Raw genomic sequence first — 70,750 nt, 5'->3', positions numbered from 1 at the left:
AACTTCAGTTTGGAGAGGACTGAGAGCCATCACAAACTACAAGACACCATCCCCTTGCACTGAGGCTAATCAACGACTTGCTAACGACCTGAATGAGTTTTATTGTAGATTTGAAACCCCCAACACCCATTCTGACCATCTCCCTACACAACCATTAACACCCCCTGCAATCCCCCTCTCCACACCTCCTGCTCTTCAAATCTGTGAAGATGATGTGCGCCAGGTCTTCAAGAAGAACAAAAGAAGAAAAGCACCAGGTCCAGATGGCGTTACACCAGCCTGTCTGAAAATCTGTGCTGACCAGCTGGCCCCCATCTTTTCACAGATCTTTAACAGATCCCTGGAGTTGTGTGAAGTGCCTTCCTGCTTTAAATGCTCCACCATAATCCCCATTCCAAAGAAATCCAAGATAACAAGACTTAACGACTACAGACCTGTGGCTCTAACGTCTGTCGTCATGAAGTCGTTTGAAAAACTGGTTCTGGCTTATCTGAAGGACATCACTGGACCCTCACTGGACCCCCTGCAGATTGCTTACCGAGCAAACAGGTCCGTGGATGATGCAATCAACATGGGATTGCACTTCATCCTGCAACATCTGGACAAAACAGGGACTTATGTGAGGATCCTGTTTGTGGACTTTAGTTCGGCTTTCAACACCATCATCCCAACAACCATCCAGACCAAACTGACCCAGCTCTCTGTTCCTAGCTCTATCTGTCAGTGGATCAACAGCTTTCTGACAGATAGGCAACAGTTAGTGAGACTGGGGAAATTCATGTCAAATAGCTGCTCCACCAACACTGGTGCCCCTCAGGGATGTGTTCTCTCCCCTCTGCTCTTCTCCCTGTACACCAACGACTGCACCTCTAAAGACCCCTCTGTCAAGCTCCTGAAGTTTGCAGACGACACTACAGTCATCGGCCTCATCCAGGACGGTGATGAGTCTGCTTACAGACAAGAGGTTGAGCAGCTGGCTGTCTAGTGCAGTCAGCTTACTGGACATTTCTGCTGCTTTTGACACTGTTAATCACCAGATTCTCCTGTCCACCCTCAGAAAGATGGGCATCTCTGGAACAGCACTCCTGTGGGTTAAGTCCTACCTCTCTGACAGATCCTTCAGTGTGTCTTGGAGGGGTGATGTTTCAAAGTCACACCACCTTGCTACTGGGGTTCCTCAAGGCTCAGTACTTGGACCACTTCTCTTCTCAATCTACATGACATCATTAGGATCTGTCATTCAGAAGCATGGCTTTTCTTATCACTGCTACGCTGATGACACCCAACTCTACCTCTCATTCCAACCAGATGACCCGACGGTAGCTGCTCGCATTTCAGCCTGTCTGAGTGACATCTCTAGCTGGATGAATGACCATCACCTTCAGCTTAACCTTACGAAGACAGAACTCCTGGTGATTCCAGCTAACCCATTGCTTCATCACAACTTCTCTATACAGCTGGGCTCATCAACCATTACTCCTTCGAGGACAGCTAGAAACCTAGGAGTTGTGATGGATCATCATTTAAGCTTCACAGACCACATTGCTACAACTACCCGGTCCTGCAGGTTTGCCTTATACAACATTAGGAAGATTAGACCCTTCCTGTCAGAGCAAGCAACCCAACTTCTTGTCCAAGCTCTTGTTCTCTCCAGACTGGACTATTGTAATGCTCTCCTGGCGGGCCTTCCTGCATGTACTGTCAAGCCTCTGCAATTGATCCAGAATGCAGCAGCGAGGGTTGTTTTCAATGAGCCAAAAAAAAGCTCACGTTACTCCGCTCCTCATCAGGTTACACTGGCTACCAGTAGCTGCTCGCATCAAATTCAAGGTACTGATGCTAGCCTACAAGACGACCACTGGCACGGCACCAACTTACCTAAACTCATTGGTTAAATCTTATGTGCCCTCCAGAAGTTTGCGCTCTGCAAGTGATCGACGCCTTGTGGTACCATCCCAAAGAAGTTCAAAATCACTCTCACGGACCTTTTCCTGGACTTTGCCCAGCTGGTGGAATGACCTCCCAATCTCAATTCGTACAGCTGAGTCTTTACTCATTTTCAAGAAACAGCTAAAGACTCATCTTTTTCGCCTGCACTTAACCAACTAACACTAGCACTTTTCCTTTTCTTGTCTTTTAATTAAAAAAAAAAAAAATTACCTATGCGTTCTATACTAGACTAACTGAGACTTGTCATGGCACTTGTATACTGTTGTTGTTCTCTTGTTGACCTAACTGCTTCTATTGTTCTCATTTGTAAGTCGCTTTGGATAAAAGTGTCTGCTAAATGATTAAATGTAAATGTAAATGTCTAAACAACCTGGAGCTGAACACGCTCAAAACAGTGGAGATGATCGTGGACTTTAGGAGAAACCCCCCCCCTGCACTTTCCCCACTCACCATCATGAACAGCACTGTGGCTACAGTGGAGTCATTCAGATTCCTGGGAACCACCATCTCTCAGGACCTGAAGTGGGACAATCACATTGACTCCATTGTGAAAAAGGCCCAACAAAGGTTGTACTTCCTTCGCCAGTTGAGGAAGTTTAACCTGCCACAGGAGCTGCTGAAACAGTTCTACTCAGCCGTCATTGAGTCTGTACTGTGTACCTCAATAACTGTCTGGTTTGGTTCAGCAACAAAATCAGACATCAGAAGACTACAGAGAACTGTTTGGACTGCCGAATGGATTATTGGTGCTCCCCTGCCCACCCTTCAAGAACTGTATACATCCAGAGGGAGGAAAAGGGCTCAGAAAATCACTCTGGATCCCTCACATCCAAGTCACCCCATCTATGAACTTTTGCCATCTGGCTGGCGCAAATACCAGAACAGTAAGGCACAAGAACAGTTTCTTCCCCCAGGCAATCTACCTCATGAACAGTTAAATGTTCCCCACTTATGCTTATGCAAAAAAAAAAAAAAAGTGCAATATCCTTATATTTATTTGTTACCCCTCCATCCTAGTACATCCCTGCATTTTATCTTATTCAATCCTATTCTATTATCATTTTATAGCACAATTGTTTATACACTTATTTATTTGCCTACTTTTTTTTTTTCTGTGTGTTGTTGTCTCTGTGTACTGGAAGCCTATGTCACTAAAACAAATTCCTTGTATGCGCAAACATACTTGGCAATAAAGCTCTTTCTGATTCTGATTTCTGATTCTGATTCTGACTTGTATTGTGGCCTACAATCTGACCTGATTGTTAAGGGAAGTCCATGCCAACCGAAAATGTCCTCCAAGCTGTCAATCACTTTTTCCACAGTTGTGGTTTTAAGGATTGCATATTCTTAATACCTACTGTAATAGTCAACAATGACCAGGATCGAATTTCCATCAGGTAAATAATCATGCAAATCTGTGGCCATGGATGGGACCTTTGGCCAATGGCCCCAGCAGACGTGACAAAGTTTCTACAATGTTGTGTGTAGGACTGTAATCTCAAGACCCTCCTTTCGATTCGTACACATGGTTTTGAATGAGGGCTGTAAATTGCCTCCAATGCTTTGTGGTCTGTGACCAGATTAAACTTCTGACTATACACGTATGGGTGAAGTCATTGACATGCCCACACCAGTGCAAGTGCTTCGTGCTCTGTTTGTGAATATCTCTGTTCACATTCTGTCAAGCTCCTACTCACATAGCAGACAGGAACCATTCTTCCTCTTTGGTCCTGCACTAGCACTGCTCTGATGCCCTTCGGTCCAGTATCAGCAATTACTTTCGTTGGAGCGTCCTTGTTGAAATAAGCCAGCGATGTGGCTTCAGCTAATTATCTTTGAGAATTTTGAATGATTACTTTTGCTCAGTCCCAAAATGAAATTTGGCATCCTTCCTTGTCAGTCTGTAATTGAAATTGAAAAAGTTACACTACTATTACAATTTAAATAGGGTAATTTGTAATCTCCAATCCTCAGCACTTATAATTTAACTGCCAATGTCCTGCGTTTTCCAATTCCTACCTCACACCAGAAAATTCGGATGGCATGGGTTCATTTGACGAGTATGCATACAGTTTCTTGTCTGACCTGGCCAAACTGCATTTGATCTTATTTTCTTTTAGCATCTCCCATGTTTTTTAATCTACCATGTTGCTCCTGAGTCAACAAACATTGGTAGTTTGATGCCCCCTACTGAGAAAGTTGTTCTGTCCATATTGCTCTCTTATCTGTCTTTTGTTTTACAAATTTTTGCGAAATGATCTTTCCCATTGCATTTCCTGCATGATTTTCCACATGCGGGCCATTTATAATATTTTGTTAAATTAGCTGTCTGTCCGCATCTGTAACAAGTTTTATCCAAATCTGTTCTTCCTTTATGGTATTTAATACGTTTTTTTCTGATCTCTCGCACCTGTTTTGTACACAAGACTCACTGTGTCTTTCATCTCAGATTCTGGAGAGCTGTGCAACGCTGCCATCTGCAGTTCAACACATTCACACTGCGCTCCCTTATTTTATTATCTTTATCAGCTCTAAAGTCACAATCCTTGTCCACTTGCCTTAAACATGTGACAAACTGTTGTATGGTCTTTCCCATTTTCTACTTGAGTTAAAATAACCGTCTTGCAAATGCCGTATTTAACTGAGGCACAAAGTATGCATTTCGTGCTGTCACTGCTTGCTCATAGTTTGTTGGCCCTCCCATGTCAGCGAGTGTGGAGTAAAAAGTCCTGCATGTCTGTCCCAGCATGATGTAAAAGCAGTGTTGGTAAGGTTACTTTGAAAATGTACAGATTACAAGTTGCCCTATTTAAAATGTAATAGTAGTGTAACTTTTCCAATTACTTTAAGTAATGTAACTGATTACTTTTGATTAGTTTTTGATTACTTTTCAAAATTTCTAATTAATGTTTATTTTCAGCTGTTCATTTTCAAACATTTACACCATGCAGGGTTAACCTTACAGTAGTGCTCAACTCTGTCAGACTTTCAAAATCCTTCATCACTTGAATTAAGATTATCAAATTTGAACACATGCACCACAAAATCAGACTTTAGTACTGCCTTACTTTGAGATTGATCTGAAGTTCAGTGCAGATTTAAAATCATAAGAAATTGTACTACATGAGACACTGCATCTAACAATGTTTTGTAAAAAAAAAATAGTTAATTAAAAATAATAATAAATAAAAGCATATACATCAACTTAAATGCAGTTATCTAATATGGGTCCTATTCGGTGTACTAAACTCCTGAAACATTGGTGTAGTTTTGAAATATTGGTGTCTCTTTGTATCAGGGCCGGCTTTGCCGACAGGCGACACAGGCGGCCGCCTGGGGCGCCATCTGCTGGACGGGACACAAAATTGCAGAATTAAAAAAAAAAATTAATTAAATGTATGTATCGTATTATGAAAGCTACGCACACGCTGTACACTTTTACTGTGCACTGTCCACACACTGCTTGTATTTGTCCATTTCTTTTACTAGATTTACAATCCTAAAGTCACTCTGACAGGCAGCTGTCAAACTCAGCTGCTCAGCAACCCGGAGTGGCGCGAAAACATCTGACAGCTGGTTTTTGCGCGATTTAAATGATGGGGTAAATGAAAACACGTAATAAAATGAAAACACTATAACTGCTTTTCCTTGATGTGAGTTCTTAATGCTTCTCTATTGTTTTCTACTGTATCCTTCAGGTTGTTGCTTTTAAAGGGGGGGGGGCACCAAATAACCAAGAGCCGGCCCTGCTTTGTATATGATATGACGATAGTTTTCTCAAAACAAGTAAAATGCTCATGAAGTGACTCAGAACAGTTCTAGAGATTATGTTAATGTACTCATATATTGAGGCAGCAGAGGGTGAAAACACTGCGAGCTTCAGTAGGTCTATGTGTAGTAAATGAAACTGTATGTCTGCGTGCTGGGAAAAAAAATTCAGACGAGGAAATTTCAAACTCATACAAACAAATTATTAAACATTTACAACCCTATTTTTTGTATGGACCTGACATATAAAAGGTTTAAATCTTTAGGTTGGGGATATGCAAAATAATTAAAATTCTCTTCTGAACTGCACCTTCACTTCCATTTTTCTTTTCAGTCTCTTTATTTGGCCTGATATCTATCACACACATGACTTTAATACTTAAGATTGAACAAAACTATACTTTCTAAATTGCCTACATGTCAGAATTAGTACACCACTACAATATCTTTATAGAAAAATCCTAATTCTGAACATGATTCATGTTTTTCCCCTTATAAAAATTAACCATGCTTTCATTATAGTAAAATAATCATGTTTTTTGGGGGGGGGATTACCATTTGTATTTATTTTTAAATAAATTGATTTGTGGTTACGATGGGTTAACAATAGTAACCATTGTCATTAGATTTATAGTAAAATCATGTTCATTTTCGTAAAGTGTTGTTGTCTGCCCTAGCTCCCCCTAAACCTATTATAAAATATGATTATTTGTCTGCTAAATTTCTACTGTAACACTGATAATAATAATGTCCTTTATACAGTATTTTGAGTTATGACTCAAAGATGAGCAGTGGGCTGCTGATGCTTAACTAAGTAAACAAAGACAAATCTACAATAGCATCTTTACAGATTAAACTGACCTGCACTTGAAACCATGAACATTGGATTTGCTTCTCTGCTGTGCGCTTCCACAGTCCACTCCATTCTCTCTCTCGCATTGATTACTCTGATCCAGACCGTCTGGCAGAGGCGCGGAGAGCGCGCAAGTCAAAGCATGGACTAACTGATTTATGATTTATTAAAGATGTAATTATTGAGTGGTGGATTCGGAAATTATAGATTTAGTACATTCGGCAGGCAATTATACAATAATAATATTAACATAGAGGGCCAAATCGGCTTCCAGGCCACCGGGAATTGTCCCGATGTCCAGTACGTGCCTAATATTTGCCTACACAAACACACAGAATGTGCAGGATTCATATATTGTCTTTTTGCGGCTTAATATTCACAGACACTAGTCCATATCGCATTTTGATTTATTCGTCCAAAATGTGGCATATTCCGTCTGCGTAAGGCAATAGGAATTCCGTTTTTATGACTGGTTTCTACGAACCAGACTGTGTTTTCCGTATCGCGGAAATTATAGGCAGTATGTCTCAGATTAGTCACTGAAATTTGGGGAGGAAATCAATAAAATCTTTATGTGGATGTGTGTAAATATTAAATTGTAATCCCTATTTGTAATCGTTAATATTTTCACAAGTAACTGTAATTTAATTACACATTTTTTCTTAGTAACAGTAACTGATTACAGTTAAATGTATTTTGTAATTAAATTACGTTAACACCGTTACATGTAACTAGTTACTCCCCAACACTGACCATGGTCCAATCCACAAACTCATTCTCACAGTAGTTAAACATAGCTAAGCGAGGAAAAACTTTTCTGTATCTCCAGATGAAGGTGAGTGTGTACAATGAATGCTCCTTTTAGAATAAAGTCAAAATTATGAGATACCAAGTTTGTGAGATGTGAATAGCAATTGTTACACATGTAGTCATAATTGGGAAAGGATATGAAGATGAAATTGTGATCTGAATTGTTTCAGACTTTTGTATACTTTAAGTGGTATAATTAATGAAAAATTTCTTTACAGTTAAAAACTTTATGCAACTTGATTTCTTTTTCTTTCATTTTCTGTTTTTGTGTAGGACTGAAAACCACTTCATAACTTCATACTTCATACTTCATACGCTCTGGTTGAACAAACCAAGTGCTCATACCTAAAACTGGTTGAGAGTGATTGTTTTGAACAGACTTACTAATCCACCATGGCACGTGAACAGGACTACTACACTATCATGAACGGGCTGCAGGAGCTTGATTTCCGAGGGAACCCAGTGCCCTGTGATCTTGTACTAATAGGTGAAAGTGCCTTTCCACTTGCCATAAATCCAAGAGGTCAGGTGCTGATGGCTGCATCTCATTATGGTCAGGGACGTGTGGTGGTGTTGGGACATGAGGAATACCTAACACGCTTCCCTGTCCTGATAAAGAATGCCATAATGTGGCTCATGCCATGTACTGGTGATGGTGGCATTGTAGGGATTCAGAAGAAATTACGTTCAGTAGATGAAAACTTGAACTATTGCCCTATCAAGACAGAGCTAGGAGACTTTCGGAATGGATTAGCTGTATATATCACAGATGCTTACAGTGTCGAGAGCTGTGCAAAGGATCTGATTGCTTTCATCAAAGCTGGGGGTGGCTTGATCATTGCTGGCCAGGCCTGGCATTGGACTGCAACCCACCCGCAAGAAAACACTATAAAGAACTTCCCAGGAAACAAGGTGTGCAGTGTTGCAGGAATTTACTTCTCGGAACACTATGGAGAAGTTGGCATCTTTCAAATCAAATCTTTATTGTCATATGCACAGGAAACTGTCGTCACACAGTACAATGAAATTCTTATTCTGCGCCTCCTCCTAGCAACATTAAACATCAATTATCAATTAAATTAAAATTAAATCAAACACCCTAAATAGCAAGTGACACCAAAAAAGACAACATCATATATGCCATGTAAACATGCAGAATCAGTGCAAAGTATGCAGAGGTAAGTTGACAGTAATTGTTCGCTTTTATGTCCCTGTATATATGTGCGCACGCGCGCGTGTGTGTGTGTGTGTGTGTGTGTGTGTGTGTGTGTGTGTGTGGTAAGGACATGATGGATCATTCATTGCACCTCCCAGGATTAAAGGGCAATCTGCAGTGTTGGGGGGAGGGGCAGAAGGTAAGAACCATTCACAAGCCTGATGGCCTGTGGGTAAAAACTGTCTTTTAGTCTTGTCGTCCTCGCTTTCACACTTCTGTAGCGTCTTCCAGATGGTAGAAGTGTGAATAGGTTATGCTGTGGGTGACTACTGTCCTTAATGATGTTAACTGCCCTCCTGTTGACCCTGATCTGGTAGATCTTCTCCAGCGTTGTTAAAGTTGTTCCAGTGATGGTTTTGGCTGCTCTCACCACCTGTTGCAGAGCCTTACGGTCCCGTGCTGTACAACTGCCGAACCAGACTGTGATAGAGCTTGTGAGGATGCTCTCTATTGTACATCTGTAGAAGCTGTTGAGGATTTTGCCTGGCATGCCAAATTTCCTGAGCCTTCTCAGGAAATACAGCCGCTGTCATGATTTCCTCACCAGATGTGTGATGTTAAGAGTCCAGGAGAGATCCTCAGATATGTGAACACCGAGAAATTTAAATGCGCTCACTTTCTCCACTACAGTCCCTCCGATATGCAGTGATGGATGCTGCTTCCTCTTCCTCCGTGGATCAACGATCATCTCTTTTGTTTTACTAACATTTAAGGTGAGATTATTATCCTCACACCACTTCACAAGGCCAGCCACCTCCCTTCTGTATGCTGACTCATCACCCCCAGATATCAGTCCAATGACTGTGGTGTCGTCAGCAAATTTGATAATACTGGTGTTAGTCTGTGAGGTCACACAGTCATGGGTATATAGCGTATAAAGCATGGGACTCAAGACACAACCCTGTGGAGTTCCTGTGTTTACAGTTATAATCCTGGATGTGTGGTTGCCCAATTTAACAGACTGTGGTCTGTTTGTTAGAAAATTCAGAACCCAGTTACATAGGATTGGTGGCACACCGAGGATGGAGAGCTTTTCGATGAGCTTGGATGGTATCACTGTATTAAACGCTGAACTGAAATCAATGAACAGCAGTCGAACAAAGCTGTCCCTGCTCTCTAGGTGCGTGAGGGCTGTGTGTATTGTCGTATTGACGGCGTCCTCTATAGACCTGTTCGGTCTGTAAGCAAACTGGTAGGGGTCCAGCGTGTCTGGAACAATGGTCTTGATATAGCTCATGACAATTCTCTCAAAACATTTCATGACTATCGGAGTCAATGCAATGGGCCGATAGTCATTAAGACAGGTTACTTTACCCTTTTTTGGCACCGGTATGATAGTGGTTGTCTTAAGGCAGGTGGGGATTGAGGTTTGTGAAAGCGAGAGGTTGAATATGTCCGCAAAGACATCTGCTAGCATCCATGCACAGGTTTTAAGTGCTCGTCCGGGGATGTTGTCCGGGCCAGCTGCCTTTCGGGGGTTTATTTTTCTCAGAGTCTTTATCACATCTGCAGATGTGACTGTAAATGGTGGGTTCAGAGTACTTCCTCTGACCAACTCTCTCTCCAGTGGTTCTGTGTTTAGGGCCTCAAAGCGGGCATAGAATTCATTAAACTTGTCTGATGTAAAGTGACTGTCCATGATCTTTGCCCCGCTTCTGCCTTTGTAGCCAGTGATGCTTTCCAATCCCTGCCACATGTGTTGGGTATCCGCAGTGGTGTAGTGACCCTCTAATTTCAATCTATATTGTCGTTTGGCATCCTTTATGGCTCTTCGTAGGTCATACCATTTCCTGTTCCAAGAAACATCCCTTCTAATTGGATTGCTGTATCGTAAGTTCAGAAGACATTCTTAATTTTTACCCATTCTTTAGGTAACATACATTTCATCAAATGTTTTAAATTGTTACTTTTCAGTATGCGCAAGGACTTTAAAGATGACCTAAAGTTCCTGCTAGAAGGTGTGTCTGAGTTCGACGTCCGAGGTGGAGCTATAGCGTCTGAGGTGATGGTGCATGGACCATTAGCATTTCCAATTGCAGTCACTCCAGATGGAAAAGCATTCATTGCCGGTGCCTATTATGGGCAAGGTCGAGTAATTCTGGTGTCACATGAAGGCTTCATGGGTCGGGACTCTCTGTCCACTTTCCTGATCAATGCTATCAAGTGGCTTGTCGAGGGTCACAAGGGTGTAATTGGCATCCTACCCAGCTTACAGGAAGCCCACACAGTATTGAGCAAATCTGGTTTAGATTGTCAGTTGACTGGTTTCAGAAAAGACCTAAGCGTCTACGTTTGCACTTCATACAGTGATGCCCAGTGTGCAGAGATCCAAGATTTTGTTGCTGAAGGCGGAGGTCTTATGATTGGAGGTCATGCCTGGTATTGGGCTCAGACCCACTGTGGCTGCAATGTGATGACTGATTATGCAGGAAATCGCATTCTTAATAAAATGGGACTTTGTCTCTTGGATAACACTTTGTGTGGGGGGGTATATAAAGCCCCAGAAATAGAGAATAGGTGTAAAGAGGTGTACCACTTTCGTAGCATGCTACATCGCTTTGCTAAACATGTAAGACGGGGGCATGAACTGACAAATCATGAACAGAGCTGCTTGAAACATCTGGGCAATGACTGTGCCAGTTACCTTCGCATGAGATCTCATGACAGTGCTGCCTATACTTCAATGGTAGCACTTCTTAGTGACATAGTGAAGAAGGTAGGTGTTCCACAAGTGTGTAGTAACTGCCCTGTTCAGAGTGAAAAAGACCACCTGATGCTCCACGTTGGAACTGAGGTATACAAAGTGTCTCCTGATCCTGATGCCCTTATTCCATACATCATTAAGGACAGACCTAACTTGCCGACTGTGTCTAATGCAAGGGTTCGGATCAGTGCCAACACTACAGGTATGAAGGTTTTCCCGCCAAATGTTATTTCTTGTTTAAGAATCAAAATACTTGAATACTATACAATAAGAATGAAATTATTTGCTTCAGCTTGTGAAGAATGGATAAGCACAGGCTTATATCTTTCTCCTGGTATGAAGACATACATAGCAGTACCTCCAGAGATTGTTGGGAAAAATTGGCAGGTGATGAATAAAGTCTATACATGTATCCAATCATGGATTTCTTGGAGACCATGTTATTAACATGAGGGGGTAACACTATGCAGGTGCAGCTTGGTTGCCAAATGGATAACATTGGTGCATCAGATGTTCTGAAACGGGCTCCTGTAGTCCATGAGCGTTTCCCTTTGGACACAGAGATGGTCCAAGTTTGTAATCTTTGGGGAGGGCTCATCTACCTAATAACACCTCCTCAAAGCAAAGTGGATGGGGTGGAAATTGTTGTGCAGGTCTCAGTACAGGCTCCATATTTCAAGTCTGGTAAGAATTGTGTATGAGCATCACAGAGAGGTTTCTATCCAAAACATTTAATGTGTATGGTAAAACTTTTCAGTGCTAACTTGTTTTGTCCCTCAGGAGAGACTAGTGTGGCTGACTGGGTGGACAGGATCCGTCAGGCACCTGCCCCCTGGGCAGAGCTTGAATTTGAGAACATCATCATAACTTTAGAATCAGAATATATAAGGAATCTGGACTGCCCTGATAAAGTGGCTAAGCTTTGGGATACCATAATGAGAAGCATTGCTGACCTGGCAGCAAGGCCTGGCAAGTTCCCCCGTAAGGAGCGGTTTGTTGCAGATGTTCAGATCTCTTACGGTTGGTGGTACTATTAAATACTCACAGTAACTTTGTTTGTAGATATAAATAACCATCACTATTACAACAGAATCATGATATTAATATTAATTACACTCATACTGTCCTGGTGACAACACTGTTTCTCTTTTCCCCTTGCAGGTTTCATGCATGCTGGATATCCCATCATGATGCACTCTACCTCTGCCCCAGAACTAGTAAATGTACAGGAAGCTTATAAAAGTGGACTGTGGGGACCCATTCACGAGCTGGGTCATAACCAGCAGTGTGGAGTTTGGGAGTTCCCTCCACACACCACTGAGTGCCCTTGTAACCTATGGTCAGTGTACATACATGAGGAAGTCCTGGGTTTGAATAGGTCTAATGCTCATCCACAAATGACTCTAGAAAATCGCCAGGCTCGTACCACAATGTATTGCAGTGGCGGTAAGGATTTAAACAGCTGGAGTATGTGGACGGCACTTGAGACTTACATGCAGGTGCGAACAGACTGCATATAATTTAAAAGATAGTTTCATCAATTAAATGCATTATTTGTGAGCCTTGGGGGTGATGATTATACCTATTTTTTTATCTCATCTTCCATCATTGCATCTAATTTTTTTCCAGCTTCAGGAAAAATTTGGCTGGGATGCTTTCAAGAAAGTTTTTACTGCCTACCATGATATGAATGGAGTGCCAAACGACAATGCAGGCAAGATGAATCTATATGCTGAGACCTTCTCCAAAGTGGTCAACCTGAATCTTTGCCCCTTCTTCAAAGCGTGGGGTTGGCCCATCCAGACCAGCACACAAGAGAAAATCTCTCATCTCCCTGAGTGGAGTGACCATCCTATGGTCCAGTATACATAAGAACATCTCAGATAGCTATTAAAATGTTTTACTGTTGCTAATGAGCAAGATTATATATGCTTATGTCATTTGAAAAGATTATTGTTCTCCTTTTGCTTAAGTAGATGAGCAATTGATTCTTAGCAATGTAAACCGTAGAATGTGGCTTACATTTTAAAATATTCAGATTAAGACTTAAAGCACTTGTTATTGGTGGGTATAGTCTAAGTGAACTAAGGTTAAGCACATTCAGAAAATGCATGTTTAAATCACAGCATATACTATACATAAATACTAAAAACTACTTGTATTACTGTATGAAGTGCACTTCAAAAGTCAATTTAACTGTATGGCATGGTGTTTATATTGGTGTATCTCCTTTTCTTATCCAAGAGAATAAATCATATATATATATAATTTTCTAAGGCTCTGGATGGTTCATAATGTTGATGTGCTTTGAAAATATGGAATTAAGACCTGTTGCTGATGCCCAACAGTTTTAATAAATTCAAGGGTAACACTTTATAATAATTTTCATTAATAAATCATTAACAAACATTATATCATTTATTTTATGTACCATTTGTCAGGGTTTGGCAAGGGAGGACCCAGATGCAGAATTAACAGGGGAAACGGTTTATTAACATGTGTGAAACACGGATGATGCACTAAGACAGTCCACAATAGGGCAGGGCTCACGACAGGAGAACAGGCGGATCAGAAGGAGATGGCTCCAGACTCTGTGGCAAAGGAGACCTTGTAGCAACTCAAGTAGGAAGGGCCTGACCCGGTTGAAGGAACCCCTTGTAGCGCCCCAATGTCTGTCAGGTCAGAAGAACCAGTGACCAGGGAGGATTCCGGAAGCAGGGCAGGAACCAACACAGACACAAAGACAAAACAGGGGAGACAAGAATTTGACAGATAAAAGTAAACTTGCAAACCAATGCCTAGGGAGAAAAGAAAAATAAAAAAGGTGGGGAAAACCCCAAAAGCTTAAAGAACAAAAACACCAAACTACAAAGACTAGAACTAGACTACACATGGGAACAAATGAAAACTAAAAAATAAGAGGGAACCAAATAAGATGCAAAATACTGATTAAAGAGTTCTAACAAGACTAAATATCCAAGCTAGAGACTGTACACAAGGCACACACAAAAACGAACCAGCCAGGACCAGAGGGAAATGAGCACAATATAAAGGGAGCAGATCACACAAGGATCAGGTGAACAATTAGACAAACAAAGGACTAAACAAGGGGGCGTGGTGATTAGAAACAAGGAGGCAGGACAAGGGGAGCACATGGCCAACATAAACAAAGACACAACCATGTGCTCAGGCACAAAATGAACAGAGACACATTAAACAAAGATAGGACAGACAAGACTGTCAGGGCAGGATCCTGACAGTACCCCCCCTCCAAAGGACGCCTCCTGGCGTCCATCCTGGGTGGAGTCAAATGGGCCACAGGGTTGGTAGGGAGCCAAAATGGTACTGACTTGGGTGGTGGGTGGGAAGGGACCCATTGATGTCCAGGCCTGTAAGGAAACACAGGGGGTGGGACGGGAGAGGCGGAAAATGTTCCAGGGGAATGGTTTAAGGCTGACCAGGGTGGTGCCATCTTAGGGAAACTTTGCAGACCAGGACAGACAGAGGGTGGGTTAAGGGTGGGGGCATAGTTAGTGGCACCTCTACCAGCACATTTCACAGGTGAAGGTCTCCTACTGGACTGGGTATTACGGCCAAACTCCAGGGTATTCTTGGTAGGCAAGACATGACTAACAAGGGATTCGGAGGTGGCATCAACGAGAGGTTTAGGGCTCTCTGGAAGGGCCTCCTTGGACAGAACATGGACAGTTTTTGAAGGTACAGCATGAGAGATAAAGTCATCTTCTGTGGGCTTTACATGACTGACAAGACTTTCAGGGTTGGCTTTCAATGGATGCGACAAGAACTTCTTCTGTAGTAGGGGGAGAGTCTGGAGTGGGCTCTGGGGATATAACAGGGATGCTCTTAGGGGCCACTGGACCAAGTTCAAATACTGACACTGGACAGCCCTTGGGATTTGTTGAAATGCCCTCCTGGGCTGCAGGAATAGGCCCAGGAACCGACTCTTGACTCCTGCTGGGGGATGACGAACTGCCCTCTGGGGCTATGAAGATTGACCATTGAACTGGCTCTTGACAGCCCTCGGGGGCTGCTAAACTACTCTCCAGAGCTGGAACTGGCACAAAGACAGTCTCAGGAACACATCCTGTGGCTTCTAAACGGTCCTCTGGGGCCATAGCAACAGGCTCTGGGATGGATTCTTGAGTACCCTTGGGGGCTGCAGGAACAGACTCATGAACGGATCCTTGGGTTACTGATGCTGACGCTTGACTGGCCTCTGGGGCTGCAGGGACTGGGTCTTCAGGAACAAACTCCTGGACTGGTACTGAAGCGGATTCTGAAGCAGACTTTCGAATGAACTGGGATGAAGACTCTAGACTCTGGTGAGGGGCTTGTGAAGATTCTGGAGGCTCCAGGGCGGAAGCATATTCAGTGCCTGAGGGGGCTGACATCTTGAGAATGCCCTCCAAGGATATGACCAAAATAGTGGGCCGTTTAGGAGTGGTCTCCATCTCAGGCCTGACATGAGTGTCGGTGACAGAGCAAGGGGGCTGCTCAGGAGTGACATCTGTTACTATAACAGGAAAAACATGCTGCTCAGAACCTGCCTCCATGGCCATAACTGAAGCATCAGGCAACTTGGGATCCAGGGTAAGTATATGAGGGGTCTCTGAACAAAGGGTTCTAGCCATCCTTGTGCGGGACCTCCTACCCTTACGTCCCCCAGGACCGGAATTTGTCATCTTGCCCACTTCTTGAGTGACTTGGACTGACATAAACACAGAATTATCAAGACTCGGCATGACTGGCTTTGACTTAACTGGGACAGACTTGACAGACACCGGAACAGAGGTTGACTGGGAAACTTCTCTTAAAGCTACCTTGACGACTTCAGAAGGCTTTATTGACTCAGAAGCAGGAGCTGGCACTGAGCTACTCTCAGAGGCTGGAGCCAGCACAGAGGAGTCCATGGCAGCTGCAGCAACTTGGGCTGCCCTCTTCCTGCGGTCCCTTCGTTTCTCAGTGGGAGTCAGATGATGATCGTGGACTTGACTCGAAGAGGGAAGGAGGGCAGGTGGATGGTCACTGCTGATATCCTCTGGAGGATTAAGGATTTGCCAGTCCTTGCGGTGATGCACATAATTAGAGAAGTCCCAGAAATTCAGAATACGTAGCTGCTCCATCTCCCATCGAGGTAAGGGGTCATCCAGAGTGAGGTTGAAGGCCTCCTTCAGGGTTGCATCATCATATTCAAGGCCCCTAGCCACAGTCCAAAAGAATTGGGCATAGGACCGTGGTTCCTGGCCCTGCTGACGAAGCGATGCCAGTGCCTGTTGGAGCGCCAATCTCCCTTCCGCAGTGGCAGGTGGAACAATTTTAATACTCATTCTGCTGGGTCCTAGAATGGCTGGTTCGTTCTGTCAGGGTTTGGCAAGGGAGGACCCAGATGCAGAATTAACAGGGGAAACAGTTTATTAACAAGTGTGAAACACGGATGATGCACTAAGACAGTCCACAACAGGGCAGGGCTCACGACAGGAGAACAGGCGGATCAGAAGGAGATGGCTCCAGACTCTGTGGCAAAAGGAGACCTTGTAGCAACTCAAGTAGGAAGGGCCTGACCCGGTTGAAGGAACCCCTTGTAGCGCCCCAATGTCTGTCAGGTCAGAAGAACCAGCGACCAGGGAGGATTCCGGAAGCAGGGCAGGAACCAACACAGACACAAAGACAAAACAGGGGAGACAAGAATTTGACAGATAAAAGTAAACTTGCAAACCAATGCCTAGGGAGAAAAGAAAAATAAAAAAGGTGGGGAAAACCCCAAAAGGTTAAAGAACAAAAACACTAAACTACAAAGACTAGAACTAGACTACACATGGGAACAAATGAAAACTAAAAAATAAGAGGGAACCAAATAAGATGCAAAATACTGATTAAAGAGTTCTAACAAGACTAAATATCCAAGCTAGAGACTGTACACAAGGCACACACAAAAACGAACCAGCCAGGACCAGAGGGAAATGAGCACAATATAAAGGGAGCAGATCACACAAGGATCAGGTGAACAATTAGACAAACAAAGGACTAAACAAGGGGGCGTGGTGATTAGAAACAAGGAGGCAGGACAAGGGGAGCACATGGCCAACATAAACAAAGACACAACCATGTGCTCAGGCACAAAATGAACAGAGACACATTAAACAAAGATAGGACAGACAAGACTGTCAGGGCAGGATCCTGACACCATTAGTTAATATATATTAACATAGCTAGAAACATGAGATAATGTGCTTGTTTACTGTTTACTAAACTTATTAAACATTACCTAATGATCAACAGATAATGAAAATTAAACATTTTATGATATACACTTTTTTGACAAATGTTACACAATAATTAAAAGCTTTTGTTAATGTACAACACTTTTGCTGTTATCGTGGTGTGATGGTCTAACCCAGCAAACAATCGGACGTCTTTTGACCGTTTAAAAGACGTCCGTCCGACACGTCCCGTCATGGTTGAAAAATAGGTTCCAAAATGAAAGTTGAACCGACGTCTTTGACGTTTTCGGGACGTGAACTGCACGTCCCTGGATGTCTAAATGTGTCGTCTTCTGGACGTCTAAATGCGTCGATTTCTGGACGTTGTCGTCTTATGTTTAAATTCGTTGCTGCATAGTTTAAGTATGTATATATAAGCCTGCATATAAAATAATCACACACCCATTGTGAAAGGCAATCAATTATGTCTTGATGTTTAACACATCTTGACAAAAGTTCAAGATCGGTCCAGTCAGACCTGAACGTCCATAAAACATCTTAATCAAGTGTACATCACAAACAAGAACACATTATTTGTGGACATATGCAAAAAAAGAAGCATGTTCTGATTTAGCACATTTTATTGTTTTTAAACAGTTTAGCATCTGTTAACCAAACTAAAACACCAATTAGCCTACAAAATATTGAATTATTATATATTATATAATAATTATTATATATTATATCATTTACTCACCCTCATGTTTCAAAACTGTATGTTCTGACGATATTGTTTTCACTTTTGCTTTACTGGGACATTGATATATAAGAATCTTCAAGATGATAAAAATCTATTTTAAAAAAAATTTTCAATGTAATCTTTGTATCCATTTTGGATTTCTGAAATAAGTTTATAGGCCTACCATTTTCATCAGAAATATGATTTAATGAGGGTCATCACTGAATAAAAAGTGATGAAATGCTCAATCTTGAAGTCCATTATTACTGTCAAAAATGGCTATTTTCAAAGTATATGTTTATTCATGTTTTTAATATATACTAATATAAATCAATATTAATTGCATTTATTTTTAAATACATTAATCATATAAATAATATTAAGAATATTATTAATATTCGAACGTGGCATAACCACCTTGCAGGAGCCATTGTTGTCATGTGACAAGAAAATCATAAAACATAAGACCCTCATCATAAAATATGTTTGAAATCATTGCTATTTATAAAATCAAAGTAGCGTAAATGATGTTAAACTGTATAGAACCGACATGAATTCAAATATTACATTTCTGAGAATGCGTTCACGTGTTTTTTACTAGAATGTTAAAAGATGGGTTCTTTTTATCATGTCTTTATTAATCTTGTCATTGACTTACACAGTTGTCTTATAAACACAAAGATATTTGGAAGAATGTTTGTAACCAAGCAGATCTCACAATCCATTAACTGCCATTATAGGACAAATGATTATGATCATAACACGAGGGTAAGAAAATTATGACTATTTTAATTTTTGGGTGAACTATCCCTGTTCGGCTCATTTCTTGTAACCTCCACCCTCAGCTCTTCCTGGAGCGAGCTTCAGGTGTTCTGCCATCGCTGCATCCACTTCAGAGTCTCCACCTCTTCACAGCATCTGAGGGAATACATTTCTTTTTAAAATAAATAAAATAAACAATTTGAGATAAATGACATGCACTTATTTTCAAAATATCTTTATGGTCTACAGCTAAAAAAAAACTTGGAAAAAGATGAATGAATCATGAATGAAACATTAGAAAAAGGTAATCAATATGCATTAGATTTTTTTTTTTTGTTATTGTATAAAAGATGTTATCCTTTAATGTGATGCCCTTAAGAAACACCCTTAACTGGGTGTGTAACTGCGAAAGTGAACAGGAAAAGTGAACAGGACATTTCTGATAGGACAGGAGGGCTGTGATGTCCCCTATATAATTAATTAAAGCGTACCAATAAAAATTACATCAATATAAGTAACTTTTAACATTCTAACGTTCGCTAATTTTAGCCATACTCCGTGAATTTCAGTTGACAATGTGGGCATAATTTCTCTCGGTTCCTTTGTGTCAAACAAGTAAAACTCAAGCACGTTAATCAAATAATACAAAATGTACTTACCCAACAGTAGATTTTATAGAATATATATCGATACATCTCCCTCCAAGAGTCCTCTTCGAGTCCTCTCCTTGTGGTTGCCTGCTCAATGTTCCGGAACTTCCGGAAGACCGCGAGATCTCGCGAGATAATCTATCCTATCGTGGGATTTTGTAATATCACGAAATATATTACTATGTTTTGTGTCTACATCTTGGCAGCACTGTTTTGGCAATTACATACAACTCAGACCGAAATGGTGACCGGATATCTGTTTTACATGTATATGCATAGATTCCATAAAAAATAATAACAACGAATGAGCCTGTCCTCTATGTTACATATTTCTATCGATTTATGCCATCCTACCGGTGAGTAGTTTTGGCCGGGAACACAACGTCGCTGTCGGACCAATGTTTGCTGGGAAGGTTAGGGTTGTGTGGTATGTGTAGGTTTAGGGGTTGGTTAAGAAGCATTTCGGGTTAGGGTTAGGAAGCATTTACATAAACTTAACTAAAAATCCCTTTAAACAGATGTTACAGAAACTAAAAGTCCAGTGCCCATATAAAGTAATGCATGATTAGTAATCATTTATAAACGTTTACAGATGATGAATAGTTGCCACTTTAGATTGGCTACTGCAAAAACATGAACAAATAATTAATAAATGATTCAAGAGTCTGCAAATTATGATTGATAGATTGGGTAGAGCAGTCAGCACTGAGACTGAGACTATTAACCTCAATATGGATAACATCACGAAGAAGCTCATGGCTTTGGAAAGGATATGGATGATTTTGGAGACCAGAATGGACAAAGAGAGTAAACATGTAATTGGAATGCGGCTACTTTGCAAAGTCATGTGTTTATGCTGTATTGATTATGTGCTTTTGTTGCTGAGGTGTTTTTCCTGTTCTCACACTGTGCTAGGAGCATAGTCTGGGTGTTGTTTTTTCTCCTCTCTTTCCTAATGTTATGCTGTATCTCTTCTTCCCCTGTACTAATGTATTTCATTGCCTTGTACCCACATGTGCAATGACAATAAAGTTGAATCTAATCTAATCTAAGATGTGTAAATGTGGTAAATTCAGGACATTTGGGACACATTTTGCCATTGAGATGACTGATTTCTGACTAATGATTAATAAACTTTTATAAACATTTACAAAATATGAATAGTTAACACTTTAGATTGAGTACTGCAAAAATATGAACAAATGAGTAATAAATAATTTATTAAGATGTGTAAATAGGGTGAATTTAGGACATCTGGGAAGCTTTTTGCCATCAAGATGACTCCTTATAAATGTACTAATGATTAGAAAACCTTTATAAACATTAACAAAAGATTAATAGTTTCCACTTTAGACTGGGTCCTGAAAAACATGCATGAACAAATAATTAATAATGATTTGTTTAGATGTGAAAACAGTAGAAGTCTACACAACAAACGAAGACCAAATATATTACCTTTTCGTTTTATAACGAAAAATATGTTAATATGAATAGTTCAGTGAACAGCAAAGATCTTAAAATGACAGATTAAGCTAATTTTTCACAATATTTGTGTAAAAAAGCTGGGGGGGGGGGCAATAGGTAATGTGTGAACTGAAGTTTAATGACATTTGTTAGCATTAAAAAATACATTAACAAATAAAATTGTAATAATTGTTTATTTTCTGTTGAAATTATTTATAGATTTTTAAAAGGTGCCTGATCATATGAACTGAAAGTTAGATAACATTTGTAAGCATCTTAACTCACATTAAATGATCTGTTAAGCATTACATATTATGAAAGTTAATATAAAGTGTTACCAGTTGAGGTGAATGTGTTGGCCTAAGCTTTGCATTGGCCGCTAAACAGTTCATTCACCGGTGCATCAGAGAATTGCTGAAGGAAGTCGACCATCTCATCTAAGGTGTGTTCAACTACCACATTCAGCTCTGTGTTTAGGGCAGTTGCAGAATAGTTTAGAACGGTGCGGCCATTTTGATCGACACAGAGGTACACAGGTTTCTCTAATAGAGCCGGATGCTTTTTTACATAATGTAAACAAATCATACGACCCAAAAATGCAATCCCTTTAATAGACAAATCCTAGCACAATAGTGATTCACCTTCTCACATAGATGTTCCCACATCCCAATAACAGGCTTCCTGTAAATATCAGGGTCTGTGGAAGCAAACACCTGAAAAAAGACATATTCACATATGTTTAAGTTTGAGAAATTATATCTACACACAATCGCATTGCTGTTTAAAAGTTTTAGGTCTGTAAAATGTTTACTATATTCAAATATAAAATAAATGCATCCTCAAAAGTGTTTTACCTGGATGGGCAACTGCAGTGTCTGTAGAATATCCTCAACTTTTGAATTGAACACTTCCGGTCTGAGTTTGCCTCCAGAAATACCCATCTGATTAGTGAAAAACACCAACTAAAAAGACACAAATATGACCAAGACGTGTGCTACAATAGCAAAAATAACATTTAAAACATTTAAACTAGAAAACAGTAAAATGTATTGATGCAAATTCAGTTCAACATAAAACAAAGGAATAGTGGATTAAACAGCACCATGTATCATTTCTTCAACAGACTTGCTTGTCTTGGGCTGAATTGCTGGAAAGAGAATCGTAAGCAAAAGTGAAACATCACATGAGACACAACAAATAGCTGCACTGTATAACAAGTTCTTCAACCAGACTCACTTCCAGTCATCTGGATTAGTGGGAAATACTTTCCCAGACTGTAGTGATAATGCAGCCGTCAACATCAAAGCCAGCGATCTGAATAAGACATTGAAACACAAAACATCTTAGAAGCATAATGGTTTTCCTGATTAATCACCAAAAATATGAACTAAGAAAGTTCATGTCTTACTTTGGAGCTATCTGGAAGCCCTGCCGCAGTGAACAGCAGAAGACTGCTGATTTGTTGCCAGTGACTCTGAGAGCAAGTGGAAGACGGAGCAGTGGTTTTGACTAACGGTGAGTGCATCTTATCATTTTTTTTCTGTGTGAGTGTTTGTAACTGCTTAAGCTTTTCCTCAGCTGAGGTCTCCTCATCTCCACGCCCTCATTTGGTGCAACGGGTGTCATCCTCTGGGCTGTGAATCTTTGTGAATGAATGAATATTTTCATTTTTTAGGTTTCGAGTGAAATATACATCAGAAATGCTTTACCACAAGCTTTAACTGTAGGAACTATACTAACTATGGTGATGTAGATCATCTTCCGAGATGTTATTTTTTGGAGCATCCATGTTGTTGGAACTCTTCTGCATCGTCAGCAGGGATCTTAGGGTTTCAAGTGTTTCGACCCCTAGCCTGAACACCTCGCCTGAGTGGGGCAGCGAAGACTGACTAGCCTTCACCTGTAGAAGGGTTCCAACTGTGGGCTCTCTTCAGCCACAGCCATCTTCAAACTACGCAGAACAATAATAATTAATAATTTATTCAACATTTATTCGTACACTGAACTGAGAACCGTTTCTGTCGCACTCGTCCGATTCGAGAACCGAGGAGCTGATGATACTGCGCATGCGTGATTCAGTGTGAAGCAGATTGACACACATCGTGTCTGAACCGAATTGGTTCTTTTGATGATTGATTCTGATCTGATTCTGTGCTAATGTTATGAGCGCAGGTAAACCCAGGGCTTGAATCAAGGGCAATCATCGCCAATGACATTACGTCGAGCACAAAAGAACCGGTGAACCATTTTTTTCAACTGGTTTATTGAATCGAACTGTCCGAAAGTCCGAAAATCGAAAGTTGGGGCACATGGGGGGGGGGGGTATTCAGACATCCCAAGTCTCCAGGAAGTTCCGGGAGTCTCCCGTTTATTGAAAGCGGCTCCCTGAGACCCGCAAATTAGTTAAAATCTCCCGGAATCTAGACTGAGCGAGCAAAAGCGCGCATGCGAAACAGATACTGTGTTTCAAACCGTGTAGCGCACGCACGGCAGAGAGGGAGAGGGAGCGAGAGATCTTGCGTGTGTGTGCTAATGTGCGTGTGTGCGAAGCGCATGTAAGACAGAGAGCATCCTGATTGGCCTGTTTCTGCAAATCAACCAAGCAATTGTCAGTGTGGGCGGGCTTTTATCTCTTCTCCCGAACAAAATTTATCAGTTATGTCTATCTAGAAAAAGGAGCACCATGGCAGAGGGAGAGTGCCACAAAACAAAAAAAGTATAAGACACATTTTACGGCAGACTACACGAAAGTGTACCCCTTATAGGTGTCAAACATAATGACAGTCTTGCTCAAGCATTGCCCATGGCGGGTTATATGATTGCAAAAGGCATGTTGAGGTGAGTTGACAGGTTTCATTTCATCTGCATATTATTCAGGCTACTTGCCAAGGCTACATGACAACAACAAACTCCTTAGACCTGTTTAAAGTTGCAATGGAAAATAAATAAAAGCAGTTTACATAAATTGTATAAGCAGTTTACATAAATTGTATAAGCAGATTATATAAATAGTAAAAGTAATCTACATATTTAAACATAATTAACGAATAATTACATAGGCCTATAGCTCATAGAAATGATATTTTATGCTTTTATATCTGTTAGGGACCACATGTTCGGGAGGTTAAGCGCAGGGAAGGCTGCTCCAATATATCTCAGTTCTCCCATTCAGCAAAGTCTCACTGAGAAGGTGACTACAGCTGAGATGTATTTCCTTCTTTGGGGGGGGGGGGGGGGGGTGTACCTCCCTGAAATGACTTTTTGCAGGTTGGGATGTCTGGGTATTAGTCATGGTTGTCATGTGACACATCAGCTACGATAGCACCATATAACTGATATGCTTATGTTTTATTTATTTTTCCTTTTTATTCAAAACAATTCCAAACATGATTAATATATCAGGAAATATCTCGATTCTCAAATATGTGCAAGTGAAAGCATTTTGCACCTTTATAGATTGTTATGTGCAAAGCACTGCAATCTATTAACTACACATAAAACAATATTTTTTGGGTGAACTAACCCTTTAAAGTTTGAGCATATTGTTTGCAAACTGCAATTGATTAATTAATAAAAAACTAAGTAGTTGATATGCTGTGTTGTTTTTGTTGTTTAGTAGCATTAATATGCCGTTATTAGCCGTGTCCACTGTATTTTTTGTTGGTTTTCATGAGACCCACCCTTGAAATGACCAGGACCCCCCATTGCCCCCCCCAATCAAAATTGTCTGAAGCCGCCACTGCATACAGGTGCATCTCAATAAATTAAAATGTTGTGGAAAAGTTCATTTATTTCAGTAATTCAACTCAAAAAGTGAAATTTGTGTATTAAATAAATTAAATGCACACAGACTGAAGTAGTTTAAGTCTTTGGTTCTTTAAATTGTGATGATTTTGGCTCATATTTTACAAAACCCCACCAATGGCCTTCTGGAAGGTATGTTAATTTACTGTACTCAATACTTGGTAGGGGCTCCTTTTGCTTTGGCCTCAATTCGGATCATGAAATATTATTTATTCTGAAGCAATATTCTTATCAGATTTCTATCAGCTGTGACATATAAATCTGCATGTTTATATTTAATCCAAAGCAATTTTTTACCTTTATGGAGGGCATTTCTCCCCAACCTTATTAATATGTCATCTTTCATTTCATATTCTTATTCAAATTCAATTATACTAATATGATTATTGTAATTTTTACGTTATCAAATGAAATAAGTTCCACTGAAAAAAATGTGTATTGAATAATGTTATGAAATTGTTTAAATTTTTTTTTTTGGAATATACAAACAAGAAATTATGTTAGAAATGATACTTTTTAACTAAATTAAACCGCCAGTAGGCGCCAGCAGTGAGCGTTTAATGAGTGAGTCACTGATTCGTTCATTCAAGCGATTCGTTCAAACGGCTGATTCATCAGATGTTTATGCATGAGCTACTGAATCATTGACTCAACCGATTCGTTCAGAACAGGGAAATATTCAGGAATGAATCGGCTGTTTTCCGTGAGGTGCGGGGTTCCGCCTAAAATGTAAGTGACCTAATATTATTGTAATTGCTTATTTAACTGTTTATTGTTCTATTAAACAGTCGTAATTGTGAAAATGTTGTGTGATGTTGCATAACTAACTGTATTTTAAATATAAAATCTTTTCATTTAGATTTTTTACCTCAGCATGTCTAACTTAACTTTACTTGTCTGGCGTTAATGTCGAGCCTCTGAGTCTCTGTGCAGGGATTAAACCCCGGACGGCACCGGCCCAATTTAAACCCGGGTTACCACTGTTTACGAGAATACAAGAGGCCTTCTGTTTTCTTCTGTTTCTTTATCGCTTTAAGGTGTCATAAAATTGATAAAACTGCTATATTTATGACCCGCGATGTACACGATACAACAAATTGTCGTTAGCATTGAACATCATTGGATATGAATGTTATCATTTGAAAAAACCAGATGACGTTTTTTTTTTTGTTTTGTTTTTTGTTTTTTTGTATTCCATTTCGCGCGGGAATTTATGACGTCACAATTCGGCCATGAAGGTATAGACCTTTTTCATGGAACGCGAAATTACCCATTATGCTTTGCGCGTACGCGTAGGTAGGATGCTTCGAACTTCCGGTTCGCAACTAGATGCGTTTAATTAGCCGTTACAGAGATTTTGGACCGCTCTGAAACCACATTTGTAATCGGTTTTACTTACTTTTAACGGCCATAATGTCAACAAACAACGGCAACATTAGTTCGCGGTGGCAGCATGGTCAAGTCTATTTAACAAAAACCGTAAACAATGTAACTTTGTCTGTTCCACATCCTACGAAGTTGACCAGCGCCACCTCCTGGTTTGATGATATGAAACAATGGCCAGCAGTCACATATGTTGACATATTCAATTATCTTGTTTTGTCTGAGGGTGTGGATGGCGAGGAACTTAGAAATTATAAAAGTACCAAAGCATATAGTTATCTACACAGTAACAAAATTGGACGAATTCTTTGCCATAAACATCAGCAGTTCACATTACTGAAAGCGGAGGTAGAGCCGAGTCAGGCTATTAATAAACGTGGATTATGTTACAAAATAACGGAGTAGTGGAAACAGCTGGATGCTCCTGTGTAGCTGGTCCTGGCAGGTCTTGTAGTCATGCTGCTGCTGTGTTGTGGAAGGTGGGTATTTATAAATACAGCAACACTTCTAATGTAGCTAAACGCAAACCTAACAATACTAGAGGGTAATAATATGGCAAAACACCTGCCCACTTCAAGCACTGACTGCGTGATACAATGTAAAGATGTATTTTTAGAGCAGTATTTAACCAATTATACATTTCAGTTATAACTAAATTGTTTAGCTCTAAAAAAGTGCTAATGGGGATGCTTTGTTTAATAATAAAGTAAACAATATGTTCTGGTTTTTGAAAGGTGCAAAATGCAGTGGTCAGTGGTATGACAGGGCTATCTTGCACTGATGAGCAGTGTAGATGGAATGCAGGAACCAGAAGAAACCTTGAACAGAAAAGAATCAGTCAGATGACCTTTAGACGTCACAAAGCTGAGGATGTATATGGTGCCAATTCAACAAGGGAGGGAGAAAGGCTACCATCTACACCAAGCTATGACACACATCAAGAATTCAGGGAGAGAGTCAGTTCTTCAGACACAAAACCACTTTTTGAATTAAAAAACAGTCTTTTGGAAAAATGCTACACTGCCAATGTATCAGTGGAAGGAGATGACACTGAGAGCTTAGAAGTCCACCAGCCACATGGAGAGACTTTGACTTGCTGTAAAGGTAAAGCATTTTACAGCAAATACATAGAACTGAACTTTGACCAGGCAGCTGAATTGGAGATTCAAACACAAAATCAGAGTTTGTCAGAGGTTTGGCATATTGCAAGACAGCCCAGGATCACTGCTAGTTCAGCTAAAAGTGTACCAGTGCGAGCAACAACAAATCCTGATAAATTCATGAGAGAGCATCTCTTTCCTACCTTTCGAGGTAATGCGGCTACAAAGTATGGAAATGAGAAAGAGGCAATAGCTTGTAGCTTTCTTGTAGAAAAAGGTCTACAGGTCTCCCACTCAGGTATCAGGGTCAGCCTGGCAGAACCATGGCTGTCTGCAAGCCCTGATGGCATAATAAATGGTATGGAACTACTGGAAATAAAGTGTCCCGTTCCCAAGAACAACACCGCCTCTCTAGCAGATCATTTCACTATAAATAATAGTGATATCAAAATGGTTGATGGCAAGCCTGAATTACAGAAGAACGGAGTCAGGGGCTTCTACAGTCAGATACAATTAGGCATGTTTTGTACAGGGCTGAGAATGGCAAAACTGTTTGTCTGGTCTCCAAAGGAACACATTCTGATAAATGTACCATACGATGCAGAGTATTTAACAGACCAGGTTACTCGACTAAGAGGCTTTTACTTCTCAGTGATGCTTCCTAGAGTAGTGGATGAATTCACTGCTGGACGATTCAAACTGAATGACAAATACTTACATATAGTCAAAAAAGATTAACCTACTGGTGAACAAATATTAACAGTTTTAAAAACTGTACAGATGCTGACATGGAGAAAAAGTTTTTATTGTGTCAAGGCAAGTTTTAACATTTTTTTTATGTATGTGATATTTTCTTGTTTACAGGGTTTGCACTTAGAAAGTCTTGCGTGTTATTTATTTATATTAGATTAAAGTGTATATATGTACATAGCACAAGGAAACAGAAAACACGCTGAGATGGATTTTTAAATCCAAATTAAAGAAGTTAAAATGTCAAGTATTGTTATTAAACGCATATATACATATATGTACATGACTAATGCAGCAGTGTGAGCATCAAATGAAAAGTTAATCCAGAAATTAAAATCTTGTCATTATTTTCTCACCGTCATGTCAGTCCAAACTTGTATAGTTTTTTTCTTCTGTTGAACAATGATTTATTTTGGAGAATGTTGGTAACCAGACAGTTGATGGTAACCATTGACTTAATAGTGAAAAAAAAAGACTATGGAAGTCTGATTACTATCAACTGTCTGGTTACCAACATTCTTCAAAATAAATCATGAGAGCGAGTTGAAGAAGACAACATTTCATTTTAAAATAACTTAATTATCTGCTTCACGGATTAGATCACCACGCAAATTCACTAAAGCTGCACATATACGCAGAATTTTATCTATCTTTGGCATAAGGGTGATAGGCAAGGTTTGTGATAACACCTTGTATACTTTCAGTCTCCTAATTGCACGTTCAATATGTATCCTTACATTTGCAATCCTGCGACTACATGTGACTTTTTCTTCTGTTAGCTGCATTTTGTTGGCAAAGTGAGGAATTATCATATTGACTTTTCTTTCAAACAACAAGTCTCTAATCAAAAAACCCCTGTCCACCATCACTTCATCTCCTGGATGGAGGTATTCGAGAATGCCAGAATCACACGTGATGAATTTGTCACTACAGCGTCCCCCACATGCTGCAGATATAAACATTACTAGACCACATGGTGCAATAGCCACTAAATACTTGATGGTGTTGCAAGCATAGTAGTGGCTGTATGATTCAGACCTTGAGTCTAGGTTCCCTGGTCTTTGGACTTCACTTTCACTGCAGTCTAAGATACAGGTAACATTGGGATAATGTTGCTTGTATGCCTCTGGTGTTGTGGCCCTGATTGTCTCTTTGGGGAGCCATGGTATCAGTTCCTTTAAGACTGCAGCCATGGTGTCAATCCAAAAAGAAATTATCTTGCTCACTTGACTCACTGATATACGGAATCGAATGGCAAGATCTTCTATCAACAGGTTTAATTTCAGCTTCATTAATGTGAGCAAGATTTGCTGTTCAATTTCAGTCTGGTAAGCCAGATTCTCATGGGGACGCAGAACAGCTACAAGGGTATGAAATGTGTGGAGAGGGAGCCCAGTGTAGAGATTTGAGTCATAGTCATTCATCAGAGTTAGAGGCTTGAATGTATCGCACTGCGTTGACTGGTTTACATAAGTTATACTGTGTTGTCTCTTAATATAACAATGCTCCTCGAAGATGTGGTCTTCCCACTGTGTTCCAACAGAGGTAAAGGTTTTAGATGTACAGCTGCTGTCATCTACATCTGTTTGCTTGGGACTGGGGACAGATGCAAGACTCTCTTCTACAGGTCTCATCTCATCCATTACATGTTGCTCTGGGTTAACACCAGCTCCTATAAATACAGAAAAGGCATTATACAGTGAAGCATCTAAAATCATATCGTTTATTATATGGTACAGGGTGAGTTTCTATTTTTAGAAAATGGTTAATTACAAAAAATGTATTACCTAATTAATTTTAGGATATAAAATGCAGAATTTTGGTTTAGCACTAACACACTTTTAATTGGCATTGTATGAAAGACAAAATGCTGACTTTCCAAATTTTGTAAACCAAAATGAGTTAATGAACAACTACTTTTAGGTATTATTTTGTTAAATGTTGTAATTTGAGCTGCAATATGGTGAACTCTCCACTGAAAGAAACCGACACTGACTGACTGATATCAGTGCCTTTGTTTTGTCTCAAGATGCTTACCAGTAATGTAATTTCTAAGGCGCGTTTATAAAAAAAAAAAAAAAAAATACTTTAATGTCCTGATTGAACTATGGCCCAATCCTGGCTTAGTTTAAGCCCTGTGTGTAAAACCAGGCCTTAAGGTCCTATACATTTACTGCTGGTAAAATAACCAGACAAACCACACTCTGCTGCCAAAATATATACACGAGTAAGAATAATTCAATTAATGAGCCAATTCTATAAATATGTTAAATAAACTAGTGTTCATTTGTGATTATCATATTTGATAACACTGAAAATACTGCAACAAAATTTTGTTTTCATAAAACATTCATTAATGCTGAATATATATTGAATACACTTTGCTGAATGAAACGCTTGTCTCTCAAAGGTGTTTAAGTACACATCATGAGAACTTGGTCGTCTAGAAAAACTAAAATTATTGTATCATAAGCTGCATTTAATTGTGCAGTCCTTATAGGACGTTAGCCGTGTAAATAACGTTAGTAAATATTCTCACCTTCGTCCGACCACGTTCGTCGTCTTCTCTTCTTACTTAATGGACAATCATATCCAAGCCAAAGTTCAGGATATGGATTTTCTGTCGTTGGTTGTCTGTCCACAAAGTGGAATGTGTGACGCTAACAATGGAGGACAGGAGGCAGATGCAAGTAAAGGTAGTTTATTGACAGGAGTTGTGATGGATGAATGCTGGTGAGTGACGCAGGAACCACGATGGCAGCACAGACAGGTGGGTAGGTGATTTGAGTGCGTTGGTAGAGATGACGGTGGTGGTAGATCGGTGATCCGTGGTGATAATCCGTGAGTGACTGTGATAATCCAAAGTAGACCGAACAGGAAACAGGGCAAGGACAGGAACACAGGAGCACGAACAGACATCAACACATGGACCTCAAACAACGATCTGACAAACAGGAGACGAAAGACAGGGCGTTATATAGGCGGTTGGAATGAGATGCACCTGCCGCTGATCAGGCGATCAGTGGCCACACCCACATGAACCAATCAACATGACATAACATGACTACAGCTGGAGACGGTGCGTTCACGAACCGTGACAGTACCCCTCCTCCTAAGGACGCCTCCTGGCGTCCCCAGAATCTCTTACCTGTCGATTGTAATCATCGATAAGGGAGTGATCCAGGATGTCCCTGGCAGGTACCCAACTTCTCTCCTCCGGACCGTAACCCTCCCAGTCCACCAAGTACTGAAATCCGCGTCCCCTCCTTCTAGAGTCCAGAATACGATTTACCAAATAGGTGGTCTCCCCATCTACGAGACTCGGCGGGGGAGGGACCGGGGTAGGCGGATTAATGGGAGAATGAAATACGGGCTTAATTTTGGACACATGAAAGGCAGGATGAATTCTCCTGTACGTAGGAGGGAGTTTAAGGCGGACTGCCACCGGACTAATGATTTTGGTGACAGTAAACGGGCCAATAAATTTGGGAGCCAATTTATTAGATACGGACCGGAGAGGAATATTCTTGGTTGAAAGCCACACCTTTTGACCCAGGACGTATACGGGAGGCCTAGACCGGTGGCGATCGGCCTTGGCCTTGGTGCGCGCCCCCGCTTGGAGTAGAGTCTCACGGGCTCTGGTCCAAGTGCGGTGGCACTTCTGGACGAAGGCGTGAGCGGAGGGGACCGCAACTTCGGATTCCATACTGGGAAAAATAGGTGGCTGGTAACCTACACTACACTCAAAAGGAGATAGGCCCGTAGCTGATACTGGTAAGGTATTGTGGGCGTACTCCACCATAGACAATTGTTGGCTCCAGGAGGAAGGATTCTTGGAGACCAAACATCGCAACACCCTTTCCAAATCTTGGTTGGCTCTCTCGGTTTGACCATTGCTCTGGGGGTGAAACCCTGAGGACAGACTTACAGTCGCTCCCAGTAGTCTACAGAATTCTTGCCAAAATTTAGCCACAAATTGGGGTCCCCTGTCGGAAACCACGTCTATCGGGAGGCCATGTAAACGAAAGACATGGTCTACGACGGTCAACGCTGTCTCCTTGGCTGAGGGTAATTTGGGCAAGGGAATAAAGTGGGCCGCCTTCGAGAACCGGTCCACCACGGTTAAAACTACCGTGTTTCCCTGGGAGGGTGGGAGGGCGGTAATAAAATCTAGAGCGATGTGGGACCAGGGTCTCGAAGGAACCGGCAGCGGTTGGAGTAACCCATCAGGGGGCCGATTGGAAGTCTTACCAGTGGCACAAACCGAGCAAGCCAAAACAAAACTGTGAATGTCGCGAGCCATAAGTGGCCACCAGAATCGTTGCTTGACTAAAAATCTAGTTCGGTTAACCCCTGGATGGCAAGCTACATTCGAGCAATGTCCCCACTGGATAACGTTGGACCTTAATCCCTCCGGCACAAATAAACGGTTCGGTGGGCACCCGGGCGGAGGCGTTACCCCTTCTAAGGCCGTTCTGACCTTCGATTCGATCTCCCATGTGAGAGTGGAGACCACTAATGTCTCAGGAAAAATACACTCGGGAGTGGACGGGCGTTCGGAATGGTCAAAAATACGCGACAAAGAATCGGGTTTGATATTTTTGGAACCCGGGCGGTACGAGATAGTAAAGTCAAAACGTCCGAAAAAAAGTGCCCACCGAGCCTGCCTGGAGTTCAACCTCTTGGCGGTGCTAATGTACTCTAAATTCTTGTGGTCAGTCCATACTATAAAAGGAACCCCCGATCCCTCTAACCAGTGTCGCCATTCCTCTAATGCCATCTTAACTGCCAACAATTCTCGGTTACCAATATCATAATTTCGTTCTGCCGGAGATAAACGATATGAAAAATACGCGCAAGGGTGGACCTTGTCGTCTAAGGGAGAACGTTGAGATAACACCGCTCCTACCCCCACCTCTGATGCGTCGACCTCCACCACGAACTGACGTGTAGGGTCAGGGGTAATCAGAATAGGGGCTGAACTGAAACGGCTCTTCAGTTTGGCAAACACAGCCTCAGCTGTGTCCGACCACCTGAACGCAGTCTTGGCGGAGGTCAAGGCGGTCAGAGGTGCGGCTAGTTGGCTGAAGTTGCGAATAAAACGCCGGTAGAAGCGAACCCCAGAAACCTCTGTAGGGCCTTACGGGAATCTGGGCTTGGCCATTCTACCACAGCCTTAACCTTCTCGGGATCCATGCGTATTCCCTCAGTCGACACGATATACCCCAAAAATGGAATTGACTGTGCATGAAATTCGCATTTCTCCGCCTTGACAAAAAGCCCATTCTCTAGCAACCTCTGAAGCACTCGTTGGACGTGCTGCACATGTTCCTGGAGAGAAGAAGAAAAAATCAATATGTCGTCCAGGTAGACATAAATGAACTGATCGATCATATCTCGCAGCACGTCGTTGACAAGTGCCTGGAAGACCGCTGGGGAGTTGGAGAGCCCAAAGGGCATAACCAAGTATTCAAAGTGCCCTCTGGGGGTGTTAAAAGCGGTCTTCCATTCATCCCCCTCCCTGATCCGAACCAAATGATACGCATTGCGTAAGTCCAGTTTTGTGAAAATTGACGCTCCCTGCAACCTCTCGAAGGCCGAAGACATCAACGGCAAAGGATAAGTATTCTTTACCGTGATGTTGTTCAGTCCCCGGTAATCAATACAAGGTCGCAGAGATCCGTCCTTCTTTCCCACAAAAAAGAACCCCGCCCCCGCAGGAGAAGAGGAAGGGCGGATGAATTTAGAAGCTAGAGAATCAGAAATATATTTCTCCATAGCCTCCCTCTCTGGAACAGAAAGTGAATAGAGTTTGCCCTTAGGCGGAGACTTACCTGATAGTAAATCTATGGCACAGTCGTAAGGACGATGCGGAGGAAGAGAAGCAGCCCGAGACTTACTGAACACTTCCTTCAGATGGAGGTACTCAGCGGGCACGTTAGACAAATCCACCGCCTCCTCCTGCAACACAGACACAGACACAGACGGACAGGCAGACACTAGACAAGACTCATGACATCTTTTGCACCAAGACAAAACGGAGTTAGAGAGCCAGTCAATGCTAGGGTTGTGGAGGAGGAGCCAAGGGTGTCCGAGGACAATGGGTGCCAGGGGAGAGTCAAGGATGTGAAAAGAGATGGTTTCGGAGTGATTGCCAGAGGTGATGAGTGTAATGTCTTCAGTGATGTATGATATGGTGGGAAGTTGCTGACCAGTGAGGGCGTGAACCGTGATGTGGTGCGGAAGAGGTCTGAGGGGGATGTGGAGCTTGTGGGCTAATGTGCTGTCCATGAAGTTACCTTCTGCCCCGGAATCCAGTAGTGCCTGACAGTGATGTGTCTGTGCTGACCACCGCAGCCATACCGGGAGGAGCGTAGAAGATGATGGTGATGATGATGATGATGATGAGGTCTTCTCGGCGGAGATCCCACCCGATAGTAGCCTCATATGTACTACCGGGCCTGGCCTTTTACCGGACAGGCGTGGGCTTGATGTCCGGCTCCCCCGCAGTAAAGGCAAAGGCCCAGGGACCTCCGCCTCTCCTTCTCCTCCCGGGAAAGCCGAGCTCGCCCTACCTGCATGGGCTCGTGATCGTAGACGGGGCTGGCCACGTCCCCGCCGCTGAACCGCACGTCTGCCGGTCCCCTGGATGGGGTGTTGAGTAGCCCCCTCCTCTCCATCCGTGCCAGACGTGCGTCGACCCGAAGGGCCAGCTCAATGAGTCCATTGAACGACGGGGGAAGGTCCAGGGTGTAGATCTCCCTCTGGACGCGGTCAGCCAGCCCATGCAGGAACATGTCCCACTGCGCCTCCTCGTTCCAATGGCACTCCGCCGCCAGTGTCCGGAACTCGATGGAGTAGTCCGAGACGGATCTCTCGTGCTGGCGCAACTCCGCCAGCCTACTGGCCGCCTCCCGTCCTGCGGCAGCCCGATCAAAGACCCGTCTCATCTCGGCGGAGAGGGCCTGGAACGAGGCGCAGCATGGGTCCTGGTTCTCCCACACCGCTGTTCCCCACAATGCCGCCCTCCCAGAGAGCAGGGTCAGGACGAACGCCACCTTGGCCCTCTCAGTGGCGAATGTTCTAGGCTGGAGGGCAAAATGCATATCACAACGGTTAAGGAAAGCTCTACAATAATCGGGTTCACCTGAGTAAGCCTCCGGAATCGGGAGGCGTGGTTCCGGCTGGGAGGGAGCCTCCGATGGTGCTGGTGGAACAGGCGGTGTGAGTGGCGCAGTGGGAGCTCGTAATAGCTGGAACTGTTGGGTGAGCTCGGACACCTGCGTCACTAAAGCCTGAACCGCGCGACCAGTGTCGTTAAGAGTCCGCTCCTGGGAGTCCATCCTCCGAACACTGACAGGGAAAGCTTCGAGAGAGGAGGGTTGATTACTCGCTGCCTCCATGTTGGTCAGATCGTTCTGTGACGCTAACAATGGAGGACAGGAGGCAGATGCAAGTAAAGGTAGTTTATTGACAGGAGTTGTGATGGATGAATGCTGGTGAGTGACGCAGGAACCACGATGGCAGCACAGACAGGTGGGTAGGTGATTTGAGTGCGTTGGTAGAGATGACGGTGGTGGTAGATCGGTGATCCGTGGTGATAATCCGTGAGTGACTGTGATAATCCAAAGTAGACCGAACAGGAAACAGGGCAAGGACAGGAACACAGGAGCACGAACAGACATCAACACATGGACCTCAAACAACGATCTGACAAACAGGAGACGAAAGACAGGGCGTTATATAGGCGGTTGGAATGAGATGCACCTGCCGCTGATCAGGCGATCAGTGGCCACACCCACATGAACCAATCAACATGACATAACATGACTACAGCTGGAGACAGTGCGTTCACGAACCGTGACAGAATGAGCATACATGGACGTTACGAGGCGGGCATTTCAAATTAAGTGCTGCGAGCCACTGTCTTTTACCGTCGTCGTCGGATGGCATCTTGTGCAATTTAAATGGTCTTGGGCATTTACATTCTGCTCTTATTGTTGGCTTGTGATCATAACACTCTTGATCAAGAAGATTTTTGAGCTTCCTGTAGCTGTTGTGACAGCCTTTAGCAGCACAAAACTTCCCGGAGCCTCCGCGATTCGCCATTACAGTAGCTTGACAGTTACTAAACGGAAGTTCGAAGCATCCTACAGGAAGTCACTCGCCGCTATGGCGCCCTCCACGGAGAAGCGAAGAAAAAGGTCTATATAAAGGCATGAAAATCATATGCTCATTTTGTGCTTTGAAGTCTTGAGAGTAACATATTTGGTAGCGATTCATAGCGATTGACAAACGGTGTTATCATGGGACTGCTTTCAAGACTAAAAAAAGCAATTGGTTTGGAGTGTGTACGAGAACCCTGTGTACACCCCAAAGACTCCCCCATCATGACGGAGAACCATCAACCGGCGCCGGTTGGTGCTCTTGAGACCGATGAAGGGAGAACGAGCTTCTGGAAGTGGGCCGCTCTTCACTTTCCTTCCCGCAGAAAGGGAACATATGACCTGGCCAAAGCCGAGGAGAAATACGGGACAGAGGCGGAAACACAGTGGAGAGATAGCGATGGTACACTCACATCAAAAACTACTCCTAAGTCAAGAACAGAATAATTTGAGTATGTAATATTTCACTTTTTATTTATTTAATTGATATTTTAGATCCAGCTCCTGAAGACCTCCTTGCTGCTGAGGAACAGCAGAAACACAGAGTCCTGGACAAGAGTAAGATTAATACATATATGAGAATTAGGACATGTTATTATAAATACTTTTGTTCAGATTCAAATTTACATGTAAAATTGTATTTCATATTTACCTCATTTGTTTGTCTGTTAATAGACCAGAGTGAACTCTGTGTACATCCCAAAGACGGCACCATTACATCAGAGAGCCGTCATCCTCATCTGTCTGTTAGTGCTGCTGAGATTGATGGAGGAAGAGAGGAGGAAGGGAGAGAGGAGGAGAAGAAGAAGAAGAAGAAGTTCTGGAAGTGGCCTGCTCTTCACTTTCCTTGCAGTGGAGCTGGAACATATGATCTGGCCGAAGTGGAAGAGAAATACTGGACAGAGGCGGGAACGCACTGGAGAGATAGCGATGGTACACTCACATTCAAATATTGATAAACCACAAAATATTCAGTTAAAGGAATTTCTGTTATTCCTCCTTTTCATTATTATAAAATAATTATAACAACGATCAGTGTCCCAAAAACACTGCTGTAATTATCACACCAAACACTATAAAGTAATATTATTCTTTTCTTTTTTTTAAGAGTTAAAATTTTAGGATATACTTTCAATTGACAACTACTCTTAAATCAAGAACCACATTATTTTGAGTATGTCATATTTTACCCTTTTAATTTTTATTTATTTATTTCATATTTAGATCCAGCTCCTGAAGACCTCCTTGCTGCTGAGGAACAGCAGAAACACAGAGTCCTGGACAAGAGTAAGATTCATAAATATATGAGAATTAGGAAATGTTATTATAAATACTTTTGTACAGAATCAAATTTCCATGTAAAATTGTATTCATATTTACCTCATTTGTTTGTCTGTTAATAGACCAGAGTGAACTCTGTGTACATCCCAAAGACGGCACCATTACATCAGAGAGCCGTCATCCTCATCTGTCTGTTAGTGCTGCTGAGATTGATGGAGGAAGAGAGGAGGAAGGGAGAGAGGAGGAGAAGAAGAAGAAGTTCTGGAAGTGGCCTGCTCTTCACTTTCCTTGCAGTGGAGCTGGAACATATGATCTGGCCGAAGTGGAAGAGAAATACTGGACAGAGGCGGGAACGCACTGGAGAGATAGCGATGGTACACTCACAAAAACATGTCATGATGATGCAAATATTGATAAATGACTGAATCTTCAATTACAGAAACTTCTCTTATTCTTCCTTTTCATTAAGGAAAAGAAAAACACTGCTAACATTATCACACCAAACATTTTTGAGTGACAGTAACATTTTCTTAAACTTTACTCTTTTTTTAGGATGTTAATTCAAAACTTGTGCTAAATCTGTTAGTAGACCAAAGTGTACACGAGCACTGCGTACAACCCAAAGACTCCCCCACAAGGTCTGAAGAGACGCCTGTTAGTGCTGTTGAGAACGATGGAGGGAGAACCGAGGCAGGGAGAGAGGAAGTCCTCCTCACTTCTGAGGAACAGCTCGTGCAGGACATCCTGGACAGGGGTAAGAAGAAGAAATCTGTGAGAATTAGAAAATGTTATTAGAAACCATTATATAGACATACACATAAGATAAGATACACATCTTATATGCACTCAACATGCTGTGATAATTAATTAAACATCAGACATCTTTCCTGCAGGCACGAAAGAGTACTGTCCACCTGAGTTCAACTTGAAGGGCAGGTACCAAGCAAAGCCAACCACAGTGTGGACACTAGGGTTCATCTTGTTTGAAATGCTGTGCGGGGATTGCCCTACATCCAACGACCGACACAAGATCACTGTGAACCTCTGGACCAGACCTGGCTTGTCAAAAGGTGAGATCTTCAACAAACAATGAACTCCAGATCATACAAAAAGGACCAATAGCTTCAAAGAGAGCAGGTGTAAAGTATACGTTTATAATCAAACATCTCTCTTTTTTTTCTCTTCACAGAATGCTGCCAGATGATTTGTGATTGTCTGCAGCCTGGTCCACAGAAGAGACTCAGTCTGGACAAGATGCATCTCCACGACTGGTTTAAGGTACGGCGTCTAAGACTAATTAAGCTTTTTGTTGGTTTAGTTTGATCATCAGTCGCCATGAACTTAAGATAACTTTTCTGCAAAAGTGAAGTATTTAGACAAATAATCCTGATTTATCTTTTGTTTCAGGTCACAGAGTAAAACACAACCTCAGAAAACAACTCATGTCATGGCCACCCTGTTGTTTTCTGTCTTCAGTCAGCTTTGCGTCTGGTGGACTGACAAGAGTGGCCTTTCCATCAGTCCACTCTGGACTTAGAGTATTGCAGGCCCTTGCCTTGACTTAAAGCAGTCTGGCTGTATTGATTGCTTGGGGATCTGTAAATTATAATTAATTGTTTATTTGGATTTGTTTATTTATTATAAGTTGGTAAGAACATTTCTAAGGAATTTTGTAAGAAATTGTGAAAATTTATTTTGTAAGAATTTTTTTTTGGAATTTTGTAAGAAAATTTGTGAGGAAAATATAATAGAATAATATATTTATATTGTTTGTGAATGCTTAAATTTAATGATTTAAAATGTAATGATGCTTAATGTGACGAGTGGGTTACGAGAGGAGTTACGACAGTGAAGGACGAGAGAAGACCTGGGGCCTTATTTATAAAGCTTGCGTACGCACAAAACGGGGCTGAAAACATGCGTACGCCAGTTCCTGCACAAAAGGTGGGATTTATAAAGAAAAACTTGACGTGAAAATATGCGCACCTACATGCAAACTCTGACCCATCCGTACGCACATTTTGAAGACAAAGCAGTTTGGCGACACTGATGGTGAGTTGAGGAACTGACTGCGGATAAAGGGAATTAACCCTTTGCAAAATGCCAAAATTTACTTTGACATATTTCAATATTTACAATATTGAAATTACAAAAGTTTCTCATAGGTTTGTTACAACAAAAAATACAAATAGCATTAAATCACCATTATGGGTCCTAAAGATACATACATGCATGTTTAGTTTAAAGACATAAAAAGAACTATATGCTGAAAGTACGTAAATTTAATTTCTTTCACTTCCATTCTTAAATGGATGTAGGCCTATCACTCATTATGTGATTAATGTGATAAGGTGTATATGATTAAATCTGATCGCTGAAAACATAAATCGCCTACTGCAGCAACACTTAAGTGCATATTGTATGATGGATGCGTTGGCACTGCTGGAAGACTGTGCCAATGGCAAACTTCGGAGGGAAAGAGTATTCAGGGACCATGAGGATTTCCTAGCCCATGATGATGAGTGGCTAATAAGCCGCTTTAGATTTCCTAGATCCATGCTCTTCGATCTGTGTGCTGAACTTGGCCCAGCATTACAAAGACCAACAACACGGAACCGCGCCATCCCGGTACCAACCCAAGTACTTTCAGTTTTAGGATTTTTGGCAACCGGGACATATCAGCGGGAAATAGGCGGCAGGTAACTAAGTGTACTTTTTTTTTTTTAAGCAAAACCTTTTTGATTTTAACATTCCTATTAATTTGTCATAGGTCTGGGATTTCACAGCCATCCCTAAGCTCATTAATGCCTGCAGTTTTGAAAGGGATTATTCAAATGACCAATTGATACATAAAGTTTCCTTACACTGTTGGAGAACAGGCTAATATCAAAAGGCAATTTGCAGCAATGTCCGGTTTCCCAAATGTAATCGGCGCAATCGACTGCACTCATATTGCTATAAGGGCTCCATATGTATATGAATTCATTTATGTGAATCACAAACATGTGCATTCAATAAATGTGCAAATTAAATGTGACGCCAACTTGACTCTAAGGAATGTTGTGGCACGATGGCCTGGTTCTACACATGACTCTTTTATTCTAGTGCACAGCAGTGTAGGGAATCGACTTAGGGCAGGTGCCGTTTGCGATGGCTGGCTTCTGAGTAAGTAAATGCATATAATTGTTTTTACATAACAGTTAAAGCCTATTGTACAAATAATCTGCTATATTTTACAGGTGACAGAGGTTACCCGCTCAGGCGCTGGCTACTCACCCCATTCTCAAACCCTCAGAGCGCAGAAGAAGTGCGCTTTAAGATACCCACGCTCGTGCGCGCTCAGTAGTTGAGAGAGCCATTGGCCTCCTCAAGTGTAGATGGCGTTGCCTTGATGCTTCGGGTGGTAGACTTTTATATCAACCAAAAAAGGTTTGCCAGATCATCATGGTGTGCGCCATTTTATTGGTTTTGTTTGTGCGCGGCAGTCGTCCGTGAGGGGCTGTTGCGCTGTTTTGTGTTTATTTTATTATTAAAGCTTTATTTAAATGTCCGCCGGTTCCCGCCTCTTTCTTCCCGTGACTATGAAGGTTGTTTACAGCATTACACTTAAATGGAATGCTTAATGAATTTAATGAATGAATGCTTATTTAATGAATGAATGCTTAGTCATTATTATTTGAATGAATAAATGCTTAAAATTATTAATGCTCATGACGTTTTCCTTGTACTTTCATAGGGCCCCCGGTGACCTCAACCAGCTGGCTGAGGCCAGACTAAAAAGACACACAGGACAGTTGACAAGCCACTGCTGCGTATCGTCATGAAAGCTTATCATTTGCACTAGTTTTTAAACCTTGCCAATTAGAACATTAAAAAAAGTAAAGTAAAGCATTCAAACACAAGACGTGGAAAAACTCAACGGAGTAATTTTTGACTGAATTAACATTATAGTTTTTACAAACTATAAATCCACAGTCAAACCAAAAATTATTTAGATACCAGATAAAAAATTTTTACTAGTGGGTGCTGGACACTATAGTTCATTTATATAAGTGAGTATAGCAAAATAATTCTTCATATAGTGGTCTACCAGTAAAATTGATTAAAAAAAAGGGACCAAAAATTATTTAGACAATTTGACGACCATGATTTGCTTAAGTGTTTTTTTTTTTTTTATTGCTAATGGGACCTTTTTACACCACAGACTGAACAATGTTTGGAATAAACATAATTTATAATCTGGGATAAAGATTAAAAAATGTTTCTCTTCAAACTACGCAGAACGATAATAATTAATAATTTATTTGATATTTATTCGTACACTGAACCCTGAACCGTTTCTGTCACACTCGTCCGATTCGAGAACCGAGGAGCTGATGATACTGCGCATGCGTGATTCAGCGTGAAGCAGACACACATCGTGTCTGAATCGAACTGGTTCTTTTGATGATTGATTCTGAACTGATTCTGTGCTAATGTTATGAGCGCGGGTAAACCCAGGGCTTGAATCAAGGGCAATCATCATCAATGACATTACGTCGAGCGCAAAAAAACGGTGAACCTTTTTTTTCAACTGGTTTATTGAATCGAACTGTCCGAAAGAACCAGTTCGCCGAAAAGAACCGAGCTTCCCATCACTACTGGTGATCTGAAAACTGATGCAACCGGTTCTTGGCTCGAGAACGAGTCAATCTTTCGTTCGTTATCTGGCTCGGCTTGGTGTTCATGTTCAGTTCTCTCTTCACAGCAGTTCAATCAGTGTACTGTTTGAGTACATGAATAACTCCGGGATATTGCTTTTATTTTAACTCAGAGGGAGTGTCAGCCACTTTAAAAAAGTTAAAAGCTTAAGTAATTTGTGGATTAATGCTTATTGGAGACGCATACCGTTTCAAACGATTCAGCTCGATTTGGTGAACTGGTTCAAGAAGATCTGTTTACATCAAATAAATTCATTGGGGGGGGGGGGGGGGTTATGGGGGGTATTAGTCATGGTTGTCATGTGACACATCAGCTACGTTAGCACCTTATAACTGATATAGGCTTATGTTTTATTTATTTATTTTTCCTTTTTAGTCAAAACAATTCCAAACATGCTTAATATATCAGGAAATATCTTGATTCTCAAATATGTGCAAGTGAACGCATTTTGCACCATTTATAGATTGTTATGTGATCAATAAATGGTGATTGGCAAAGCACTGCAGTCTATTAACTACACATAAAAACCCAACTTTTGTGCCATATATGGGTGTCATGCCATAAAATATTTTAGCATTTAATTTAAATTTTAATAACTATATTGTAAGTTAATTAATTTAACACTTTCATTTTACAGAGAGTAAAGAACATTTATATTATCAAAGAACATTTTCATTCAGTCTAGCCAGAGTTCAGGCAAAAACTCCCATTAAAATCACTGAAGCACTTTACATTATGAAACGAATATCTTATTTACATTCATACGCACATCTGCACTTTTCGTTGTTTCTGATGAGACCATTCACTAAATAATTCAGTCAGCGAGTAAGTGAACAAAACACAACGTTTCAGTGATGACTCTTCTGCACTTCTCTGATTGGCCATTGCATTCATAAGTGCAACAGAATCGTTTCTGATTGGTTATCATGAGGCGTTGTATGAACGCGTCTGTCTCTGGCTCAGCACCAGCCAGCGAATGCAGATTTGAATTTAGCTGCTAATGCTGTGCACTGAACGATCTAATCACTCCGGTGTGATTGTATCATATGTATCAAAAATATTACTCTGCTATTTTTGTTGGTTTTTGGAAGCTGTATTTAAAATCCCCTTGGCTCAGAAACCTGAGGGGCACGTGCCCCCTCACTTTGAATGGACATGATGCCTCTGCTGTACACACATTTTCAATGGAGGGACAGAAAGCTCTCTGTCATGACTCCGGACCCGGTGTTCCTCCCTCTCACCACCAGTAGGCGCCACTTCCCCATCTCCCGGACTCATTCACCTTAACACTACACACCTGGTTCACTCTGCACACCTGTTGCATCCACTCACACACTTACACACACACACCTTGTGCCCATTGTCAATTAGTATATATTCTCCTCACTCCCACCACTCTGTCTGCCTGGATTAATTGTAATGGTGAATTGTTTCTCGAGTACCGTGTCTTGTGTTCAGAGGTGTATGTGTGCGACCGAGCTGTGCTGTTACCCCGGGTACCCCGAGGAGGCTGCGGGTGCCGCTGACGAGCACCCCGAGGAGGCGGCGGGTGCCGCTGATGAGCCCCCCGAGGAGGCGGCGGGTGCTGCATGTGCCGCTGACGAGTCCCCCGAGGAGGCGGCGGGTGCTGCGTGTGCCGCTGATGAGCCCCCCCGAAGAGGAGGCGGGTGCTGCGGGTGCCACTGACGAGTTCCCCGAGGAGGCCGTGGGTGCCGCTGATGAGCCCCCCGAGGAGGCGGCGGGTGCCGCTAACGAGCCCCCCCGAGGAGGCGGCGGGTGCTGCGTGTGCCGCTGATGAGCCCCCCCGAAGAGGAGGCGGGTGCTGCGGGTGCCACTGACGAGTTCCCCGAGGAGGCCGTGGGTGCCGCTGACGAGCCCCCCGAGGAGGCGGCGGGTGCCACTGACGAGTCGCAGAGACGGCGGTGGCTGCTCAGAAAGCACCAGAGGTGGCGGTGTCCGCTCAGGATCCTGGTCCTGCCCTGGGTTCCCACCGCACCGGCTCTGCCTCAGTCCCCAGGTCCCCCTCCAGCACACGGACTTGGACCCCCAGCCCCCCCTGGCGTGGCCTCTCACCTGGGTTGAGGGCCGCTGGAACGTCTGGAATCCGTTCCTTAGGGGGGGGTCCTGTCATGACTCTACACACTACACTACACTAACACTACACACCTGGTTCACTCTGCACACCTGTTGCATCCACTCAGAGATGTATAGTAACGAAGTAGAACTACTTCACTACTGTACTTAAGTACTAAAAGGCGGTATCTGTACTTTACTAGAGTATTATTTTTTTCTCCTACTTCCACTTTTACTTAAGTACATATTTTCGATGAGTTTAATACTTTTACTCCGATATTTTTTTTTATGTGCTGCATCGTTACTCGTTACAATTATAAAAATGTTACGAATCATTCCATTACAAACAGAACTGTAGATGGCAGGTTTGATGAAGCTGGCACATCATTGAGCGAATCAAGCGATGAAGAAGACTGCGCCGCGCGTGCTGACTGAACTGCTGTGAAGAGAGAGATGAACACAGAGCCAAGCCAGATAATGACTTGTTCACGAGTCAAGAACCGGTTGCATCAGTTTTCGAATCACCAATAGTTCTTTCTGACAGTTCGATTCAATAAACCAGTTGAAGAAAACAGTTCACCAGTTCTTTTGCGCTCAACGTAATGGCGTCATTGGCGTTGACTTCAAGCCTTCGGTTTACCTGCGCTCATAACATTAGCACAGAATCAGTTCAGAATCAATCACCAAAAGAATCAGTTCTGTTCAGACACTCTGTGTGTCAGTTTGCTTTCACGCTGAATCACACATGCGCAGTATCATCAGCTCCTCGGTTCTCGAATTGGACACGTCTGACAGAAACGGTTCTTGACCACTGATCTATAATATAAGTTATATATATAGATCAGTGTTCTTGACTCGTGAACGAGTCAGTCTGTTGTTCGTTATCTGGCTCGCCTCGGTGTTCATCTTCAGTTCTCTCTTCACATCAGTTCAGTCAGTGTACTGTTTTAGTAAATGAATTACTCCGGGATATTGGTTTGTTTGAACTCAGAGGGAGTGTCAGCCACATTAAACAATTTAACAGCTTAAGTCATTTGTGGATTAATGCTTATTGGAGACGCGAACCGTTTAAAACGATTCAGTTCGATTTGGTGAACTGTTTCAAAAAGATCCGGTTACATCGAATGATTCGTTCGCGAACCGGATATCACAAACTGCTTTGTTTTGAACTCTCTTACAACAGACACGGAAGAGAAGACAATGCTGAATAAAGTCGTAGTTTTTGCTATTTTTGGACCAAAATGTATTTTCGATGCTTCAAAAAATTCTAACTGACCCTCTGATGTCACATGGACTACTTTGATAATGTTTTTCTTACCTTTCTGGACATGGACAGTATACCGTACACACAGCTTCAATGGAGGGACTGAGAGCTCTCGGACTAAATCTAAAATATCTTAAACTGTGTTCCAAAAATAAACGGAGGTCTTACGGGTTTGAAACAACATAAGGGTAAGTTATTAATGACATAATTTAGCAAATTGGGCGAACTAACCCTTTAATCTGTTTTTTGTTTACAAAAAGTTACAGTCAAATGAACTGTGATTGTCCTTTAGGTTAATAATTTGAAATAGTAAAAACAATATGTTCAAACTTTTGACTACTTTCTTTAATAACTACATAACACAATACTTGTACTTTTACTTTCAGTACTTGAGTAGTAAATTTTCAAATAGACTACTTGCAATACTTAAGTACAAAAAATGTTGAATACTTTAGTACTTCTACTTAAGTGTGGTGCTTAAAGAGCACTTCAACTTCTACTTCTTCAAGTCATTTTTTTGATAGAGCACTTGTACTTTTACTCAAGTCTGGGTCTCTAGTACTTTATACATCTCTGCATCCACTCACACACTTACACACACACACCTTGTGCCCATTGTCAATTAGTATATATTCTCCTCACTCCCACCACTCTGTCTGCCTGGATTAATTGTAATGGTGAATTGTTTCTCGAGTTCCGTGTCTTGTGTTCAGAGGTGTATGCGTGTGACCAAGCTGTGCTGGTATCATAACCGTGATTTGTTTCTGTTTTGTTTTTGCCGTGTTGGCCTTTTTGTTCTAATTAAAAGATTCTTCCCTGCATTTGGACTCAGACCCTGTTCATTCCACGGCGCCGTCCCTACCCCGCCGTGACACTCTTAGACTAAATCTAAAATATCTTAAAGTGTTATTGAAGATGAACGGAGGTTTTATGGGTTTGGAACGACATGAGGGTGAGTCATTAATGGCATCATTTTCATTTTTGGGTGAACTAACCCTTTAAAGTTTGAGCATATTGTTTGCAAACTGCAATTGATTAATTAATAAAAAAAACTAAGTAGTTGATATGCTGTGTTGTTTTTGTTGTTTAGTAGCAGTAATATGCAGTTATTAGCCGTGTCCACTGTATTTTTTGTTGGTTTTCATGAGACCCCCCTTGAAATGACCAGGACCCCCCATTGCCCCCCCAATCAAAATTGTCTGAAGCCGCCACTGCATACAGGTGCATCTCAATAAATTAAAATGTCGTGGAAAATTTCATTTATTTCAGTAATTCAACTCAAAATGTGAAATTTGTGTATTAAATAAATTAAATGCACACAGACTGAAGTAGTTTAAGTTTTTGGTTCTTTAAATTGTGATGATTTTGGCTCATATTTAACAAAACCCCACCAATGGCCTTCTGGAAGGTATGTTAATTTACTGTACTCAATACTTGGTAGGGGCTCCTTTTGCTTTGGCCTCAATTCGGATCATGAAATATGATTTATTCTGAAGCAATATTCTTATCAGATTTCTATCAGCTGTGACATATAAATCTGCATGTTTTTTATATTTAATCCAAGGGCATTTTTTGCCTTTATGGAGGACATTTCCCCCCAACCTCATTAATATGTCATCTTTCATTTCAAATTCTTACATTTAATCAATAAATTCAATTATACTAATATGATTATTGTAATTTCTACGTTATCAAATGAAATAAGTTACACTGAAAAAAAAATACAAGTGCATTGAATAATGTTAGGAAATTGTTTCAAAAATTTTTTGGAATATACAAACAAGAAATTATGTTAGAAATGATACTTTTTAACTAAATTAAACCGCCAGTAGGCGCCAGCAGTGAGCGTTTAATGAGTGAGTCACTGAGTTGTTCATTCAAGCGATTCGTTCAAACGGCTGATTCATCAGATGTTTATGCATGAGCTACTGAATCATTGACTCAACCGATTCGTTCAGAACAGGGAAATATGCAGGAATGAATCGACTGTTTTCCGTGAGGTGCGGGGTTCCGCCTAAAATGTAAGTGACCTAATATTATTATAATTGCTTATTGAACTGTTTATTGTTCTATTAAAATGCCGTAATGGTGAAAATGTTGTGTGATGTTGCATAACTAACTGTATTTTAAATATAAAAATTTAGATTTTTTACCTCAGCATGCCTACCTTAACTTTACTTGTCTGGCATTAATGAAGCGTTAATGTCGAGCCTCGGAGTCTCTGTGCGGGGATTAAACCCCGGACGGCACCGGCCCAATTTAAACCCGGGTTACCACTGTTTACGAGAATACAAGAGGCCTTCTGTTTTCTTCTGTTTCTTTATCGCTTTAAGGTGTCATAAAATTGATAAAACTGCTATACTTACAACCCGCGATGTACACGATACAACAAATTGTCGTTAGCATTGAACATCATTGGATATGAATGTTATCGTTTGAAAAGACCAGATGACGTTTTTTTTTTTGTATTCCATTACGCGCGGGAATTTATGACGTCACAATTCGGCCATGAAGGTATATAAAGGCATGAAAATCATATGCTCATTTTGTGCTTTGAAGTCTTGGGAGTAACATATTTGGTAGCGATTCTTAGCGACTGACAAACGGTGTTATCATGGGACTGCTTTCAAGACTAAAAAAAGCAATTGGTTTGGAGTGTGTACGAGAACCCTGTGTACACCCCAAAGACTCCCCCATCATGACGGAGAACCATCAACCGGCGCCGGTTGGTGCTCTTGAGACCGATGAAGGGAGAACGACGAAGAGCTTCTGGAAGTGGGCCGCTCTTCACTTTCCTTCCCGCAGAAAGGGAACATATGACCTGGCCAAAGCCGAGGAGAAATACGGGACAGAGGCGGAAACACAGTGGAGAGATAGCGATGGTACACTCACATCAAAAACTGATCAATCACTAAATATTCAGTCACAGGAATTTCTGTTATTCCCCCTTATCATTATTATAAAATAAAATAATTATAAAAATGATCACTATCCCAAAACACTGCTTTAATTATCACACCAAACATTTTAGAGTAACAGGAAACATATTATTATTATTATTTTTAAGAGTTAAAATTGTAGGATATAAATTCAATTCAGACCTACTCCTAAATCAAGAACAGAATAATTTGAGAATGTAATATTTCACTCTTTATTTATTTAATTGATATTATAGATCCAGCTCCTGAAGACCTCCTTGCTGCTGAGGAACAGCAGAAACACAGAGTCCTGGACAAGAGTAAGATTAATACATATATGAGAATTAGGAAATGTTATTATAAATACTTTTGTACAGATTCAAATTTACATGTAAAATTGTATTTCATATTTACCTCAATTGTTTGTCTGTTAATAGACCAGAGTGAACTGACCAAAAAGAAAACTCCCAAAGACGGCCCCATCACATCAGAGAGCCGTCATCCTCATCTGTCTGTTAGTGCTGCTGAGATTGATGGAGGAAGAGAGAAGGAAGGGAGAGAGGAGAAGAAGAAGAAGCGCTTCTGGAAGTGGCCTGCTCTTCACTTTCCTTGCAGTGGAGCTGGAACATATGATCTGGCCGAAGTGGAAGAGAAATACTGGACAGAGGCGGGAATGCACTGGAGAGATAGCGATGGTATACTTACAACAAATATTGATAAACCACAAAATATTCAGTTAAAGGAATTTCTGTTATTCCTCCTTTTCATTATTATAAAATAATTATAACAACGATCAGTGTCCCAAAAACACTGCTGTAATTATCACACCAAACACTATAAAGTAATATTATTATTTTATTTTTTTTAAGAGTTAAAATTTTAGGATATACATTCAATTGAGAACTACTCCTAAATCAAGAAGCACATTAAGTTGAGTATGTCATATTTTACCGTTTTAATTTTTATTTATTTATTTCATATTTAGATCCAGCTCCTGAAGACCTCCTTGCTGCTGAAGAGCAGCAGAAACACAGAGTCCTGGACAAGAGTAAGATTAATACATATATGAGAATTAGGAAATGTTATTATAAATACTTTTGTACAGAATCAAATTTACATGTAAAATTGTATTTCATATTTACCTCAATTTTTTGTCTGTTAATAGACCAGAGCAAACTCTGTGTACATCCCAAAGACGGCACCATTACATCAGAGAGCCGTCATCCTCATCTGTCTGTTAGTGCTGCTGAGATTGATGGAGGAAGAGAGGAGGAAGGGAGAGAGGAGGAGAAGAAGAAGAAGTTCTGGAAGTGGCCTGCTCTTCACTTTCCTTGCAGTGGAGCTGGAACATATGATCTGGCCGAAGTGGAAGAGAAATACTGGACAGAGGCGGGAACGCACTGGAGAGATAGCGATGGTACACTCACAAAAACATGTCATGATGATGCAAATATTGATAAATGACTGATTCTTCAATTACAGAAACTTCTCTTATTCTTCCTTTTCATTAAGGAAAAGAAAAACACTGCTAACATTATCACACCAAACATTTTTGAGTGACAGTAACATTTTCTTAAACTTAACTCTTTTTTAGGATGTTAATTCAAAACTTGTGCTAAATCTGTTAGTAGACCAAAGTGTACACGATCAATGCGTACAACCCAAAGACTCCCCCACAAGGTCTGAAGAGACGCCTGTTAGTGCTGTTGAGAACGATGGAGGGAGAACCGAGGCAGGGAGAGAGGAAGTCCTCCTCACTACTGAGGAACAGCTCGTGCAGGACATCCTGGACAAGGGTAAGAAGAAGAAATCTGTGAGAATTAGAAAATGTTATTAGAAACCATTATATAGACAGTATTATATAAAATTGCATTTCATACTCATCAAAATTGTTTGTGTGATGACAGGCCACATTCGCAAGCAATATAAAATCGGCCGCATGCTTGGTGAAGGAGGATGTGGCAGTGTTTATGAAGGGACTCGCTGCGAGGATGGACTTAAAGTACACAATTTGATCTGTTTAGGATTTAAGACTAGAGTGATATCAACTATCTGCACGTGCTAATTATTAGTTCTTTGTTTTGTTGATTAGGTGGCTGTTAAATGTTCAGAGAAGACGCCAGACATGTCATATATCAGAGTGGTGAGTAGACTGCACTCTCTGTTTCATTGTCTCTTATTCACTGTTTTCAGTTGATCACACCCTATATTAATTTTAACCACAGTCTACAATTGAGCTTTACTAGAAATTATTTGTGAATAATTTGGGAAACCACCTCCATCTAAGCATCATGTTTTCTTTCTGTTAGCCTGGTCATCCCAAACGTCTGCCAATGGAGATTGGCCTGATGCTCATGGCCAACAATGGCCCCAGCGTTTCCCAGATCATTAAGCTGCTTGACTGGGAGGATGACACAGATCACTACGTGATAGTCATGGAGCGACCAGTGCCTTGCGTGGATTTGTTTACTTTTGTGGATGATGAAGAAAAGCTTGACGAGGGGATTGCAAGAAATATTATGCGGCAGATCATTGAGGCCGCTAAAACTTGCTGTGATCGTGGTGTCTTCCATCGTGATATAAAACTGGAGAACATCTTGGTGAACCAGGACACCATGGAGGTCAAATTAATTGACTTCGGGTGCGGTGCAGTCATGAAGAGATCTGCCTTCAAATCCTTTTGTGGTATGTGTTATGAAGTGCTTTATTAATTATCTCACAGATACACATCTTATATGCACTAAACATGCTGTGATAATTGATTAAACATCAGACATCTTTCCTGCAGGCACGAAAGAGTACTGTCCACCTGAGTTCAACTTGAAGGGCAGGTACCAAGCAAAGCCAACCACAGTGTGGACACTAGGGTTCATCTTGTTTGAAATGCTGTGTGGGGAATGCCCTACATCCAACGACCGACACAAGATCACTGTGAACCTCTGGACCAGACCTGGCTTGTCAAAAGGTGAGATCTTCAACAAACAATGAACTCCAGATCATACAAAAAGGTCCAATAGCTTCAAAGAGAGCAGGTGTAAAGTATACGTTTATAATCACACATCTCTCTTTTTTTTCTCTTCACAGAATGCTGCCAGATGATTTGTGATTGTCTGCAGCCTGATCCACAGAAGAGACTCAGTCTGGACAAGATGCATCTCCACGACTGGTTTAAGGTACGGCGTCTAAGACTAATTAAGCTTTTTGTTGGTTTAGTTTGATCATCAGTCGCCATGAACTTAAGATAACTTTTCTGCAAAAGTGAAGTATTTAGACAAATAATCCTGATTTATCTTTTGTTTCAGGTCACAGAGTAAAACACAACCTCAGAAAACAACTCCTGTCATGGCCACCCTGTTGTTTTCTGTCTTCAGTCAGCTTTGCGTCTGGTGGACTGACAAGAGTGGCCTTTCCATCAGTCCACTCTGGACTTAGAGTATTGCAGGCCCTTGCCTGACTTAAAGCAGTCTGGCTGTATTGCTTACTTGGGGATCTGTAAATAATAATTAATTGTTTATTTGGATTTGTTTATTTATTATAAGGAAGTTGGTAAGAAAATTTGTGAGGAAAATATAATAAAATTATATATTTATATTGTTCGTGAATGCTTAAATTTAATGATTTAAAATGTAATGATGCTTAATGTGACGAGTGGGGCAGGGCCAAGAGCCGTGGGAACAGGTTGAGGCCGGTGGAGTGATTTGGAAATGAGCGACACCTGCTCCACTCACCGGCCTGGAGTCCCACGGAGGGAGGATACAAAAGAGGAGTTACGACAGTGAAGGACGAGAGAAGACCAGGCCTGGATTTTATTTTGTGTATTGGTTTTGTTTGTGCGCGGCAGTCGTCTGTGAGGGGCTGTTGCGCTGTTTTGTGTTTATTATTATTATTAAAGCTTGTGTTCATAGGTGTATATGTGTGACCGAGCTGTGCTGGTATCATAACCGTGATTTGTTTCTGTTTTGTTTTTGCCGTGTTGGCCTTTTTGCTCTAATTAAAAGATTCTTCCCTGCATTTGGACCCAGACCCTGTTCATTTCACGGCGCCGTCCCTACCGCGCCGCGACACTCTCGGACTAAATCTAAAATATCTTAAAGTGTTAAGAAGATGAACGGAGGTTTTATGGGTTTGGAACGACATGAGGGTGCATCATTAATGACATCATTTTCATTTTTGGGTGAACTAACCCTTTAAAGTTTGAGCATATTGTTTGCAAACTGCAATTGATTAATTAATAAAAAACTAAGTAGTTGATATGCTGTGTTGTTTTTGTTGTTTAGTAGCAGTAATATGCAGTTATTAGCCGTGTCCACTGTATTTTTTGTTGGTTTTCATGAGACCCCCCTTGAAATGGCCAGGACCCCCCATTGCCCCCCCAATCAAAATTGTCTGAAGCCGCCACTGCATACAGGTGCATCTCAATAAATTAAAATGTTGTGGAAAAGTTCATTTATTTCAGTAATTCAACTCAAAATGTGAAACTTGTGTATTAAATAAATTAAATGCACACAGACTGAAGTAGTTTTAAGTTTTTGGTTCTTTAAATTATGATGATTTTGGCTCATATTTTACAAAACCCCACCAATGGCCTTCTGGAAGGTATGTTAATTTACTGTACTCAATACTTGGTAGGGGCTCCTTTTGCTTTAGCCTCAATTCGGATTATGAAATATGATTTATTCTGAAGCAATATTCTTATCAGATTTCTATCAGCTGTGAAATATAAATCTGCATGTTTTTTATATTTAATCCAAGGGCATTTTTTACCTTTATGGAGGACATTCCCCCCCAGCCTCATTAATATGTCATCTTTCATTTCAAATTCTTCCATTTAATCAATAAATTCAATTATACTAATAAGATTATTGTAATCTCTACGTTATCAAATGAAATAAGTTACACTGAAAAAATACAAGTGCATTGAATAATGTTAGGAAATTGTTTCAAATATTTTTTTGGAATATACAAACGAAATTATGTTGCAAATGATACTTTTTAACTAAATTAAACAGCCAGTAGGCGCCAGCAGTGAGCGTTTAATGAGTGAGTCACTGAGTTGTTCATTCAAGCGATTCGTTCAAACGGCTGATTCATCAGATGTTTATGCATGAGCTACTGAATCATTGACTCAACCGATTCGTTCAGAACAGGGAAATATTCAGGAATGAATCGGCTGTTTTCCGTGAGGTGCGGGGTTCCGCCTAAAATGTAAGTGACCTAATATTATTGTAATTGCTTATTGAACTGTTTATTGTTCTATTAAACAGTCGTAATGGTGAAAATGTTGTGTGATGTTGCATAACTAACTGTATTTTAAATATAAAAACTTTTCATTTAGATTTTTTACCTCAGCATGCTTAACTTAACTTTACTTGTCTGGCATTAATGAAGCGTTAATGTCGAGCCTCGGAGTCTCTGTGCGGGGATTAAACCCCGGACGGCACCGGCCCAATTTAAACCCGGGTTACCACTGTTTACGAGAATATAAGAGGCCGTCTGTTTTCTTCTGTTTCTTTATCGCTTTAAGGTGTCATAAAATTGATAAAACTGCTATACTTACAACCCACGATGTACACGATACAACAAATTGTCGTTAGCATTGAACATCATTGGATATGAATGTTATCGTTTGAAAAGACCAGATGACGTAATTTTTTTTTTTGTATGCCATTATGCGCGGGAATTTATGACGTCACAATTCGGCCATGAAGGTATATAAAGGCATGAAAATCACTTGCTCATTTTGTGCTTTGAAGTCTTGGGAGTAACATAACATTATTTGGTAGCGACTCTTAGCGACTGACAAACGGTGTTATCATGGGACTGCTTTCAAGACTAAAAAAAGCAACTGGTTTGGAGTGTGTAGGAGAACCCTGTGTACACCCCAAAGACTCCCCCATCATGACGGAGAACCATCAACCGGCGCCGGTTGGTGCTCTTGAGACCGATGAAGGGAGAACGACGAAGAGCTTCTGGAAGTGGGCCGCTCTTCACTTTCCTTCCCGCAGAAAGGGAACATATGACCTGGCCAAAGCCGAGGAGAAATACGGGACAGAGGCGGAAACACAGTGGAGAGATAGCGATGGTACACTCACATCAAAAACTGATCAATCACTAAATATTCAGTCACAGGAATTTCTGTTATTCCCCCTTATCATTATAAAATAAAATAATTATAAAAATGATCACTATCCCAAAACACTGCTGTAATTATCACACCAAACATTTTAGAGTAACAGGAAACATATTATTATTATTATTTTTAAGAGTTTAAACTGTAGGATATAAATTCAACTCAGACCTACTCCTAAATCAAGAACAGAATAATTTGAGTATGTAATATTTCACTCTTTATTTATTTAATTGATATTATAGATCCAGCTCCTGAAGACCTCCTTGCTGCTGAGGAACAGCAGAAACACAGAGTCCTGGACAAGAGTAAGATTAATACATATATGAGAATTAGGACATGTTATTATAAAAACTTTTGTACAGATTCAAATTTACATGTAAAATTGTATTTCATATTTACCTCTGTATTTCATATTTACCTCATTTGTTTGTCTGTTAATAGACCAGAGTGAACTCTGTGTACATCCCAAAGACGGCCCCATCACATCAGAGAGCCGTCATCCTCATCTGTCTGTTAGTGCTGCTGAGATTGATGGAGGAAGAGAGAAGGAAGGGAGAGAGGAGAAGAAGAAGAGCTTCTGGAAGTGGCCTGCTCTTCACTTTCCTTGCAGTGGAGCTGGAACATATGATCTGGCCGAAGTGGAAGAGAAATACTGGACAGAGGCGGGAATGCACTGGAGAGATAGCGATGGTATACTTACAACAAATATTGATAAACCACAAAATATTCAGTTAAAGGAATTTCTGTTATTCCTCCTTTTCATTATTATAAAATAATTATAAAAACGATCAGTGTCCCAAAAACACTGCTGTAATTATCACACCAAACACAATAAAGTAATATTATTCTTTTCTTTTTTTTAAGAGTTAAAATTTTAGGATATACATTCAATTGAGAACTACTCCTAAATCAAGAAGCACATTAATTTGAGTATGTCATATTTTGCCCTTTTAATTTGTATTTATTTATTTCATATTTAGATCCAGCTCCTGAAGACCTCCTTGCTGCTGAGGAACAGCAGAAACACAGAGTCCTGGACAAGAGTAAGATTCATAAATATATGAGAATTAGGAAATGTTATTATAAATACTTTTGTACAGATTCAAATTTACATGTAAAATTGTATTTAATATTTACCTCAATTGTTTGTCTGTTAATAGACCAGAGCAAACTCTGTGTACATCCCAAAGACGGCACCATTACATCAGAGAGCCGTCATCCTCATCTGTCTGTTAGTGCTGCTGAGATTGATGGAGGAAGAGAGGAGAAAGGGAGAGAGGAGAAGAAGAAGAAGAAGTTCTGGAAGTGGCCTGCTCTTCACTTTCCTTGCAGTGGAGCTGGAACATATGATCTGGCCGAAGTGGAAGAGAAATACTGGACAGAGGCGGGAACGCACTGGAGAGATAGCGATGGTACACTCACAAAAACATGTCATGATGATGCAAATATTGATAAATGACTGATTCTTCAATTACAGAAACTTCTCTTATTTTTCCTTTTCATTAAGGAAAAGAAAAACACTGCTAACATTATCACACCAAACATTTTTGAGGGACAGTAACATTTTCTTAAACTTTACTCTTTTTTAGGATGTTAATTCAAAACTTGTGCTAAATCTGTTAGTAGACCAAAGTGTACACGATCAATGCGTACAACCCAAAGACTCCCCCACAAGGTCTGAAGAGACGCCTGTTAGTGCTGTTGAGAACGATGGAGGGAGAACCGAGGCAGGGAGAGAGGAAGTCCTCCTCACTACTGAGGAACAGCTCGTGCAGGACATCCTGGACAAGGGTAAGAAGAAGAAATCTGTGAGAATTAGAAAATGTTATTAGAAACCATTATATAGACAGTATTATATAAAATTGCATTTCATACTCATCAAAATTGTTTGTGTGATGACAGGCCACATTCGCAAGCAATATAAAATCGGCCGCATGCTTGGTGAAGGAGGATGTGGCAGTGTTTATGAAGGGACTCGCTGCGAGGATGGACTTAAGGTACACAATTTGATCTGTTTAGGATTTAAGACTAGAGTGATATCAACTATCTGCACGTGCTAATTATTAGTTCTTTGTTTTGTTGATTAGGTGGCTGTGAAATGTTCAGAGAAGACGCCAGACATGTCATATATCAGAGTGGTGAGTAGACTGCACTCTCTGTTTCATTGTCTCTTATTCACGGTTTTCAGTTGATCACACCCTATATTAATTTTAACCACAGTCTACAATTGAGCTTTACTAGAAATTATTTGTGAATGATTTGGGAAACCACCTCCATCTAAGCATCTGTTTTCTTTCTGTTAGCCTGGTCATCCCAAACGTCTGCCAATGGAGATTGGCCTGATGCTCATGGCCAACAATGGCCCCAGCGTTTCCCAGATCATTAAGCTGCTTGACTGGGAGGATGACACAGATCACTACGTGATAGACATGGAGCAACCAGTTCCTTGCGTGGATTTGTTTACTTTTGTGGATGATGAAGAAAAGCTTGACGAGGGGATTGCAAGAAATATTATGCGGCAGATCATTGAGGCCGCTAAAACTTGCTGTGATCGTGGTGTCTTCCATCGTGATATAAAACTGGAGAACATCTTGGTGAACCAGGACACCATGGAGGTCAAATTAATTGACTTCGGGTGCGGTGCAGTCATGAAGAGATCTGCCTTCAAATCCTTTTGTGGTATGTGTTATGAAGTGCTTTATTAATTATCTCACAGATACACATCTTATATGCACTAAACATGCTGTGATAATTGATTAAACATCAGACATCTTTCCTGCAGGCACGAAAGAGTACTGTCCACCTGAGTTCAACTTGAAGGGCAGGTACCAAGCAAAGCCAACCACAGTGTGGACACTAGGGTTCATCTTGTTTGAAATGCTGTGTGGGGAATGCCCTACATCCAACGACCGACACAAGATCACTGTGAACCTCTGGACCAGACCTGGCTTGTCAAAAGGTGAGATCTTCAACAAACAATGAACTCCAGATCATACAAAAAGGACCAATAGCTTCAAAGAGAGCAGGTGTAAAGTATACGTTTATAATCAAACATCTCTCTTTTTTTTCTCTTCACAGAATGCTGCCAGATGATTTGTGATTGTCTGCAGCCTGATCCACAGAAGAGACTCAGTCTGGACAAGATGCATCTCCACGACTGGTTTAAGGTACGGCGTCTAAGACTAATTAAGCTTTTTGTTGGTTTAGTTTGATCATCAGTCGCCATGAACTTAAGATAACTTTTCTGCAAAAGTGAAGTATTTAGACAAATAATCCTGATTTATCTTTTGTTTCAGGTCACAGAGTAAAACACAACCTCAGAAAACAACTCCTGTCATGGCCACCCTGTTGTTTTCTGTCTTCAGTCAGCTTTGCGTCTGGTGGACTGACAAGAGTGGCCTTTCCATCAGTCCACTCTGGACTTAGAGTATTGCAGGCCCTTGCCTGACTTAAAGCAGTCTGGCTGTATTGATTGCTTGGGGATCTGTAAATAATAATTCATTGTTTATTTGGATTTGTTTTTTTATTATAAGGAAGTATTATAAGGAAGTTGTTAAGAACATTTCTAAGGAATTTATTTTGTAAGAAAATATGTTTGGAATTTTGTAAGAACATCTGTGAGGAAAATATAATAAAATAATATATTTATATTGTTTGTGAATGCTTAAATTTAATGATTTAAAATGTAATGATGCTTAATGTGACGAGTGGGGCAGGGCCAAGAGCCGTGGGAACAGGTTGAGGCCGGTGGAGTGATTTGGAAATGAGCGACACCTGCTCCACTCACCGGCCTGGAGTCCCACGGAGGGAGGATACAAAAGAGGAGTTACGACAGTGAAGGACGAGAGAAGACCAGGCCTGGATTTTATTTTGTGTATTGGTTTTGTTTGTGCGCGGCAGTCGTCTGTGAGGGGCTGTTGCGCTGTTTTGTGTTTATTTTATTATTCAAGCTTTATTTAAATGTCCGCCGGTTCCCGCCTCCTTCTTCCCTTGACTATGAAGGTTGTTTACAGCATTACATTTAAATGTAATGCTTAATGAATGAATGCTTACCGTATTTTCTGCACTATAAGGCGCCCTTAAAAGCCTTTAATTTTCTCAAAAACTGACAGTGCGTCTTATAATCCAGAGCGCGTTATATATGGATCAAGGCGCTCTGTCAAAATGTTGACATTCCCTTTAGCACAGCTAGTGGATGCATAACGCAAACCCAGTCAAACGTTTGACTGCAGTATCTTCTATTCTATGCGCCTTATAATCCGGTGCGCCCTATATATGAAAACAGTTCTAAAATAGGCCGTTCATTAAAGCCGCGCCTTATAATCCGTTGCGCCTTATAGTGCGGAAAATACGGTATTCAATGAATGAATGCTTAGTCATTATTATTTGAATGAATAATGCTTAAAATTATGAATGCTCATGATGTTTCCCTTGTAGTTTCATAGGGCCCCGGTGACCTCAACCAACTGGCTGAGGCCAGACTAAAAAGACACACAGGATTTTTTTACTAAAAATCTGATTTGCCATTGCATTCATAAGCGCAACAGAATCGTCTCTGATTGGTTATCATGAAGCATTGTATGAACGCGTCTGTCTCTGGCTCAGCGCCAGCCAGCGAACGCAGATTTGAATTTAGCTGCTAATGCTGTGCACTGAACGATCTAATCACTCCGGTGTGATTGTATCAAATATATGAAAAATATTACTCGGCCATTTTTGTCGTTTGGAAGCTGCATTTAAAATCCACTTGGCTCAGAAACCTGAGGGGCGCATGTGCCCCCTCACTTTGAATGGACATGATGCCTCTGCCGTACATACATTTTCAAAGGAGGGACAGAAAGCTCTCGGACTAAATCTAAAATATCTTAAACTGTGTTCCGAAGATGATGCCGCTGACGAGTCGCACCCACCCCACCCCACCCCACCGTCTTTGCCTCAGTCCCCAGATCCCCCTACAGCACACGGACCTGGACCCCCCTGTCTGGAATCTGTTCCTTAGGGGAGGGGTAGGGTGACCACCTACTAATAAGCCCAAGGGGGGACAAGGGGTATGTTTCTGAGGGACAATGTGGGACACTGCCTTGCGCGGCGGTGCCCCCACCCCATGGGCAGACTCACTGATAGTGGTTTACCCATTTCTAGCACATACCACCTTACATGGTATATTAATGGGAAGTCGTGGGTTAGAGGTTGTGAGTTCGAGTCTCGGGCCGGCAGGAATTGTGGGTGGGGGGAGTGCATGTACAGTGCTCTCTCCACCCTCAATACCACGACTTAGGTGCCCTTGAGCAAGGCATCGAACCCCCAACTGCTCCCCGGCGCCGCAGCATAAATGGCTGCCCACTGCTCTGTGTGTGTGCACTTCGGATGGGTTAAATGCAGAGCACGAATTCTGAGTATGGGTCACCATACTTGGCTGAATGTCACGTCACTTTCACTTTTCACTTTCACTTTCACTTAATAATGCCATATTCCCCTAAACATGTGTAATTGCTGATGTATGCTCATGACAGAATTGACAGATGCACTTCCACTTACGATTTACTTTAGCTATTTTTTTATTTTTCATTACAATTTATTCACTTTAAATAAATTATACTATAAAATTATAGGATTAAAATTAATTGTAGTTGCTCAACACCACAGGAACAGTAAAAAAAAAAAAAAAAAAAAGTCTAAACTCACAACTCCAGAGGTCCACGGAACGAGAAGGGGGAGAAAGGATGGTGAACTTGCATGTTAGTAAAGGTAGGCGCATGAAAAAAAAAAAAACAGTTTGAAACAGGACACACCTTCTCTTTTTTAATTGATGATGGCGGTTCCTCACTTTCTCCATTTTTCGAATTGGAAAGCGTGCATCTAAAAGTTCCTTCCCAGTGTGTCTGGTATGCACGTGCGTACGCTGTCATGACAACAACGAAAAAGTTGACAACAACCTAGTCTGCAGTTCAACTGAGGGGTGGGTGTGGCAACAGTAGCGTGCTGAACTGTCAAGTAATGTTCGTTTGGCTGCCTGGGACTCGAAGATATAGAGACCAACTTTTTTTGAGCAAGCATTGATTATGCGTGACACAGTCTCTATTTGTGGGACGCATGAATTGGGCTTCAAACGCTGTGTGCGCACGCGCTATGCGGGACGGGTGGTCACCCTAGGGAGGGGTCCTGTCATGAGTCCGGACCCGGTGTTCCTCCCTCTCACCACCAGAGGGCGCCACTTCCCCATCTCCCGGACTCATTCACCTTAACACTACACACCTGGTTCACTCTGCACACCTGTTGCATCCACTCACACACTTACACACACACACCTTGTGCCCATTGTCAATTAGTATATATTCTCCTCACTCCCACCACTTTGTCTGCCTGGATTAATTGTAATTGTGAATTGTTTCTCGAGTTCCGTGTCTTGTGTTCAGAGGTGTATGTGTGTGACCGAGCTGTGCTGGTATCATAACCGTGATTTGTTTCTGTTTTGTTTTTGCCGTGTTGGCCTTTTTGTTCTAATTAAAAGATTCTTCCCTGCATTTGGACCCAGACCCTGTTCATTCCACGGCGCCGTCCCTACCCTGCCAACACTCTCGGACTAAATCTTAAATATCTTAAAGTGTGTTCTGAAGATGAACGGAGGTCTTGCGGGTTTGGAACAACATGAGGGTGAGTCATTAATGACATTTTTGGGTGAACTAACCCTTTAAAGTTTGAGCATATTGTTTGCAAACTGCAACTGATTAATTAATAAAAAAACAAAGTAATAAAAAAACAAAGTAGTTGATATGCTGTGTTGTTGTTGTTTTTTTTGTTTAGTAGCAGTAATATGCAGTTATTAGCCGTGTCCACTGTATTTTTTGTTGGTTTTCATGAGACCCCCCTTGAAATGACCAGGACCCCCCCCCCCCCCCCCCCAATCTAAATTGTCCAGAGCCCCCACTGGCTGCGGCGAAATTAATCTACTGCGACATACATTAACTTCAGAATTAACTCAGCGGGACACTACACTTATTCACAAATCTATTTTTTTTTTTTTTTTTTTTGCATCTGCTTTAAACTCATTCACTGATAATAAAAAAGTTATGTTGCCTCTGCTTATCATATCATAATTTCAATTCTTATAGTTTAATAAAAATAGCTTATTTCAACTCTCTAAGTCTCCTGACCCCCTGTAGCCTATGTTTCCTTTTATCTAGGCCTACTTCAGGTGACTTCAGATACATTTAAAAAAGCCTACTCGTGTAGCACGTCTTCTCACAAGCAAACACCTGTCATTCATCATCAGGCAATCACTGTGATCTGTTATATATATGAATCAGTCAATAATAATTTTAATAATATCACCATCATATCATTAATGTTGACCTGGTTTAACTAACTTTTATGTGGTAGCCCTATAGTCTAATAGGGGCCCTGTGCCTATCTCTGGGTTCCTTGCTTAGAAAAAGATATGCAGTAAAACAGATTATGTACAGCTTAATTTTGCACCGATTTTTTTTTTTCAATTGTACATGTTGCCCCCCCCCCCCCCCCCAAAAAAAAAAACAAGCCAAATGCCCCCCCCAAACATGACATACTTCTACTGTACATAGAGCTACTTTCCCCTTCAAGAGGATACCTGTCAGTTTCATGAGGATGGCTGTCTCCAGAAATTAACTGGGCAGTTTGTGGCTTACTCTCTTTCGGTTCTGCATTTTGAATAACGATATTTGCTCTAAAGTCTGTAATGGAAAAGCTGCAATGTTTGTGACTTCTGTGACCACTGAATGATGAAATCAGAAAGTATTTTTAAATCACACTGGCTAAAAGGGCACCTTACAGTTTCATTATATTTTTTAATTTTTGGAGTAATCAGGTGTTTCCTTAATTTCCTTAAAGTCACACAATTCACAATTAAATGTTAAGTGACTCTCACGTCAAGAAAAGCGATTGTTTCATGAAGTTTCATGACACATGGACTACTTTGGTTATGTTTTTCTTACCTTTCTGGACAGTATACCATACACACAGTTTCAATGGAGGAACTGAGAGCTCTCAGACTAAATATAAATATCTTAAACTGTGTTCCAAAGATAAAAGGAGGTCTCTCGGGTTTGGAACGACATGAGGGTGAGTTATTAATGACATAATTTAGATTTTTGGGTGAACTATCCCTTTAATATACATAAAACAGTGCTTACCTAAGTCATGACTGTTGGGAAAAACTGCCACCGAATGACTTAAGGCCACCTAAGCAGTTGTACAGAGACACATATTGTGAACAAATGCAATTCAGATCTTATTCTAAAATATTATCATAGCCTGCATAGAACATCACCTGCCAGAGCGATTGGACTGGCAAAAAAAATAAATAAATAATAAATATATATATATATATTTAAATAAAACCTGGCGCTCTTCTAACCCGAGGTAGCCTCAGCCTCAATGAATATAAAATACGCTTTTGTGTTTTCGTCCCAAAGATGTATTTTCTTTATTTAACTTATTTTACATGTATGTGCTTGTTCAGTACAACGTATTTGTGTAGCTTTTGTTTGCTAAGTGTACTATAAATCTGTATCTATATTTATCAGTATTCATAGTAGTTTTTTTATTTATTTGATATTCATTTAACCAACTTGCTTGCTTTATGATAGTATCCCTTATGAAAAAGAGGTTTATTCAAGTGTGCTATTAGTATTTTTCCTTTAAACTAAAATTAAGGAAGTATGCTTTTAGTTTACTTTTTATGTATTTCTCAGTAATTGGCTTTACGTACTCCTCACAAATATAGTACACATCTTGGGATTCTGCTTCCATCACGGCTTGCTGGGGCTTCCTCTTTCTACCGCATTTGATGGTTTTGCTTGCGTGTCTTACTGAGACACTGGTGAGTGTACTGGCCCTAGCCTTGGCAGCTTTAAATTCCTCTACCACCGATGAAACTGGCAGGAGAAGCTTGGAAGTCTTGCTGTACAGGTTGATTGTGCTAAATGATGGGGAAAACTAAACTTTTAGTTAAACTTCCAATTTCGTGTTTAGTTTTAAATCACAAGCCAAATCAACTCATTTCATTTACAATTGGCAAGGCAAGTTTATTTATATAGCACATTTCGTACACAATGGTAATTCAAAGTGCTTTACATAAAAGAAAGTAAAATAATCATGAAGAAAAATAATAAGGCAGACTCCCATTGTTTTGTGTAAACCCTTGATATTTCTAACTGACTCGATCCTAGTGATCTGAGTGGTCTGGTAGGTTTATATTCAGTGAGCATATCTGCAATATATTTCGGTCCTAGGTCATTTAGTGACTTATATACGAGTAAAAGTACTTAATAATCAATCCTAAATGTAACTGGAAGCTAGTGTAAGGACCTGAGGACTGGTGTGATATGCTCAGATTTTCTGGTTCTAGTCAGAATCCCGGCAGCAGTGTTCTGGATAAGCTGCAGCTGTCTAATGGTCTTTTTGGGAAGGCCGGTGAGGAGCCCATCACAGTAGTCCACACTGCTGGTGATAAAGGCATGAACAAGTTTCTCCAAGTCTTGGCTGGAAACAAAACATCTAATTCTTGCAATGTTTTTTAAATGATAGTATGCTGATTTAGTTACTGCTTTGACATGACTGCTGTCTGTCTCCAGAATCACACCAAGATTCCTGACTTGATTTTTAGTTGTTTGACCCCTAGAGTCAAGGTAATCATTCACCTTGAAAACTTAATCTTTATTTCCAAATGCAATGACTTCAGTTTTTTCCTTGTTTAACTGAAGAAAGTTCTGGCACATCCAACTATTAATTTCATCAATGCATTGGCAGAGGGAGTCAATGGAGCTGTAGTCATTTGGAGATAAGGCTAGGTAAATCTGGGTATCATCAGCATAGCTGTGATAGGCAATCTGGTTCTTTCTCATTATTCGACTTATTGGAAGCATATACAGACTAAACAAGAGCGGTGCAAGAATTGAGCCTTGTGGGACTCCACATGTCATAGACGTCCACTTAGACTTATGCTCTCCTAGATTCACATAATAGCCTCTCCCTTCTAAGTATGACCTGAACCATTTGAGTAACATCCCAGAAAGCCCGACCCAGTTTTACAGTCTCTGTAGAAGTATGTTATGATCGACAGTGTCAAATGCAGCACTGAGATCTAGCAATACCAGCACCGATATTTTGCCAGAGTCACAATTTAAGCGAATATCATTTATTGTCTTAATGAGTGCTGTCTCTGTGCTGTGATGCGGTCGAAAACCAGATTGAAAATTGTCCAGGTATCCATTTGAGTTTAAGTATTTGTTCAGCTGATTAAAAACTACCTTTTCTATAATTTTGCCTATAAAAGGAAGATTAGATATTGGTCTAAAATTGCTCAGAATGGTGTTATCAAGATTGCTCTTTTTCAGGAGGGGCTTAACAACTGCAGTTTTTAGGGAGTTTTGAAATGTCCCAGAAAGAAGTGAGCTGTTCACGACTTCTAAAACATCTGCTTCTAAGCAGTTAAGCACATTTTTGAAAAAAGATGTGGGAAGTGTGTCAAGATAGCAGTTTGACGATTTTAGGTGCTGCACTATTTCTTCCAAAATTTTGCTATCAATTGCTTCAAAAATAGACATGGTATCGTTTTGATATTGTGGCGAATCTGTCTGACCTCTGCATTACTTGATGATGTGCTAATTGCCTTCCTGATATTGATGATCTTCTCAGAAAAGAAGGAAGCAAACTCATTGCATTTGCTGTCTGAGAGCATTTCACTGGGAATCTGACTTGGGGGGGGGGGGGGGTTGTCAGTCTCTCAACAGTGGCAAAAAGAGTACGAGTGTTGTTTAAGTTACTGTTTATAAGGTTTAAGAAGAAATTCTGTCTAGCTGTGGCTAGTTTCACATTAAAAGCATGAAGGCTGTCTTTATAGATGCTATAGTGAATGTCAAGTTTCGTTTTCTGCCACATCCGCTCGGGTTTTCTGCATTGTCTTTTCATATTCTGAACTGCTGTTGATCTTCTCCAAACTGATTTCTGTCTGTTTGTTTTCTTACTGACAATTATTGGAGCAATATCATCAATAACATTCTTAAATTTTGAGTTGAAGTAATCAAGGAGAATATTAACAGAGTCTGCAGAAATGCTTGGTGTTAAAGATATAGCCTTCATAAATAGTACACTTGTGTTCTCGTTTATGCATCTCCTTCTGACAGAGACAGATCTAGATTCAGCAGTAGCAGAGATCAATATATCAAAGAAAATACAGAAGTGTATAACAATGGATGAAATGTTTAGACCCCTACTGATGATTAAGTCTAGAGTGTGTCCACCTTTGTGTGTGGGTCCATGCACATGCTGAATCAGGTCAAAAGTGTTAGAACCGTTATCATTTCTTTTGTAGTTTTGTTTTCTGCATTATATGTGAATATTAAAATCCCCTGCAATAGCAAAACAGTCAAACTCTGAGGAAATCATTGATAACATTTCTGTTACCTCTTCAACAAAGGCTGGAGAGTATTTTGGAGGCCTGTAAATAATAATAAACAGAATGCATGGAGCACCTTTCAGCACAATCCCTAGATATTCGAAAGACAAGTACTGACCAAATGACACTTGCTTGCATTGATAGACATCTTTAAATAGAGCAGCTACACCTCCACCTCTCCTAACAGTCCTGCAGACACATGTTAAGTGTAGTTAGGAGGGGCTGCTTCATTTAGGATTGTTGCACTGCAGCTGTCTTCTAACCATGTTTCAAAATCCAGATTGTTTGTGGTTATAAAGTCATTGATTAGAAATGATTTTTTTTTTAGTGAGCCAATGTTTAAAAGTGCTAGCTTGATGGCAGTGCTTTGTGACTTTAAATTAATCTTAGTTTGATGCATAATAGCCGCAGATTAGATGAGTTTGCCCTTCGGCTTGAGATGGCCTTAGACTTTCTATCACTTGATAAAACTGAAATAGAGAAAGCTACAGGCACACTGGGTTCCCTCTTGTTCTGTAGGCATTTGTGAATGTTGCTGTTATAATAGCGGGGACCCAACCCACATGGAAAAAACCTATATAAACATATATGTTTCAATATAGGTTTTTATATAGGTTTTTAATATATGTGACATATATAAAATTGGCCGTTTTCCTAAATTATATGTACATATATGTACATATATGCACACATATATTTACACATATACATACGTATATATGCACCTATATGTTCACCTATAATAGTAAAATTAAAATCCATAGCTGCTAGGCAACATAAATAAAAGTCCAAAATGTAGAAATGTACATTATTTATTTACTCAAGATCAATCAAATAGTACAAAACAAAAAATATAGTACAAGAACTAAAATAAGACAAAAAACCTGCTAGGCAATATAAATAAAAGTCCAAAATATAGAAATGTACATTATGTATTTACAAGAACAATCAAATAGTACAAGAACAAAAAAAAGACTGAACAGAAAATTTTTTTTTTATTTATTATTAAAAATAATATTAACTTATAACTTTATTATTCTTTGAAGGTCTGTCATGACGCACCTCATCATCATCCTCCTCCTCCTCCTCCTCCTCCTCCTCCTCTTCCTTCCTGCACTATCCAATGACGTTTGATAGGGTGTCCGAGATTTTTATTTTTTCCTTTTTTTTTTTTTTTCGGCGCACAAATTTTTTAGCGGATAGGCATTTTCGTCCACACGGATCTGGCGTTTTGGAAGAGGGAAACCGATGTTTTGAAACAGGGTCCCAGAGTTGATATATTTGAAAACGCCGCCTTTGCATTTCGTCTCGACGGCGAATCCGTACATTTTCTGAAAATATGGCGTCATCAGCCCACGTCTCGCCCCTAGTCAAACACCACTACATCACGTAACGGCAACAAAAACATGAACAAACACTGAACGCTAACATTAACAAGGATTAATAAATGTATTGTTCCATGTTCACGCGCAAGGTTTATCAGCAAATCCATGTCTTCTTCTCCGTTTTAAGTGTATCTCTGTGGCAGAATTACAGCGCCACATGCTGGTCTGGCATGTATACTACATCGGTTTCGTGTGGACACGGATATTTCTTGAGACGAGGGAAAAAAAGATCGGGGGTCGGTCTCCGTGTGGAAGGGGCTGAAGAAGTAACCTGTACTTACGGTTATGGATAGAAATGTAGCGGAGTAAAGAGTACAATATTTGCCTCTCAAATATACTTGAGTAAAGTCATGAGTACTCCCCAAAAATGATACTCGAGTAAAGTACAGATCTCTCAAAATTGTACTTAAGTACTGTACTCAAGTAAATGTACTCCGTTACTGTCCGGCTCTGTATATCATGTTAATGTATTGCCATAGTTAAATTCCATAACATGCCAATTACATGTGATACCATTTTCACATGTTCGCACACAGGGGCGCTGCACAAGATCCCGGGCCCCAGTCCTAATGCCCCCCCTCCCCCCCACCCCCCACCCCGAAAATATATATTCCAGACTTTTCAAGGGCCCTCTCTTCCTTTGGGGCCCTGGTAATCAGTACTGGTTCTACCCCCAGTCCGACGCCCCTGTTCGCACATACATAAGTTCTTGCATAATTTTTTCCCGTTAATTCTTAGTTTTTGCCTTGATAATAGAAAATATGAGCTAGGCATCATGTATGACAGTCAAAAATGGGATATGAGCTAGATCATGCCATTAGCTATATAGAAGACATATCTTGTATGTACTGTATAGGGCTTAAATGTGGATATGAAGAAGCAATACCTATATTTCCTGTATATGCACATATATGCACCTAAATTTTGCCTATATGTGGCATATATACGCATATATGCAGCATATATGCAGTATATATACGGCATATATGCAGCATATATGCAGTATATATACGCATATATGCAGCATATATGCGCATATATGCAGCATATATATATTATCATATATGTGCATATATGCAGCATATATGTGCATATACACTGCCTATAGGTTTCATATATGCGCATATATCCACATATAGGTTCTTTCCATTTGGGAACACATATCACTGAGTGCTGCTATCAGTTGTTTTTGGTTCACCCTCAGCAGATAGAGGGTTTGGGCCCTGGCGTTGTGGCAGTGGTCGAAGAGCTCTCGCAGGAGCAGGGACCACAGGCTTTGGTGGTTGGGGGGCCTGCCGTTTCTTTGTTGATATCTGAGGGCTAGCAGCGAATGAGTGAGAGAGTTTAGTCCCAGCATACACCACTTCCTCCATTTTCTGTGAGAAGCACAGAAGTGGAGATGCTGGAGAGAGGGATAATGTGTCCGGTGAGCGGGACTGTGTCTCTGGTGTTCCAGTGGCTGTGATATGTTGTCCTGGTTTCCCTGGCTGTTTTCCAGAAAACCGTCCTTGGGTACTGAATCTTGTAGCTGTTTTGATATATCACGGTCTGTCTGTGAGGAGCTCTGTGGGCAGGACTCCGCCAAGATAGTGTCCATCAGCAGTGCTTGTTTTGGCTGCATGGTGTTATCAGTGTCCTTGTGGGATATGTCAACCACATGATGACTCGTAACCGGTGTGTGTGTGTTCTGAATGGATTGACACACTCTGCTGAAGGATCAAAGAAGTAGATATTGTCCTTAGGCACTCTAGCACCAAGTTTGTTTGGGTGGAGGCCATCCGGTTTAAACAGTTGTCTATGGCCCCAGAAAAGATTGAAGTTGTTGATGAAATTCACTCCTTTTATACTGCAAGATCTTTGTAGCCATGTGTTCAGCCCAAGCATCCATGAAAACATATTTGTTCCCCTTGCTGGGAGTGGTCCACTGATGAACGACTGAACTTTGAGTCTTCGAAGTGTTTCAAAGAGTTCACTGAAGTCCTTCTTAAGGAATTCTGACTGCTCTTTCCGAATATAATTTTTCCCCACATGGATGATTATTCGATTTGCAGTCTTGTGCTTCATCAGAATATTCTGAAGTTCCTTGTTCACATCAGAGACAGTTGCTTGAGGAAGGCAGCATGTTGTTGTAGTCCTGCTACTAATGTTTCTGATAACAGAGTCACCCACTATCAGAGTCCTGGGCTCAGCTGCGCTCTGAGCTGACTGCCGCTGTCTGCTCGTCCTTGAGCACCTGTTAGTAGCGGTGTTAGCTGCTGGCTGATTCGATCCATGTTTAATCACATTTGGGGATTCCTCACCCACATTCATTAATGCTTCAAATCTGTTCTTAAGATGTACAGGGGGAGTTAGAATACCGGTATTTGCAAGCCTTGTCATAGTCGAATCTGGGGTAGAGGAAGCTATGGGAGCAATACGAGAAACTCATGACAATCTGATATCTTGTGTTCCTTTGGGTCTCGCTCCCTGTTTGTGCCATTGATTAGTGTGGCGATCAGTTTCGGCTTGTTCCTCTACACTTGGTATAAACTGTTGAGATTCAGAAGATTCAAGGGACTCAACGACTGTATGCTGAGAGGGTCCATGACTACGGTCTGCTGAGTGATCCGTCAGTTTTGGAAGTCCAGCAAGTAACTTTGTTTCAAGAATCACAATCCTTTGTAGAAGTTTGCAGCAGTTCATGCAACAAGTAGATCCAACAGGAGGCATTTTCTCTCTCTTCTGTTTGAATGTAGGCAGTTGTTATCCCGTCTCAGGAATGTAAGCTGTTAGTAGTGGGAGGTAAAGTCTTCTTTTTGTAGAATTATTCCAGTCCCAAAGTTTTTAGTTTTAGCGTTTGTGCACAAAAATTGGTTGTTTGAGCACTATGCCGATCTGCTGAAGTGAAAAATCTTAGAGAAATCAGAGAAAAGTACAGAAATAAGAAGCAAAAAGCGCAGAGCAGTAAGCTAGATAGTCCGAACGGTAGCAAAGCCGGAAGCAGAAACGATAGACAATACAATAATTAAAATTAGAATAAAATAAAAAATAATTCAAATTAAAAGATTATTTGTCACATTTGAGTTGCAAAAATAAAAACTTCTATATCAGTTATTAAATGTGGAAAGCATCAAGTAAAAACTAATACAAAATTCAAGTCCAAAATAATGTGCAACAATAACAACAGGTCCAGTCAAAAATGTATTGGGCAAAGTCTTTTATATCTGTCCTTCATATCTATAACAA

The 70,750-nt window shown here is 40.9% G+C and overlaps 6 protein-coding genes and 1 long non-coding RNA gene across 8 annotated transcripts; 6 read left to right on the top strand and 1 right to left on the bottom strand.

The window, feature by feature from the left end:
• Nucleotides 1–7,734: 7,734 nt before the first annotated feature.
• LOC132122897 (TRPM8 channel-associated factor homolog) lies at nt 7,735–13,563 on the top strand. 2 transcript variants are annotated; one of them, XM_059533394.1, is made up of 8 exons: nt 7,735–8,338; nt 10,375–10,427; nt 10,512–11,503; nt 11,594–11,688; nt 11,772–11,985; nt 12,082–12,282; nt 12,463–12,800; nt 12,931–13,563. In XM_059533394.1, exons 1-8 carry the CDS (start codon nt 7,775–7,777, stop codon nt 13,171–13,173), a joined length of 2,700 nt encoding a protein of 899 aa, XP_059389377.1. In that variant the 5' UTR covers nt 7,735–7,774; the 3' UTR covers nt 13,174–13,563. The 2 variants fall into 2 exon arrangements, with proteins under 2 accessions (XP_059389377.1, XP_059389376.1); XM_059533393.1 differs by having other exon boundaries at nt 12,082–12,321.
• Nucleotides 13,564–28,657: 15,094 nt separating this feature from the next.
• LOC132122899 (uncharacterized) lies at nt 28,658–29,842 on the bottom strand. The gene has a single exon (XM_059533397.1). The coding sequence runs from the start codon at nt 29,815–29,817 to the stop codon at nt 28,750–28,752; it is 1,068 nt and encodes a 355-aa protein (XP_059389380.1). The 5' UTR covers nt 29,818–29,842; the 3' UTR covers nt 28,658–28,749.
• A 6,631-nt stretch (nt 29,843–36,473) lies between these two features.
• On the top strand, nt 36,474–38,395 carry LOC132123110 (uncharacterized). Its single transcript, XM_059533646.1, has 7 exons — nt 36,474–36,742; nt 36,835–36,897; nt 37,015–37,272; nt 37,376–37,419; nt 37,564–37,626; nt 37,743–37,994; nt 38,210–38,395. Exons 1-7 carry the CDS (start codon nt 36,481–36,483, stop codon nt 38,393–38,395), a joined length of 1,128 nt encoding a protein of 375 aa, XP_059389629.1. The 5' UTR covers nt 36,474–36,480.
• A 68-nt stretch (nt 38,396–38,463) lies between these two features.
• On the top strand, nt 38,464–39,132 carry LOC132122902 (uncharacterized). Its single transcript, XR_009426446.1, has 3 exons — nt 38,464–38,690; nt 38,810–38,898; nt 39,028–39,132. It is a non-coding gene; the product is annotated as an uncharacterized LOC132122902 (long non-coding RNA).
• Nucleotides 39,133–50,465: 11,333 nt separating this feature from the next.
• Nucleotides 50,466–52,018, top strand: LOC132122900 (serine/threonine-protein kinase pim-2-like). The gene is made up of 6 exons (XM_059533398.1): nt 50,466–50,578; nt 50,669–50,719; nt 50,886–51,261; nt 51,365–51,541; nt 51,661–51,749; nt 51,879–52,018. Exons 1-6 carry the CDS (start codon nt 50,477–50,479, stop codon nt 51,888–51,890), a joined length of 807 nt encoding a protein of 268 aa, XP_059389381.1. The 5' UTR covers nt 50,466–50,476; the 3' UTR covers nt 51,891–52,018.
• A 1,562-nt stretch (nt 52,019–53,580) lies between these two features.
• On the top strand, nt 53,581–55,753 carry LOC132123109 (uncharacterized). Its single transcript, XM_059533645.1, has 4 exons — nt 53,581–54,658; nt 54,949–55,011; nt 55,148–55,396; nt 55,725–55,753. The coding sequence occupies exons 1-4, from the start codon at nt 54,391–54,393 to the stop codon at nt 55,751–55,753; spliced, it is 609 nt and encodes a 202-aa protein (XP_059389628.1). The 5' UTR covers nt 53,581–54,390.
• A 669-nt stretch (nt 55,754–56,422) lies between these two features.
• LOC132122901 (serine/threonine-protein kinase pim-2-like) lies at nt 56,423–58,140 on the top strand. The gene is made up of 7 exons (XM_059533399.1): nt 56,423–56,497; nt 56,609–56,703; nt 56,794–56,844; nt 57,010–57,385; nt 57,489–57,665; nt 57,785–57,873; nt 58,003–58,140. Exons 2-7 carry the CDS (start codon nt 56,641–56,643, stop codon nt 58,012–58,014), a joined length of 768 nt encoding a protein of 255 aa, XP_059389382.1. The 5' UTR covers nt 56,423–56,497; nt 56,609–56,640; the 3' UTR covers nt 58,015–58,140.
• Nucleotides 58,141–70,750: the final 12,610 nt, after the last annotated feature.

The sequence above is a fragment of the Carassius carassius genome, chromosome 41, assembly GCF_963082965.1.
Source record: "Carassius carassius chromosome 41, fCarCar2.1, whole genome shotgun sequence".
Lineage (NCBI taxonomy): Eukaryota > Metazoa > Chordata > Actinopteri > Cypriniformes > Cyprinidae > Carassius > Carassius carassius.
The sequence above is the reverse complement of the archived record's forward strand: the minus strand, read 5'-3'. Positions and strand labels throughout refer to the sequence as shown.

What these genes read in the sequence shown, in the direction of transcription:
- LOC132122897 (XM_059533393.1), top strand. Translation starts at nt 7,775, where the DNA reads ATGGCACGTGAACAGGACTACTACACTATCATGAACGGGCTGCAGGAG. An exon ending in TCTAATTGGATTGCTGTATC is followed by an intron (nt 10,428 to 10,511) that starts GTAAGTTCAGAA and finishes GTTACTTTTCAG; the next exon opens with TATGCGCAAGGACTTTAAAG. An exon ending in GGCTCCATATTTCAAGTCTG is followed by an intron (nt 11,986 to 12,081) that starts GTAAGAATTGTG and finishes TTTGTCCCTCAG; the next exon opens with GAGAGACTAGTGTGGCTGAC.
- LOC132122899 (XM_059533397.1), bottom strand. Translation starts at nt 29,817, where the DNA reads ATGGATGAGATGAGACCTGTAGAAGAGAGTCTTGCATCTGTCCCCAGT.
- LOC132122901 (XM_059533399.1), top strand. Translation starts at nt 56,641, where the DNA reads ATGCTTGGTGAAGGAGGATGTGGCAGTGTTTATGAAGGGACTCGCTGC. An exon ending in GCTGCGAGGATGGACTTAAG is followed by an intron (nt 56,704 to 56,793) that starts GTACACAATTTG and finishes TTTGTTGATTAG; the next exon opens with GTGGCTGTGAAATGTTCAGA. An exon ending in ACATGTCATATATCAGAGTG is followed by an intron (nt 56,845 to 57,009) that starts GTGAGTAGACTG and finishes TCTTTCTGTTAG; the next exon opens with CCTGGTCATCCCAAACGTCT.
- LOC132123109 (XM_059533645.1), top strand. Translation starts at nt 54,391, where the DNA reads ATGGGACTGCTTTCAAGACTAAAAAAAGCAACTGGTTTGGAGTGTGTA. An exon ending in ACAGTGGAGAGATAGCGATG is followed by an intron (nt 54,659 to 54,948) that starts GTACACTCACAT and finishes TTGATATTATAG; the next exon opens with ATCCAGCTCCTGAAGACCTC. An exon ending in ACACAGAGTCCTGGACAAGA is followed by an intron (nt 55,012 to 55,147) that starts GTAAGATTAATA and finishes GTCTGTTAATAG; the next exon opens with ACCAGAGTGAACTCTGTGTA.
- LOC132123110 (XM_059533646.1), top strand. Translation starts at nt 36,481, where the DNA reads ATGGGACTGCTTTCAAGACTAAAAAAAGCAATTGGTTTGGAGTGTGTA. An exon ending in GCACTGGAGAGATAGCGATG is followed by an intron (nt 37,273 to 37,375) that starts GTACACTCACAT and finishes AACAACGATCAG; the next exon opens with TGTCCCAAAAACACTGCTGT. An exon ending in ACACAGAGTCCTGGACAAGA is followed by an intron (nt 37,627 to 37,742) that starts GTAAGATTCATA and finishes GTCTGTTAATAG; the next exon opens with ACCAGAGTGAACTCTGTGTA.
- LOC132122900 (XM_059533398.1), top strand. Translation starts at nt 50,477, where the DNA reads ATGACAGGCCACATTCGCAAGCAATATAAAATCGGCCGCATGCTTGGT. An exon ending in GCTGCGAGGATGGACTTAAA is followed by an intron (nt 50,579 to 50,668) that starts GTACACAATTTG and finishes TTTGTTGATTAG; the next exon opens with GTGGCTGTTAAATGTTCAGA. An exon ending in ACATGTCATATATCAGAGTG is followed by an intron (nt 50,720 to 50,885) that starts GTGAGTAGACTG and finishes TCTTTCTGTTAG; the next exon opens with CCTGGTCATCCCAAACGTCT.